The sequence below is a fragment of the Tamandua tetradactyla genome, chromosome 17 (assembly GCF_023851605.1).
Source record: "Tamandua tetradactyla isolate mTamTet1 chromosome 17, mTamTet1.pri, whole genome shotgun sequence".
Lineage (NCBI taxonomy): Eukaryota > Metazoa > Chordata > Mammalia > Pilosa > Myrmecophagidae > Tamandua > Tamandua tetradactyla.
Genome location: NC_135343.1, coordinates 66,397,853 through 66,469,941, shown reverse-complemented (window position 1 = coordinate 66,469,941; position 72,089 = coordinate 66,397,853). Strand labels below are relative to the sequence as shown.

The 72,089-nt window shown below is 39.2% G+C and overlaps 1 non-coding gene, 1 pseudogene and 2 gene segments (V, D, J or C); all 4 read right to left on the bottom strand.

Moving 5' to 3' along the window:
• Positions 1 to 13,760: 13,760 nt before the first annotated feature.
• Positions 13,761 to 14,469, bottom strand: LOC143661225 (immunoglobulin kappa variable 4-1 pseudogene; annotated as a pseudogene). The gene is made up of 2 exons (XR_013164460.1): positions 14,360 to 14,469; positions 13,761 to 14,176 (listed from the first exon to the last, which is right to left on the bottom strand). The product of XR_013164460.1 is annotated as an immunoglobulin kappa variable 4-1 pseudogene (transcript).
• Positions 14,470 to 32,251: 17,782 nt separating this feature from the next.
• Positions 32,252 to 32,943, bottom strand: LOC143661348 (immunoglobulin kappa variable 1-39-like). The segment is given in 2 exon segments: positions 32,252 to 32,664; positions 32,845 to 32,943. Coding segments are annotated over 2 exon segments (447 nt in total).
• Positions 32,944 to 36,112: 3,169 nt separating this feature from the next.
• LOC143661791 (U6 spliceosomal RNA) lies at positions 36,113 to 36,219 on the bottom strand. Its single transcript, XR_013164843.1, has one exon. It is a non-coding gene; the product is annotated as a U6 spliceosomal RNA (small nuclear RNA).
• A 6,166-nt stretch (positions 36,220 to 42,385) lies between these two features.
• Positions 42,386 to 69,571, bottom strand: LOC143661344 (immunoglobulin kappa variable 4-1-like). The segment is given in 2 exon segments: positions 42,386 to 42,805; positions 69,454 to 69,571. Coding segments are annotated over 2 exon segments (465 nt in total).
• Positions 69,572 to 72,089: the final 2,518 nt, after the last annotated feature.

The window sequence follows — 72,089 nt, the reverse complement described above, 5'->3', positions numbered from 1 at the left end:
ATTTTATTGTATTTTAATATTGCATTATATAGAACTTCAAGACTTTTCATATGAAGATGATTAAGAGTGACTTAAGGGGACATTGTTGTCTCTTTCCTGATCTTATGACAAAACCATTTCATTCATCTCCATTAAGATGTTAGCTGTTTGTTTTGTGTGTGGATGTTTTTATCAAGTTAAGCAAGTCCTTCTCACTTATTAGTTTGCTGACAGGTTTTGTCATGGATGTCATATTTAGAAAACTGCTTTTTCTGCATCTAGGATATAATAATATGATTTTTCTTCTTAACCTGTTGATGTGATGGATAACATTACTTGATTTTCAAATGCTGGACCAGCTATGCTTACCTAGAATTAATACAGTTGCTCATGGTGTATAATTTCATTTGGCAAAATTTTGTTGACAATTTTTGTGACTATGTTCATGTTTATTGCTCTTTATTTTTACTTCCTAGTAATGTTTTTCCTAGTTTTTAAATTAGTATAATGCTGCTCTCATAGAATGAACCAGGAAGTGTTCTCTTTGCTTTTATTTTGTAGAAGAAATTACAGGGAATTGGTATAATTTCCTCTTTAAATGTTCTGTAGCATTCACTAGTGAAATCATCTGAGCCTGATACTTTTTGTTTTGGAAGATTACAAACTGTTAATTCAACCTTTTTAATAAATACAGACCTATTCCAGTTATGTATTTCTTTTTTGTTTGATTTTCACCAGTTGTCCCTTTCTGTGAATTTGTTCATTTCATCTAGATTATCAAATGTCGGAGTATTGAAATTGTGGTAGTTTGATTCAGTTGTCAACTTGTCCAGGTGAAGGCACCTAGTTCTGTTGCTGTGGACATGAGCCAATGGTATGTGAACCTCACCTGTTGCTGATTACATCTGCAGTGAGCTAGGAGGCTGCCTGCTGCAATGAATGACATTTGACTTAATTCGCCGGTGCTTAAATGAAAGAGCACAATATAGCACAGCCCAAGCAGCTCAGAATACCTCATCTCAGCACTCGCAGCTCAGCCCAGGCCTTTGGAGATGCAGAAATAAATCACCCTGGGGAAAGTTGTTGGATTCCAGAGGTCTGGAGAGAAGGTCAGCAGAGACCACCCTGTGCCTTTTCACAAAAGAAAGAACCTCAGATGAAAGTTAGCTGCCTTTCCTCTGAAGAACTAATGAAATAAATCCCCTTTTATTAAAAGCCAATCCATCTCTGGTGTGTTGCATTCTGGCAGCTAGTAAACTAGAACAGAAATGGATATACCATCCTTTAATATCATTCTAATGTCCATGGGATCAGTGTTATGCTGCCTCTTTCATTTCTGAATTTCTGTCATCTCCTTTCTTACTTAGCATGGATAGAGTTTTGTCAGTTTGATTCATATTTTTAAGCAATCATGTTTTAGGCTGGTTACCTTTGTCTATTAAGTTCTGTTCTTCAGTTTCATCTGTTTCTGCTGTGGCTTCTATAATTTATTTCTTTGTACTTAATTTGGATTAAACTTGATTTTCTGCTTTGAGTTTCCTAAACCTAGATTACTGATTTTGGAACTTTCTGCTATTCTAATATACATAGTCAATGGTATACATTTCTTCCAAAATACTACTTTTGCTACATTGTAGAAAATTTGAAATATCATTTCATTTTCATTGCAGATGTAATAGATTGAAAGAAAGAGGCACTTGTGCAGCATGGAAATGATGGCAGTGCCCATGTATGGTCCAGGTGCAAGGAATTGCTTGAAGCATTTACAAGTATTGGCTTATTGTGCCACATGACATTCCTAGAAGATAGAAGCAATTACTTCAGTCATTGTACATATGTGAAAACCTAGCCATAGAGTAATAAATGAAGTTCCCAGAGCTAGCAAGGGTCAAAACAGTACAAAATAAATTTCATACTTTAAGGATCATGGTCATGTTATACTCATTTATGGTATTTTGGTTTTCTAAAGCTGCCAGAATATCATATGAGAGAAATGGGTGAATTTTGTTTCAGGTTCATTTGGTTACAAAATTACAGTTCCAAGACCATGAATATGTCCAAATTAAGACATCAAGAGGAAGAAATCCTCTCTAAGGAAAGCCTGCTGGCATTCAGGGTTTCTCTGTCACAAGAGGGCACACATAGTGATGTCTGTTTGTCCATCTCTACTGGTCCTGGTTTCAGTGATGGTACCCAAAATGCAACTGGGCATTTCTCCCTCTATTCTCCTGATTTACCTGCTGTCCAAGTTTGCAAATCACTAGAATGTAATATACCAGGGACAGAAAGGCTTTTATAAAAAGGAATTTATTATTTTAAGTTGCAAATTTACATGTTCTAGGGCTGTGAAAATGTCCAAATTAAAGCAAGGTTGTCCAAGATTAGAAGTGTCCAATGTAAGGCATCCAGGGAAATATTCCTTGGTTTAAGAAGTCTGTTGATGTCCATAGTCTCTTTCTCAACAGGAAAGACACATGGAAACATGGAGACATCTGCGAGCTTTCACTCCAGGCTTCTGGTTTCATGAAGCTCTCATGGGGACATTTTCCTTCCTCTCCAAAGGTCTCTGGCTGTGTGGGCTCTAAAGCCCTTTCCAAAATAGTTCCCTTTTAAAGGGCTCCAGTAAGCAACCCCACTTTGAATGGGTGGAGACACATTCCATGGGAAAAATCAGAAAGCTCCCACCCCATAATATTGAATGAGAATTAAAGGACATGGCTTTTCTGGGGTCCCTGATAGATTCAAAGTGGCACACATACCTTTTAAGCTCTCATAAAGGACTCCTGTGAAGGATAAAGACCCACCTCCACAGCTCAAATGAAATATTCGAATGACAGTTTCCAACCCATGTTAGGTCTAACAACACAAGAATGGAGTAAAAGAACACTGCATTTTTGGGGGATCCATAACAGCTCTAAACCAGCACATGTGGATACTTAGGTTTACAGAATTAGAGAAAGGTCTTTAGAAGGAGAATGGATGAGAGAAATGACTTTCCATCTTCTGGTTTTGCTTTATTTTGTTTTTAGAAGAAAAGACAGAATTGAGCAAAGGAACTAAGTAGGACCACAAAGAGCTACAGTCAGAAAATGATGAGCAGAAAGTCCTGGCTGGAAAAAGGGTCCAGTAGGAAGGGACAGTGGGTACCTGTTCAGAGTCAGTGGTGGGGATTTTTTATCTGAAGTGGCCAGGATTATATCTTGAAAACCCTTTGATGTGGTAGAAAATGGCAGGGAAAAATGGGATAGAAAGAGATTGAGAAAGAATTAAAATAGGAAGGTTTAATATTGATTCATCAGAGTATAAATCTCACTGGGTCTCAAACAAGTCAGGGCTGCATGGACTTTGCTTGCCTCAGTCATGTGCATCCATCTGTACAGAACTTATTTACAATGGTCCTGACAATGTGAGAAATGCAGAAGGTTTTGTGAGTCAGATTAATAACCCCCAAAGACATTCACAAAACTAATTTTGAGTCTACAATCTGTTACCATATATGGCAAAAAGGACTTTGAAAATATCAAGAAGTACACAGATGCTGAGTGGGAAATTACCCTGGATTATCTGGGTGCCCCTATTAAAACACATGAGCCCTGAAAAGGAAACAACCTCTCAGGACTGTGGTCAGAGAAACATGTGACAACAGAAGCAGGGTTAGGGTTAGAAGTGCTGGTTACTATGAATAACAATGAAGGGGAGCAACAGTCAGGGAACTGGGAGGTCTCTACAAGCTGGAAAGTGCAAGAAACAGCTTCTACCCTGAGGTTACCACAAGGGGGCACTGCAGCACAGTAATTTTAGCTCAATGAGAGTCATTTTCCTCTAATGTTTTGCCGAACTGTAAGTGAGACATTTCTTTCTGTGGGAATTTTTACAGGAGCAATAGGAAACTAAAACAGAGATCTCTACTGCATTTTCCCACAGTGGCCATCTCAAAAAGGGAATAAAGAGACCAGATTCCCTAACTATCTCCCAGACCCTGAAAACCTTCTTGAAAAGAAATCAGTAGGCAGTCTCTGAGGAAGACAGAGGAGGTAGATAAATCTGGGAAACAGCTACTCAAAAGAGACTCACTGACAAGCAGTGCAGAGGAGAATACTGTATTCAACAGTGAATCACAATGGGAGGAAAGTCACAATACTTCTGACAGAAGTAATCTGCCCATCTTCAGCCTGGAGCCCACCCATGCTGAGAAGGAAGTTTGTTGTTATCAACTGACAAGGAACAGTCAGAAACTAGAGGTACCTGGTAGATCCAAGGAGATGAGCAGTTGGGGAACTGTCCCAGCTTCTGCCATGTACAGTTTTGAAAGTATTATGAACCCCAGAAAAGCCATGTTTTAATCCTGATCCAATTTTGTGGGAGCAGCTGTTTCTGTTAATCCAGATTCAACACTGCAGATTATAATTTGATCATATTATCTCCTTGGAGATGTGGCATGCCCAATTGTGGATGTAAACTTTTGATTAGATGGTGAGGTGACCCCATGCATTTCAGGCAGGTCTTGATTATTTTACTGGAATCCTTTAAAAGAGGAAACGTTTTGGAGAACAGAACCCTCAGAGCCAACAGAGCCCAGAGCTGACACAGAAGTTGACAATAGGAGAACAGAGACATGAATGTTTGGAGATGCTTGGAGCCTACAGACATCACCTTGAGATGTTAACAAGTCAGCACCTGGGGAAAACTATGGGAAGCCAAGAGATGACAGCCAGCCCTGGAGAAGCAAAGTGAGGACTACACCCCTTTACCACAGGAAGAGACACTGAAAGCAATGGAGCCCAGCAGATGCAAGGCATGTGACTGCCAAGTGGACAGAGGTGTTCCTGATCCATCAGCCTTTCTTGAACTAAAGTATTTTTTCTTGGAGGCCTAAGCTTGGACTTTTTCTCATGGTTTAGAACTGTAAAATTGTAATGTATTTAATTCCCCTTTTTAAAAGCCATTCCAGTTCTTGTATATCACATTCTGGGGACTTTCCAACTAATACATTCTGGTACTAGGCTAAGAATTTCTTGTGGTTGAGACTGGATAAAATACTAAGGCTGGACAAGGCACTGATGTTTAACCTCAGACCTGGCCACACAACCAGGGAGTCTGGAGACTCAGACTTCACAAGTTCCCCTGGGTCACCTGCAATCAGAATGAACCATTAACACAGATGCATGGATTATGGCAACAAATTCAGAGCCAGATTTTTGACCTCTCTTTGTTTGCTTATGGCTATACTTGTCTCTGAGGCCTATTACATTCAATATCGGCTGTAATTTGGGAAATTACAGCTATTTCCATGTGCATCTAAAGTAGTTTCCCCTAATCTACAAAGATTCAAATCTTGTTTGATTGAGCTCCTTTTACACCTTCAACAAGAGTCCCAGAGCAGCAAAATCAGAAAGAGATAGGATGTGACATGATCAGTTCCTATGCCCTGCCAATTACAGTTCTTTTCACATCACCAAGGCACAGAGCCCAACTGGAAACCTATGAGTAGCTGGGCAGCACCAGAGGGGCCTGTGCAAAGCAGGTAGGGTTCATACAAGGAAATTGCATTGTGAATTGTGGAAGGATATAAAGTTTATTGCCAAAAATATCACTGAAATTGTGACTTATTCACCATGAAATATGTAGTAATCAATTTCAAAAATGGAATTTGCAATAATTAATTTTAAAGAAAATATATATTCAAAATTCTCTTGTTACACAAGATGCAATCAACATGGTGGGTCGCAGTGGCTCAGAAGATAGAGTTCTCACCTGCTGTGATGGAGACCCAGGTTTGATTCCTGGTGCCTGCCCATGCAAAAGAAAGAAAAAAAGATGCAATCAATAATATAGGACAATCTAAATAAGAACCTCATGTTGAATGTGTATATCTCCTTAATAAAATTCATGATTTGAAAAGATATTGGATTACCCATAACTGGAGATAGTTTAGTACCAAAGGAGCATTGTCCTGAAACATCTTAAAGACACTGTAAATATATGCCTGGGCTCCAAATCCATGCAAAGTTAATGGCAGTGGGAGCCCTGAGTCCATCCAGGTGGGAAATTCTGAAGGCACATGTACAGCATGAATCATAAGTGAATTGACAACAGCATTTCTCCTTACACTTCATATTTCAAAACTGTCACAGAGTTTATTTAAAGGAATGAATAACAAATATGATAATATATACATAGAAAGCTAAATTTTAATGATGACCTTCTACTGTTAAACATAACCAAATCAAAGTTTCTAGATCTTGTATAAGGAAAACCAAAATTGAAAATTGAATGGAGGGAATTGAAAGAAGTAGAAAATTTACAGAACTAGAAGCCAGAGCAGAAGAAACTTTCCAAAAATGCAATACTGGGAAATAAAAATATGGAAAAAAAATCTCACAGACATAAAGAATACAGGGAGATGCACAAAAATACACATTTGCCCATTATCTGACTTCCCCAGATGTATATTAGTTCTTCTCTCTGTGCATCTCCCTGTGTCCTCTATGTCTGTGAGTTTTTTCCCACAACCCTTCCATGACTGTTACCCCCACCCCATAGGGGCCAAGTTTAGGTAAGCTTGGCATCCTCAACCACCTTTATTCTCCACTTTCCTGCTCCATGTTCTTTAAATCAATATAGCTGTCCTTTTCTGCACTTCAGTCTGGCTGGCTAATTGTGCTTCTTTATTATCACCCAAAGAACTTCCACATATCATCCAAAACAATTGGCTTGGGAAGCAGGGAGATTTGATACTGATTAACAAACCCAGGTGGGAATGCATTCAGGTGCTCTGGGCTTACTTACCAGCTGTCCCAGTGGCTAGCACCATTTGGGAAGCTTCATTACTGGATGGTGTGCATTGATGCTGCATTGCACTCCTGCCTTTGGTGTATTTTGGGATTACTTAGGTACCATCCCCAAGCTTTGGATCCATTAAAGGGCCAGTATTCTACAGAGAGGCATGGTACAGCTCCCTGGACACTGATTGATTTGGCTATCTGCCTCTCTAGGGCAAGAGGGAGCTCCCAGAATGGGAGCAAAGGACTGGGTGAGACCATGGCAAATTTAGCATAAATTAATTGGCCTTTGTCCTGTAAAAGATATAGAGGATGCAAAAGATGAGTAGGTCCCAGATCCATTGTCCTTAAACCACCCAGAGCAAGTCGTCCTGGCTCTGCCTTTGGCTGTGTCTGACACATCACCCCGATGCCTGCAGATGGCAATGAGACTGGGGACTACGTCAACTGTCCTGTCTGAGCTGTGTCTCCCAGAATTTCTCCAAGGGTTTCACATCATCCCTAGGTGAGGGGAATTTTTTCTGGCCAGAGCCCTTATAGAGGGGAATATTTCTGCCTGGGGTAACAGGCCACCTCGGTGGACAAAGGTCCACTAAGATCTGAGACGCTTATGTTACTGCTGTTTGCACTGCGGTCACTCACCTTTCCTACCCCATGGGTTTTAAGGGTCCAATCCTTGATGCTCAGTGGCCAAGAATCTCATGGGAAAATGCTAGTGACCGAGCACCTTGGGTGGGCTTCACCTTAGACCTGTAAAGGAGTTTCCACCCTACTGAAGAAAGGGGAGACACCCAGGCAGTGGGGCTGGGCTTGGTTGAGCACCACATCCTGTCAGCATGGTAGAGGGCTGCTCTCAAGAGCAGGGGTTCTGGGAGCCTTGCCCAGTGGTTCAGCCACTTGGAGGGTGTGCTGGTTTGAAAGGAACTATGCCCCCTAAGAAAAGCCATGTTTTTATATAAATCCCATTCCATAAAGGTAAAATAATCCCTATTCAATAGTGTATATTTGAAACTGTAATGAGATCATCTTCCTGGTTGATGTGATTTAGTCAAGAATGGTTGTTAATCCAAAAGAAAAAAAAAAGGTTGTTAAACTGGATTAGGGGATTTCATGTCTCCACCAATTTGAGTAGGTCTTGATTGGTTTATTGGAGTCCTATAAAAGAGAAAATATTTTGGAGAATGAGAGATTCAGAGAGAGCAGAATGATGTAGCCATGAGATGCAGAGAGTCCACGAGCCTGCAACCTTTGGAGATGAAGAGGGAAAACGCCTCCAGGGGAGCTTCGTGAAACTGAAGCCAGGAGAGAAGTCTGGCAGATGATGCCATGTTCACCATGTGCCCTTCCAGCCAAGAGAGAAGCCCTGACTGTGTTCGCCATGTGCCTTCTCACTTGAGAGAGAAACCCTGAACTTCATTGGCTTTCTTGAACCAAGGTATCTTTTCCTGGATGGCTTTGATTGGATATTTCTATAGACTTTTTAAAATTAGGGCATTTTCTCGGCCTTAGAACTGTAAACTAGCAACTCATTAAATTCCCCTTTTTAAAAGCCATTCCATTTCTGGTATATTGCATTCCAGCAGCTAGCAAACTAGAACAGAGGGTGACACCTGTGGGCCCTACCCACTCTGAGCTTCAGCAGGACACCCTGGAGAGACAGACAGCAGAATTGGAGACAGGACAGAGGGACCAGAAATGGTTTTCTTAATGACATACAAGATTAAACAAAACCTGGATAGGAGGAAATTAAATCTGTAAGCAGAAATATTACCAGACTAGAAATTCAGATGTTTCTCAAGGGATTTGTTCAAAAGAAGTGAGAAACAGCAGCTGGCTGGCCACCTGCATTTGGGTCTTTTCACCCAAAGAACTTTCACATACCATTCAAAACATACTAAGAGAGCTGACTTTTTCAGTAACGCCAATGAATTCAAAATACAATATGATATCTTCAGAGTTGGAAGAAAATATCTACATGTCTAGAATTCTAAATGTAAAACTATCCCTCAAGAATGAAGGCGATCTCAGGAGATTTCTTGACTACCAATGAAAGCATCATTACTACCAGCAACTTCCCAGGGAAGTTCCAAAGGATCTTTAGGCTGATAGAAAATCTCCATTATGGCATGTTGGGGAAAAAAGATAAGTGGAAAATGATAAATGTGTGTAATAATAATAATGCACACGAATTACATAAACAGTAACACTGACACTTAGTGAAAGATAAAACAAAAGTAATGTACTTAAAATAACTGTCAAAATTTGGGAAATGAACAATTTCAGTAAAATTCTGAATATCTAATCTAAGGATATTGCTTTAGCCATGAGGAAAGTTGAAGATTGTATTCAGTTGTTAAATGCTGCCAGAATGCAATATACCAGAGATGGAATGGCACTTAAAAATGTAATTCATTAAGTTGTAAATTTACATTCCAAAGCTATAAAACCATGCAAACAAAGGCATCCAGAGAAAGATATCTTGACTCAAGAAAGGCTGATGGGTCCAGCACACCTCTGTCAGGTGTGGGTGGAATCTGCCCATCCTTTTGCATCTCATTTCAAATGGCTTCTCTGGAGTCATTTTCTTTCTGCACCCAGAAATATGTGTCTTCTGTTGACTCTGACAACTCTGTCACCTGTATCAACACTGAAGTTTTTTCAAAAATGGTTCTCTCTTTAAGGATTCCAGTAAGAAGCCCTGCCTGTAATGGGTGGGGACACCTCCTCAAGGAAACCTCCTGTTCACAAGGCCCCACCCACCACTGGCTGGGTCACATCTCCATGGACACAACTTAGTCTAAAGACCCCACCAAGCAATATTGAATCAGGATTAAAGAGTCACTTTTCTGTGGCACACATCAGTTTCACACCGCTGCAAAGATTTTATTAATTTCAGTCACTAATATTGTTATGTGTGATTGAATTTATTGAACAACCATTAAAAGAATTAAAACACATTATATATAATGCCCTAAAAAGAAGGCATCATTTCTTCTTCAACTAAAATGTAAAGCTCATCACATTTTGAGTCACACATAACCAGAATCTTAGTCCTTAAAAGGAGACACATTAAGGAATTGTAAAGCTAAAGTAAGGTTGAAAGTAAAAGAATGGAAAATTATATATATATACTTATTTATTTACGTATAATTATGATATAATTGTAGTTATTTTTATATTTATATAAATAATATAAACAATTATATATAAATATAAATTATCTATATAAAATATTTATATATTCATAAAATTGCAACATTAACTAAAAAAATAGGGTAGTTATAATAATGTCCAAAATGCATAGGATTTAAACAAAAATCATTACTGAGGAAAACACTTCACTTCATAGTGATAGATGTTTCAATTCACCATGAAGATATAACAATACTGAATTTTACCCATTTAATAACAAAACTCTAAAAGGCAGAGAGCAAATGGTGAAAAATTGTAGAGAGAAAAAGCATAAATACACAATGGTAAAGGTGTTTAACTGATCCCCAATTTCAGCTTTGCAAAACAACCAGGAAAATTTAATAAAAGTAAGAATATCTGAAGAACAGCAGAAACGTCACAAAAACATGAACAGATTCACACATTCATTTCATGGCACACATGGAACCAGATAAAAAATGATCACAGGGAGAGCCATGGCAGATCAGCAGGCAGAGTTCTCACCTGCCATGCCAGACACCCGGGTTAGTTTCCCAGTGCCTGTCCATGCTAAAAAATAAAAATAAAAAATATCTTGGGCAGAGACAGCAAACAAACATGAACACATTTCAAAACACTGAACACTCTCAAAACGTTTTCTCTGACTTGCAAGCTATTGAGCTAGAGATCCATGGTAAAACATGATTTAAAATATCCATATATCTTAAAAATAGTAATTTTTTGTCTATATCCCACTTCTGAAAAGCACAAGGAAGCTCCTACCAGATGGAATGTTCCACAGATAAAATAAACTCACCACAAAATTCAAAATACTAGAAGCACTGGGTCCTAAACAAAGCCTGGTAAATTCTGGAAGAGAGTCAATAGTTTGGAAAAGGGAAGTTTAATATAAAGAATTGCTAAACTGTGACAGAGAAGCAACTTTGAGATGTAAGAGAACTCCACATGGCATCGGAGCAGATTCTGTTGTATGCATCGGCAATTTATTCACTTTCATTGCTGAACATCTTGGGCAGAGACAGGTGTTCCCTGAGAGAACAACAGGGAAGTGGGGGACCCTCCCCAAGACTGGCTTTTAGACCTTCTTGGAGAAGGTGTTGTTTCAATCCTCTGAGTGGCAGGGAAGTTTGCTGGATTGCACATGCCAGAGCTGTCTGCAGTCTCTGGGCAACAGGAAGGAACCCTCCAGGCATGGGAGGGGCTCAGGAGAACCAAAGGTAGGGGCAGAGTGCAGGTGTGCAGAGGGAGTGGGGACACAGGTGCAGGCAACAGGCATGGAGCCCACAGTGCCCGCATCAAAGGGACCCTCAAGGCCATGGAACGTATGGTGTGTGAAGAAAATTGCTTAAAAAAGAGTTGATTTGATACATTTTGGTGGATTCACACAGTGAACTTCTATTCAGCAATGAAAGTGAATAAATTGCAGATGCATACAACAGAATAATGTTCTATAAATATTGAATGAAAAATGCTAGCAACAAAATAATATGTGTAGGATGATTCCATTTGTATAAAATTCCATAATGAGCCAAAGTATATGGTTTTGTGATGTGTATGTGGAATTTCAAAATGTGAATCAAGGAAATCATTATTACAAGATTCAGAAAAATCAAGAAGGAAGGGTTATGGTTGGTGAGGGGGTAGTGGATTCTGGTAGGATGTGGGGCAGGAATGTGCCAGGTCATGGTGAGATCTTGGTGACAACTAGGCTGCTGTTAATCAAAAGTGTGTATGTATGCGTGTGTTATGCAATTTTCCTTGACATATTTTAAAATAAAATTTTGAATATTAAATATACATTTAGAATACATAGAATTTCACACATTTATTGACACATATGAAAAATAATATCCTCAAATGGCACTGTATTTGACAGAGTATTTGGTCAGTTAGCATTTGTTATATAAATTAAAAAATGAAAACAAACTGAATCTAGGAAAGGTTTAATTCTATCAATAATCATGTCAGTTGATAAAACAGTTATATTTTGTTCTAATTTATCTATATTGTCAGTTCAAACTTCTCTTCTGAGTTCTAAATTCAACATTCCTGTGTGTCCCTATGGCACTTCTAGCTCAGTATCTCTGACATCTGTCTCATGATCTTTACACCTCCACACAAGCCAACCCCACCCAATGCCACCCAAGGGAAGGAGCAGCACACATCTTATTGTCTAAACCACAATTAGTGGAGTAATCTCGATGATACTGTTTACCTCAGCACTCACATCCACCTCCTGTCAATCTTATAACTACATTTTCCCCAAACCATCCACATCTTCCTAACTCCACTGCCATGGCTTTAGACCAACCCACCAACATCTCTTTCCTGGATTCCTGAAATAGCTGCCTAACTGATCTTCTAACATCTATTCTTGACATTCTTTTTAAAAAATAAGTTCACTTCACTAAAACCAGAGTGATCTTTTTGAAAGGCAAATTTGGTCATGCCATCTGGCTGCTTAAAAACCTACTGTAAGCATGACACTTTGAATTTGTGTATGGTTAAACTAACTAAAGTATCCATTGTTGGTGGTTCTAAGTATATTGTTCTTGTAAATAAAAAAATGAAATTAAAAACTAAAAATAAATAATAAAAAAACCTATGTAACCTGGGGTGCAATTGTAGTTCAATGATAGAATTCTCACTTGCAGTGTGGCAGGCCTGCATTTGATGCCAAGCCCATGCATTTTCCAAAACAAACAAAGAAGCTAACAAAAAAATAAACAATCCATGCTGCAATAAAGGGGTAGTCACCTGGAAAAAGAATGAAATGTGACTCTGCCATACACGATACAAAAACACACAGACACTCACACACATACACACACACAAACACAGAAACATCTTTCCACTGCACCAAGTTAAACACACACACACACACACACACACAAACATACAAGGTACTTCCTTATTGACCTCAAAAATGCATATCTTACATCAAATTTTGCATTTACTGATTTTCTTTCATCAATATCAACTACCCCTTCAAACTTAAACTCTGAGAGACAGACATTTTTTTAATTGCTTATTGCCATTATTATAAAGCAAATACCCAGAAGTGTATTTGGCAAATAATAGACTCTCAATTAGAATTTATTTAGTAAATGAAAAATGAAAAGGGAAATCAATGAAGAAAAGCCTTAACTATAACAAATTCACTCACAAATATAACACTAAAATAGAATAATCAATTGTTTAATGCAACGATGTAAAGCATTCTAGCTTTATTGGAAGTGTAAATAGGTTAGCATGAAATAAATACCCAGGGGAAAGAAATGTGGTGGACACCTAGTGCTGTCACATAAGAAAACACTGCCTTGTTGTTGACAAAGACTGTTTCCATCCTTAATAAGTTGTCAGCCTCAGAGCTTCATGCCCCTTTCACATTGTCTCCCCCCTCCTCACCACCTTCACACCAGGGAGAGCAGAGAAGGACAACTTGAACTGCAGGGAAGAGACAGAAAACATAGCACATTCAGACCCAAACTATTCTAAATACCAATGTGCTGGGAAGTCCCCCTTACATTTCCCCCTGAGAGACTCCTAACTAGGCAGCTCCTCTTCTCCCTCCTCCTGTCTCTCTGCCTTTACAGGCTCCAGACAGCTTCAGTACCTCAAAGGAAACTAGTCCCAACAAGTGGTTATAACTACAGAATTGCCATTGAAGGAATAAGTAAAGGAAAGGGAAACAGGAAGGAAAAAAGCAGTTAGAAAGGAGGTAGAGTATAACTACGTCAGTAACAAGGACTAGGAAGGCTGGAAGGAAAGACAGAGTTCACTGAAGGAAAAAGTAGGACAGGAAGACTAACTACTAAGCAGAAAGTTTCAATATGAAGAGGCAGGAGGAGGGGGAGCAGCTGCTGCTGCAGGACTCAGTGCCCCACAGCTGGGAGAGGAGGTTTGTGTTCGAGGCTGAAGCACTGTGGGAGGAGAGCTTCTACTTTGCAGACAGTAATAAGTGGCCACATCTTCAGCGTGGGCTCCACTGATTCTGAGAGAAAAATCTGTCCCAGACCCACTGCCGCTGAATCGGTCAGGGACCCCAGATTCCCAGGTGGATGCATAGTAGATGAGCAGTTTGGGAGCCTGTCCTGGTTTCTGCTGGTACCAAGCTAAGTAGTTCTTCTGGTTGGAGCTGTACAAAAGACTCTGGCTGGCCTTGCAGCTCATGGTGATGGTCTCCCCTGGAGTCACAGCCACAGAGACTGGAGACTGGGTCATCACGATGTCCCCACTGGCATCTGCAGGCAGAAAAGAATAAGATCATACAATAAATCACAAATATATACAATGTATATTCGCATGTAGGTTTCCTCATTTATCATATATAATCAGATATGTTTGAGATGGAACAGTCTGTACACTCTGCATGTGAAAACCATCTCTCCAGCTTTACAAAGACATTGCTGTTCTGAAGCTCTCACCTGAGACCCAGAGCCCCAGGAGGATGAGGAGTTGGGACAGTGACAACATCTTGCTCACCATCTGGTGCACTCAGGCCCCGTCTCCAGGGAATCCCCATTAATAGAGTCTGAGCAGCAGCCGAGTCCCCAGGAGTCTATGCAAATCAGCACAGGGAATAAAAGGAAACGCACTGTGCAGTGAGCTGTGAAGAGAGATAATGGAAGGAAGGGGACAAAATAACATTAGTACAGGAAATGTGAAAATAAATTAGTACATGCAAACATCTCAGAAATCAACTGCAAACTATACTTTTCAACAAACTTTAGCAAAATTATGAAATTTAAATTTTTTTACTACTCACTTTATGGTTCAAACTAGCTGCAATCATCTTGTGTGCCTAAAATTAATTTTGTAATAGAATATATTTATCAGTAAGTGAAAGGTTTCTGAACATTTAAATATGGTAGCAGGAACTATGTGGAATATATTCATATCATGGAATAGAATGAGGACGTCGTGCACAAATTATGCGTCTATCTCAGACTATTCTGAACTTTAAATACGTACATGAAATTCTTTTTTGACATCTCAAAGTCACCTTAATATGTCCACAACCAGACCTCTGATACTGCTGTCAACCCAAATAAAGTCTCCAAAAATGAGTCACCAGACATGTAAAAGTTACCCTTGGCACTGCCCGTTAGACAACGAGTTTTCAAATCACAAATGAAGAGATACCCAGCCTCAGAAGAACTGCGCCATCTTGTGGTAATAGGGAAAATAGCCCCAACTCCCAAGGTCTCAGAGTAGGTTCTTTACTTAATTCTTCTAAAAATAAAAAAAAAAATACGTGTAGAGTTATACAAATAATAATATGAACCTTTCTATGCCTAGGACATTAAGTTATGAGAAAATGAAACAGAATCCCTGACCTCTTAACCTTTCATTTATCTGGGAGAGACAGACAATGAACAAGGGACATAGCCTCAGCGTCTCATATCTAGCTTCTCTGAGATTCCCCCCCTGCCGCAAAGTTGTTGATACAGGACAAGTGGGGCGAGGTGCATCCAGGTTCATTTCATGGTCATCCCTCACCACGAACAGAGTCAGAGGAAGAGATAAAATTTGAGACAGTTTAGCAATCTTATATGCAACATAATCCCTCCTGTTCTGTAATTTCCACTTTTCCTTCAAAGCAACAACCGTTCTGCCACCAAGAAGTTTCCCTTAATGTGGCACATACTAAGGCAGATACTGTTCCAGTTCTAATTAATAATATATTTATTTTCCCCTAGCTTTCTCCATATGAACCCAGTATGTTAGGTGAAGGTGCAATTTCCAGGTATTCAGGAATGAGGTGGCACAGACCCAAACCACCAGGAAGACATTCCTACTCAGTCAAAGGTCCACCGTGTTCTTGGTCCACCATATATATGGGTTTTGAAGATGCCAGTACTTGCTTCATGTTTGCCCGCATCCCTCATGTTTTATTTTTGCAGCTTTACCATGAAGTTAATATGCATCTATTCTTAATTTAAATTTCTACTTTGTAATTGACCATTCTCTTGACTCAGTGCAATAGAAGCTCCTTCCTGAGCCTACACGCATTAAAAACCTTGAGATTATCATGTACGACATGGTGATGCAACAGGTTGTGTCATGTGAATGACGGCATCAGGGGTCCACATAAAATGTATGGAAATGTCCTCTCTGAAGAGTAGGTGGTTGACCTCATGCATGACTAAATAGTGACTTTGCTTGCAAAGCTCAGGGAAGAACACTTCCAAAAAATGCACAGGATGTGGTCTTGAATGATTAAGAAGGTCAAAACCGAAAAGCAGACAAGGGACTGATTCTAGACACTCATTAAAGTCTGGATGAGAGCTTAGGGTTTAGATTAAGTGTAGTGAGGTTCCATGGAACATGAGTCAGAATTAATATTTGTTCAGCAAATATTTTCTATGTCATTTTATGAGCATTAACACTGTGAAAAAGCAGGTAATGTGGAATCATTACCCTTTCTGTGCCAGCTGGGAAGATAAAGCTTCTATCCTAATCTCTAAAGCCATATCACAATTTTTTTAATTTAAGTTTTCCCAAACTCCTCACTGCAAAAAATTAAAATTGGGGCAAAAAGATACTTGATAAAATATAAAAAGAACATTAAGGTAAGTAGAATACTAAGAGGGTCCTCAAGTTTCCTGGCTGCTGGCATGTACAAACCCTCTCCCAGTTGTTCAAACACTAATTTAGATTCTACTATGAAGTGATTCTGCATATTTAATGAAATCTTTTGACTTTGCAAATAAAATAAAATCTGTTGACATTAACAATGGAAACTATTCAAATGGGCCTGACCATTTCACTGGAGTCCTTTACGTATCATGCTGTACTGGCCAGAGACAAATAACTCAGGAAAATTCACAGATAATTAGGATGTGACATGGCAGAAAATATCTGATGTTGCCTATGGAGATTGAGGGGCCACATGGCAAGGAATGAGGGCAGCCTGCAGGAGATGAGGACACACAGCCAGGAAGCAATAGGATCTCAATCCTACCACCCAGGGAACTGATTCTTTCCAACCACATAAGCTTGGAAGAGAACTCCAAGCTCTGGAAAGAATAGAGCCTCACTGTCTCCTTGATTTTATCCTAAGATCCTGAGCAGAGATCCTTTTATGAGCTTCTTACTTCCAGGAGTGTAAATGATGAGTTTCTAACATTTGAGCCAATAAGTTTGTGGTATTTTGTTTCAGCTCCCATAAAAAACAAATATGAGATCTTTACTGCATTTCCCTACACTGATTTCAACAACAGGAGACCCAAAAGTCATTTTGTCCTCTCTTGGAAACTGTCAAGTTGGGAAAATCCAGGCCTGAGTGGAGAGGACACATTGAGTGAGAACTAGAGAGTTGTGTTCAATGCTGAAGTGATGTGGGAGGACAGCTGTAATGTAACTGACAGAGAAGTCATCCACCACACCTTCAGCCTTGAGCCTGATGATGCTGAGACTGAAGTGTGTAGCTGACCTAGTGCCACTGAATCAGTGGGGAACCCCATTCAGCCAGCCTGGATACCCAGGAATTCGCAGTTTAGGGGCCTGGCTTTGTTTTGCTGAATCCAGGCAAATTCGATCTTCTGGATGAAGCTCTATGAAATGCTATGACTATACAGCGCTTTTCTCCAGTGGACACAGAAAGTGAGACCATAGTTGACAAATGAAATCAGTTTGGACAAATATCTTATATAAATGCATTACTTTGAAAAATATTTTTAACGACATAATTTTTAAAATCATTAGAATTTGTTACTTCATTCTTCATCTAATATTGATTTTCTTAATCCTCAAAGATAATAATCTGGATGAATGAAAGTACTTAAGTTGTCACCTGGGAATCCAAGCAACAGCACTTGAGGATCTGGGTCTGCGACATCATCACTCAGCTGTTGCCCTATTAGTCCCTGCTGAGGTCACATTGCAGCACGAGAGCCCATTTGTAAAGCCCTGGCAGCTGCCTAGGATGCAGAGGGTCTATATAATGCAATTGTATAGAGCGCAATTACAGAAGCAAATCAAATGATCTATGCATTGTGGATGCATAAAAGGTAAAGAAAGAGCTAAAGACATCATCATTGCAGATAATACGACTCTGTGACAGTGAAAGACACAGAAATCAGTGTCTAAAATTTCCAATAAATATTCAGAAGTTGAAATATAAAATAGATTATCAAAATCAATAGTTTTTTTTTTCACATGGGCAGTCACCGGGAATCGAACCCGGGTCCTTGGGCATGGCAGGCAAGCATTTTTACCTGCTGAGCCACCATGGCCCACCGTCAAAATCAATAGTTTTTATTAAACACACTACATCCAAAAATATGGGCTATGAAGAGCCTCTATTTTTAGTTCATCTATATTTTAATATCTATACTGTCTTAAAACAGTTGTCTTAAAAAGATAGTATGATATTTTGGATGTCCTGTAGACAAGGAATATATTAGTATTGGAAGTGGTTTGTTCAGGAATATGTTGCAAAACCTTCAATTTGCATTTGGAGTCTGGGAAAGATCAGAGGGGCAGAAGTGAGCTCTAAAGTCCACCAGGTTGGAAAGTTCTCAGGTACACCAGTTATCCCTTAAACTGTGATTCCCTTGGGGATCCATCCTCAGGGGAGCAGCAAATGAGATCTGGAACAAACCTTTCTCTCATGTCAGATGCTGGGAATTAGACCCACCCAGGTGGGTGGGTCTGGAATTTTTGAACTTTAATTTGGTTTGAACTCTACTTGGTAGCGTCCACAAGCACTTAGCAGAAATACATTTGAAACTTCTCTTGAGAGCACTCCAATCAAAATGCTCATGTATTCTCATAAGCATTTTAGAACTGCCAATATTAGCAAGGTGTCAGAGACTTCCCCAAATCTTCAAAAGTAAGAGATCCTAAATGTGAAAAAAATGAGTAATTACAGCATCCCAGCAGCAGACAAGTCTCATTAGACATTAGCTTTTCAAATTTCCAAAATTTTTTTAAGGGAATGATAAAAACAAGAAAATCTTCATAAAGAAAGGAAACTGTAAATGATAACATTGCTCTCTCAATAAAGAACCTCACTACAAGAAAATACAGAGCCAAGCCTTTTCCTTTGTTCATTATCTAAATCATCACTTGCATGTGAACCCATGTTAACAAGGTTTTTAAGGATGTGACCTTTAGTTAAAGCAATAGCAACTGAATCAATTCGGGTTTTATCAGGATTAACTGGAGTTTTTTTTTAAACAGAATGAAATACAGATTTAGAGGAAAAGCCAGAGTGTAGCAAGATGTTGGAAGACAACAGAACCCAGAAAAGTTAGAATGTGTTGCTCTGTACATTGCCCTGGAGGGGGCAGTGAAGAGGCAAGGGATGTTTGCAGCCAGCCCCAGGATACCACCTCCTTTGTGGAGAAAGCTGTGACTTGCTGATGCCTTCATTCTGGACTAGCTTATCACAACAGTGTAGGTAAATGGTATTTCCTTACAGCAAGAATCCCAGGGTGTGCTGGTTCTAGACTGGTCGACTGCAGTGGTCTGGGAGAGGCATGGAGTCCCCTCCCCACAGGAAACAGGGTGGGAGTGGACTATTCTTATGCACATATTGGCTGCTAGATAAAACCAGATGGCAGGGACCCACAGCCTTAGTCCCTTCTGGACAGGCACCCTCAGCATTGTGGGACAGTTATTCTTATATGCATTAAAAACAAAGGGATCAGAGAACAGAAAACATAATGTTCCTATGCAGGGCTGTGGGGAACAGGCCACCAAAGAACATCATCTGCTTAGAAAACTGGGTAAGAGCAGTGTAAGGAGCTCTTATCTTGTCCCTTCTTCTAGGGCCTTTTGGAAAGGGTCTGCATTCCCTTCATGAGACCATGGCTCTGGTTATGCTGTGAAATACAACAAAATGAAACCATCAACTTGAACCCAATCAAAAACAGAATCTTAGACAAGGGAGGAAAAATGATTTTCAAGACAAACTTATCAAGATAATCAGGTGTCCAGAAACCCTGAAAAACTACAAGTGACATTAACAAACAAGAAGACATGACCACACAAATGATCAAATTAAAATGTTAAAGGAAATAAAGAATTTAGAACATCTAATCATTTATGTTCATGCAAAATTCCTAATTAATTTCAGTAATATTAAAAAGATAAAGGATATCAACAAGCACAAGGAGAGCATAAAGCACAATTCAAAAAAATACATAAAAATGGCAGGTTTATGGAAATGAAAAATACTGTGGATGAATTTAAAATTATTCTGAAAGGACAACTGGCAACGTGAAAGGGCCAAAGAAAAGATCAGTGAAATAGAGGACATAGCAACTTAAACATGCAAAAGAAAAACTGGAGAAAAATGTGGAAAATTGTGAACTGGATCTCAGGGAAATGATTGCAGTTCTAAACTCAAAACAATTATTACACTTTTAAACTCAAAACAATGTTCAAATGAAGGCATCCAGACATAGACAACATACCCTGACTCTGAGGAAAGGCCGATGGCATCTGTATTTCTCTGTGACATGGGAAGGCACACAGTGATGTCTGCTGGCTCTTCTCTCTCTGACTTTCTGTGTGTCCTTGCTTGTGCCTTGTTGAACATTTCTGCATCTGAGCTCTCTCCAAAATGTTTCTGCCTTTTATCCTCTTTTAAAGGACTCCCGAAATCATCATTAACCACAACCATGAATTGGGTGGATCTTATGCCCATGAAAACAACCTAATCAAAACATCCTACCAACAGTAATGGATTAGAAGAGTGTAGCTTTTCTGGGGTACATAACAGTTTCAAACATGCACACCTTTTTATCTTAAAAATGGATAAATAGAGAGATAAGTAATAGATCTTATTTGGAGTGACAAATGCATTCCAAAGGATAAAAGAGTTGAACTAAGGGTGACTCACTGTATTAACGTTGACTATTAATGGATTAAACTCCTAAAGACAAGGACACATATTGGAATAATGAATAAAATACAATATCTAACTACCGGCTTTTTAAAAGTGACTCCTTTAGACAAAAGGATACAAATAAGTTAAAAGTGTAAGGACAGAAAATGATATTCCACACAAGCAGTAATGAAATAAAAGCTGGGAAAGCTATACTAATACCAGAAAAAAATTGACATTAAATGCAGAAGTCCTATAAGGTATAAAGAAGGAAACTATGTATTAATAAAAGGGACAATTCACCAGGAAGAAATAGAAATCATAAATATGTATATACCTAATCAAGGTGGCCCAAATTCTTGAGATGAACCCTGGCAAAACTGAAGTTGAGAGATATGCTTCTCTACAATCATAGCGGGAGACTTCAACACACCACTCTCTGCAATAGAGTATCTAAACAGACGATCAACAAGAAAAAAAAGAATCTAAATAATATGATAAACAGACTAGGTCTGACAGACATATATAGAGCATTAAGTCCAAAACACCACTATAAACATTCTTCTGAGTGCTCATGGAAAATTCTCCAGGATAGACCACATGCTGGGGTACAAACAGGGCTTAACATATTTGAAAAGATTGAAATTGTAGAATGTGCTTTCTCTGATCATAATGAAGTGAATCAGGAAATCAAGTACAGCTATAGATCTGGAAATATCACTAATATATGGAGGCTAAACTGCATGTTCTGAAATAATTTTGCATCAAAGAAAAACTGAAAGAGAAATTATGTTTTGTATTCATTGTTCCTGTTCCTTTTATTTTTTGTTTTTATTTTATTTTGTTTTATTTCTCCATGATTTTCTTGCTTTCTCTGGTTTTCTATTGGTGTCATATATAATTTGATTTTCTATCTATATACATAGCATTAATTTCTTTTTAAAATTATTTTAATGGTTGTCCTAGACTTTATGATATATATTTTCTACTTATTTATATGCATTTTCAGCCTACACTGTCACAGTTCACATGTACTGCAGGTAACATAAGAGTCATTCCAATTCTGCCCCATCTCTTATAGCATTGTTGTCATGTATTGTTTTATTATTTTACAGTATAACATAGTGTCGTGTCACTTAACAATAAATTATCCAAAATAGTATAATACACAAGGCTGTATTTGAGGGGAATTTATCTTTCCTGGAGTTCTCTGATCTCCCTAGATATGCGGTCTCATGTTTTCACTAATTTTGGACAATTTTCCGCCATTATTTCATCAAATATTTCTTCTGTCAATTTCTTTCTTGTCCCTTGGTATTCATATTTGCATGTCACACATTTTAATTGCATTACAGTTGTCAGATATTCTTCCATTATTATCTTTTTTTCACTTTATTTTTAAGATGAGGTAGATCCATTGCTACATCCTCAGAAAGAGGAAAGTGGATGTCAGTCCTATCACCTAAAGAACTGACTCCATCAAGCCATGCCAGCTTGGGTTTCAACTTTCTACCGCTGTCGGAATGCAATAAACCAAAACTTGATTGGCTTTAATAAAGGGGATTTATTGTGCTACTAGTTAGAATGTTAAGACCATGAAAATGTCCAAGTTAAAGAACCAAAATGAGGATACCTTCTCAGAGGAAAGCCAGTAGCTTTCTCTACAAACATCTGTAGAGTCTCATTTAGCTCCCCTGGAGCCAATAATGGGATTTGCCTTTTTAGTGTCCCTTGGTTCTCTCTAGGTCCTGGCTATTCTGTGAGTCCTTCTCTTATCACTGGGATAATACTGCCTGTATCTCCACGTGTCTCAGGCAAGGAGAGTGGACCCCCCCCCATGTATGTGGAAATGATGAGTTTGCCCCAAAGACAGAGCACGGACCTTCTTCCTCAGTGCACAGGAAGGGTTTTGCTACCTCAATGCTTTCAGGCCTAGAAAGATTGTAGCTCTACTGACTCCTTGATTTTAGACTTGTTAGACCCTGAGCAGAGAACCTTCCACAGTGTATCCAGGCAGCCTCCTGACCTGTAACACTGTGAGCTAATTTATTGCTCATTGCTTATTACATGATAGAAAAGTTGTTCATTAATGTACCTCATGTTAAAAGAAGAATTATACATTCAGAGAGAAGTAATCATCATTCCATTTATTCCCTGAACAAGATTCTGATGGTACTTCTGTCTCCTGAATCAATGTGTTATCTGTCCATTTCACCCACAAGGATTTTCTTAATGGGTTTCTATGTCACAAAATCTGGATTAAATACTGTGCTATAAAAATTAAAGCAGAATTAGCTTTTAAGATGGTCATGGTTTATTCTGATTGTCCTCATGGGCATATCCTCTGAAGAAGGAAACCATCCTCAGCAGGGCTCTCTTTTAGAGATGGGAGAGAGCTGGGGACATCCCAAGCATACCTGAAAAATACTGCTTAATTGGGCAGGAATGTCAGATGTCCCAATGTGGATTTTTCCTTCCACCTGGGGCATCATATAACTGTTTGTACTTTTGTCTTCATCTCAATAAAAACAAAGTATTATTCTTCAATTTCTTTTAGAATGTATAATTCTAAACTTAGGTTTATTACTGCATACATCCTCTATTAACATGGGAACAATCTCTTAATTAGAGATAAAATTCTACTTGGCACCCCCTTATACATTTACTTGGCAGCTCACACTGCCACTTGCTCTTACTTGGGACACTTAGTACAAGGTTCCCTGTTGCAGGCATGTGATCAGAGTGAGTGAGGTGTAAGGGTCCATTCGCATGCAGCCCCCTTTACCATGCATCAGGGTTCTCAGATACCCATTCACGTCTCTGGGATCTCCTTTCCTCACTTGGGTCCAGGGCCCCATGAAGGTGACCAACTCCCTCTTCTGTATAAATGAATGAATGTGATGAGATGATAATTGTTAACATAGAGGCATATGCTCATCAGTAACATTGAAATAATGAAATTGGTGGACAAACTCATAATATACTCATGGATAGAATAAAACATTATGCTATTCATGTAAGATTGGAGCAGTGCATTAGCAGTGAGCATGACATTCTTTTGTAAAGATCACATAATTTTTCTGTAACTAATTCATGAAAAAAAAGTTGACGTGGTGCTCTGGATTACATCTTAGAAAAGGAAAAGGACATGAGAAAATAAATGATAAGTATGATTAAAGTCTGGATTTTATTTAATATGACTCTCCCATGTAAATCTCTTAGTTTGATAAATGTGGGATGATCACATAACATGCTACCTTTAGGGGCAAGTGGTTGAGTTTGTATAGGAACATTGTACTATTTCTGCATCTTTACAGAAAAAACAAAATTTATTCCATAACTAAAACTTATTTTTACAAGCACATGGAAGAATTCCATAGTATATTTGAATGAATATTGGATGTGACCAAGGGAGTCTGTCATGAATGACAATGTAGGATCATCCTTCCCCCTTTTGGAGTGACATTATAGCTCTTATACTAGACATTCAGCATCTCCCCTTGCAGGTGAGACCTGACAGTATTTGCAAAATATGCTTCTTTGGCATCTGATTTTTCTTGCCTTATTAGGCCCTTTTGTCCAAGCAAACATCACCTAGAGCAGCCCTCTCAAACCCAGAGAAGTGTGCCCCCGGGTGACACCAAGATTTTCTCAGAGCTTCATGTGCATAAAGAGCTTTAAAGCAATTCAATTCCCATAATTTGGTGTCTTGTGCAAAACTGTTTCCTAAAATATATAAGGAGAAGTGTCCAGTTGTGTTGCTGACAGTCCTTTCCTACCTTCAAGTTTAGGTAATTTTTCTGGATTTGTGCTTTAGTAATAAAAAAATTCCAGCACTCACCTCACCCTAGACATTTCCTTGGGAACTAGAACCTCTGCAGCATCAAATGCAGGGACATTCTCACTGCCACCAGGATGGACATTAGAAATTAAATGATGCCAGAGATGGGCAACAGTCCTGTGGTGCCCAGTGTTTCATTCAACAACAGTAAAGGAGGATCTAATTGAATTGTCAGCCCAAATATTCCAGAATGCAATTGTGGAATTTGAAAATTAAGTCATTGCAAGAGTTCTTGCTCAATTTCTGCTTTTCCTTCCCAACTAACACTATCCAGTCCAGAAGCTCTTCTTCAATACTGAAAATTTCATTAAGAAAATTCAAATCATTAGAGTTAAAATATGTTCTTTTAAAGTATATGAGTTTATTCATATAATATAGACATTATTGTTCTGTGCAAAATTGTTCCTCTGCTAAGGAAGACAAGCAACAACATGTCACTTTACATTTCTTATTTCCTGAAGAAAACATGGAATCAAAGATATAGAAAATAAATTTAGAAGTACCCTCATTTTATCTAAGGAAAAATCATGCTTCAGAGTGATACTTAACTATTAAGCAGATAAAAATGGCAAATTGCTGTAGGGGCCAGTGTTCTTAAAACAAATCTTTCCTTGAGAAATGCATGTAAACATCCTTGTGCAGGTGAATGACTTCTAGTTTCCATATGTCCCAAGACAGATGGTAAATAGCAAGTGTTTCATGTAAGTAACACATTTATCATCTTGTCCTTATTGAGAAACAAAAATTCAGTAGATGATTTTTGGTTTAGCACTCACTTTTATTTATTTACCTTATTGCCTCCATAAATGGTGCCATGAAATTTAAAAACAAACTGTAATCAAACAGCAATATTGATACAATATGCACGTACACTAAATGGAAGAAACGAAACCCCTATAGTAAGATAACAAATTGTCCTCTGTTACTTGTACAGTTGTGCCGCAGGACTCCTGAGAATTTGCTCCAAAAAATATTCCTCAAATAAATAACTGGAAGCTTCCAACACTACCAATGCCGCCACTGAGCGCACCTGGCCACCTTGTGCACCGAGGAGTGCACAGCACAGAGCAAAGCACAACTGGGCAGTGTTCCAAGAGGCTGCAGGGACAGATGCACCAACCAGGAGGATCCGGCTGCCCCATGATGGAAAGGGAAAGGGCCAGGAGCAAAAGAAAGATTATCACATTCTCTCTCAGATTGAGCTATGTTTTTGGGAGTTTGATCACTTCACCACACTTCGATCTCATAAAGTAATTGTATCAGATGCTGAGAGTAAATCATTAATAAATAAAATATCTTTAAATCTGACATGATTTCTTTAAATGCAGCTATTACTGACACTTTGATAGAAAATTTTTAAAAAACTAACAAATTCTTAGCTGCATGGTACTCTCTGTAAAATTATATGAAAAAAGCGCTGTTCAGAATGGCATGAAGAAAAAAATTACTCTCGATAGGAAGGAATTCATCCACAAAGTGTAAATGACTCAAGGGCACATCATCTGCAAAGATTGTCACTGTCTCTCAGATGAGCTGCATATCAGAATCAGGTGGGAAACTTGTTGTATAAATGACTCTTTCACAACTATACCAACAGTTTCAAGTTCCCCAAATTGGAATTCCGGAATCAGCATTTTAGCAAAATCTTAAGATTTTGTTTTTGTAGCCTGTCTCACCAGTCAGTGAACAGGCATTTAGAAACCAACTCTACAACACATAGGCAGTTTCCAGCAACATCGGGGAAAAGAATAAAACTTATTTCACCTGGTTTATATGAGGATGAAAGCAGGTATTTGAAACATATTTTAATAATTAGTCATTATCATAATTATCCAAATATTAAAGTATGGACAACCCAGCTAATGACAGAAACATGACTGTTCAATGTAGAAATTAATAATCCATGACTGAATGCACTGTGAGGAGGGGTGAGTGGAAAAGCACCAAGGTGCCGAGTGTTCAAGCAAAGTATGGCAACAAAAATGTTAGGCAGTCACAAGAGGACTCTGAAGTTGGAGGATATATTTATATTTTGATAAAAATTGGAGCGACAATAGACTGAGAAGAAAGAGGCACTTGTGCAGCATGGAAATGATGGCAGTGCCCACATGTGATCCAGGTGCAAAGAATTGCTTGAAGCATTTACAAGTATTGGCTTATTGTGCCTCATGACATTCCTAGAAATTAGAAGCACTTATTTCAGCCATAGAACATGTGTGAAATCCCAGCCACAGAGTAGTAAAAAAAGTTCCCAGAGCTAGCAAGGGTCAAAACAGTACAAAATAAATTTCATACCTGTCATGGTTAGGGACAGGTGTCAACTTGGCCAAGTTGTGGTACCTGTTCATCTGATTGGGCAAGCGCTGGCCTGTCTGTTGCAATGAGGACATTTCATAGGATTAGGTCATGATCACGTCTGCTACATCCACAGCTGATTCCATTTGTAATCAGCCAAAGGGGAGTGTCTTCTGCAATTAGTGATGCTAAATCCAATCATGGGAAGCCTTTTAAGGAGGACTCAGAGGAGACAGGTTGCATTCCTGCTTTGGCTGGTGAGCCTCTCCTGTGGAGTTCATCCAGGCCATCCATTGGAGTCATCGGCTTCACAGCCTGCCCTGTGGATTTTGGACTCTGCGTTCCTACGGTCACGTGAGGCACTTTCATAAATTTTATATTTGCAAGTGTTCTCTGTTGATTCTGTTTCTCTAGAGAATCCTAACTAATACAATACCTTAAGGATGAAGGTCATGTTATACTCATTTATAGTATTTTGGTTTTCTAAAGCTGCCAGGATGTCATATAAGAGAAATAGGTTAATTTTGTTTCAGGTTTATTTGGTACAAAATTACAATTCCTAGCTCATGAAAATGTCCAAATTAAAACGTCAAGAGAAAGAAATCCTCTGTGAGGAAAGGCTGCTGGCATTCAGGGTTTCTCTGTCACAAGAGAGCACACATGGTGATGTCTGTTTGTCCTTCTCTACTGGTCCTGGTTTCAATGATGGTATCCAAAATGTAACTGGACATTTCTCCCTCTATTCTCCTGATTTACCTGCTGTTCAAATTTGCAAACTGCTAAAATGTAATGTACCAGAGACAGAAAGGCATTTACAAACAGGAATTTATTATTAAGTTGCAAATTTACATGTTCTAAGGCTGTGAAAATGTCCAAATTAAGGCAAGATTATCCAAGATTGGAAGTGTCCAATATAAGGCATCCAGCAAAAGATTCCTTGGTTTAAGAAGATTATGTCCACAATCTCTTCCTCAACAGGAAAGACAATCAGAAACATGGAGACATCTGCTAGCTTTCGCTCCAGGCTTTTGGTTTCATGAAGCTCTCATGGGGACATTTTCCTTCCTCTCCAAAGGTCTCTGGCTGTGTGGGCTCTAAAGTCCTCTCCAAAGTACTTCCCTTTTAAAGGGCTCTAGTAAGCAACCCCACTTTGAATGGGTGGAGACACATTCCATGGAAAAAATCAGAAAGCTCCCATCACATAATATTGAATGAGACTTAAAGGACATGGCTTTTCTGGGGTCTCTGATAGATTCAAAGTGGCACACATACCTTTTAACCTCTAATAAAGGACACCTGTGAAGGATTAAGACCCACCTTCACAGCTCAATTGAAATAGTCTAATGACAGTTTCTAACCCATATTAGGTCTATCAGCACAAGAACAGATTAAAAGAACATTGCATTTTGGGGGGTACATAACAGCTCTAAAACAGTATATGTGGATACTTAGGTTTAGTGAATTAGAGAAAGGTCTTTAGAAGGAGTATGAATGAGAGAAATGACTTTCCATTTTTTGGTTTTGCTGTCTTTTGTTTTAAGAAGAAAAGACAGAATTGAGCAAAGGAGCTAAGTAGGACCACAAAGAGCTACAGTCAGAAAACGATGAGCAGAAAGTCCTTGCTGGAAAGAGGGTCCAGTAGGAAGGGACAGTGGGAAGCTGTGCAGAGTCAGTGGTGGGGATTTTTAATCTGAAGTGGCCAGGATTATATCTTGAAAACCCTTTGATGTGGGAGAAAATGACAAGGAAAAATGGGGAGAAAGAGATTGAGAAAGAATTAGACAGGAAGGTTTAATATTGATTCATCAGAGTATAAAGCTCACTGGGTCTCAAAGAAGTCAGGGCTGCATGGACTTTGCTTATTTCAGTCATGTGCATCCATCTGTACAGGACAATAGCCCTGACAATGTGAGAAATGCAGAAAGTTTTGTGAGTCAGATTATTAACCCCCAAAGATATTCAAAAAACTAATTTTGAGTCTATAATCTGTTACCAAATATGGCAAAAAGGACTTTGAAAATATCAAGAAGTACATAGATGCTAGGATGGGAAATTACCCTGGATTATCTGGGTGCCCCTGTGAAAACATATGAGCTGTTAAAAGAAAAGAACCATGTGGTGCGACAGTGGATCAGAGGAAGAATTCTTACCTGCCATGCCGGAGACTGGGATTCCATTGTCAGTGCCTGCCCATGAAAAAAATAAAAGGAAAGAACCTCTCAGGACTGTGGTCAGAGAAACACGTGACAACAGAAGCAGGGTCAGGAAGATGAAGTGTTCATTACTATGAAGAACAGTGAAGGGGGCACCTGCCATGGAATTGAGGTGTCTCTAAAAGTGGAAAAGGTAATAAACAGATTCACCCCTTGAGGCTACGACAAGGGGACACTGTCACACAAAGATTTTAGCTGAATGAGATCCATTTTGCTCTAATGATTTGCAGAACTGTAAATGAGACATTTCTAATGTTTGTGGGAGTTGTTACAGGAGCAATATGAAACTAGAACAGAGATCTTTACTGCATTGTCCACAGTGACCATCACAAAAAGTGTATTAAAGACACTGGACCTCTTAAATGTCCTCCGGACCCTGAAAACCTCCTTGAAAAGTAATCAGGAGGAAACCTCCAAAGCAGATAGAAGAGGTAGGTAAGTCCAGGGTTGTGTGAACAGGAAACAGCTACTTCATCAGAGACTCACTGACAAGCAGCATAGAGGAGGAGGTTGTATTCAACAGTGAATTGCAATAGGAAAGTTATAATACTTCTGACAGAAGTAATCTGCCCATCTTCGGCCTGGAGCCCACTGATGCTGAGAGGGATACCTGTTGTTATCAACTGCCAGGGACCTGTCAGGGGTGCCAAGTGTCCAGGGAATTATGAGGTGATGAGCAGTTTGGGGCCTGTCCTGGCTTCTGCTGTATGCCATTCTGAAAGTATTATGATGCCCAGAAAAGCCTTGTTTGAATCCTATCCCAATCTTATGGGAGAAGCCATTTCTATTAAAGCTGATTCAACTTGTAGGTTGGAATCTTTTGATAAGATTATCTCCATGAATTCTGAGACACCCAATTGTTGGAGTGACTTTTGATTACAGGGAGATGTGACTCCACCCATTTCAGGAGGGTCTCGAATATTTTACTGGAATCCTGTAAAAGGAAATATTTTGGAGAGAGTCAGAATTGACAGAAGCCTCAGAGCCGACAGAGCCCTGAGCTGACACAGACGCTGACACTGGGAGAACAGAGACATGGATGTTTGGAGATGTTTGGAGCCTAGGAAATGTCACCACGAGATGTTAAACAAGCCAGACCCTAGGGGAGACAAGGGAAGCCAAAGGATGAACGCCAGCCCTGGAGAAGCAAAGTGAGTAGCCCATACAGGAAGAGAGGCTGAAATCAATGGAGCCCAGGAGCAAGGGAACAAAAGATGCCAGCCATGTGACTATCAGGCTGACAGAGGTGCTCCTGACTCATCAGCTTCCTTAAATTAAGGTATCTTTCCTAGGAGGCCTGAGATTGCACATTTTTATAGTTCAGAACTGTACAATTGTAACTTATTAAATCCTCCTTTTTAAAGGTCATTTTGCATTCTGGCGGCTTGCAAACTAGCATATGCTAGTACCAGGCTAAGTAGTTCTTCTGACTGAGACTCCATAAAATACTAGGGCTGGACTTGCAGCTGAAGGTGACCCTCAGACCTGGAGTCACAGCCAGGGAGACTGGAGACTCGGTCTTCACAGGGTCCCCTCAGGCACCTGCAGTTAGAATCAACAATTCACAGAGATGCATGGATTATGCCAACAAACTCTAAAACAGCTTGTCTGCACTGTTTCCTTGTGATTGTACATATCTCAGAGACCTATTTCATTCAAGATTGTATATAATACTATCTGGAAATTACAGCTAGTTCCATGTGTATCTAAAGTAGTTTTTACTAATCTACAAAGATTTAAACTTTGTTTGCTTGAGGTTCTTTTACACCTTCCACCAGAGCCCCAGAGCAGCAACATCAGAGAGAGGTAGGTACCTGACCATGACAGTTCACCCCTTGTCAACTTGGCAGCTTGGGTAACATGGACACCAATAGCCAAAAGAGTGACAGAGGACACTTACCTTACACCCTATACAAAAATTCATTCAAAGTGGATCAAGCACCTAAAAATAAGAACTAGTACCATAAAGCCTCTAATAGAAAATGTAGGGAAACACCTTCGAGTCCTAGGAATAGGAAGCAGCTTCCTAAAACTTTTTACACCCAAACCACAAGCTGCTCAGCATTCCTCATCACAGCACTTACAGTTCAGCCCAGGCCTTTGGAGATGCAGAAAGGAATCACCCCAGGGAAAGTTGTTGGAACCCAGAGGCCTGGAGAGAAGGCCAGCAGAGATTGCCCTGTGCCTTCCTGTATAAGAAAGAACCTCAGATGAAAGTTACTGCCTTTCCTCTGAAGAACTACATGCTCCTAATAAATTTAAAATTTTGACCTTTTATTAAAAGTCAACCCATTTCTGGTGTGTTTTATTTTGGCAGCTAGTAAAGTAAAACACCTTCATACTTAAACCCAAGAGACAGACGCATGTCTTTAATTCCTTAATACAATTATTATAAAGCAAATATAGTAGACTCCCAGAATTTAATAACTGCAAAATTAAAAATAAATTAATGAAGAAAAGCATTAACTATAACAAATCCATTCACAAATATAACACTAATATAGAATAATGCATTGTGTATGCAAACATGTGAAATATTCTAGATTTAATGGAAGTGTAAAGACATTAGTATAAAATAAATACCCAAGGGATAGAAACTTGATGGACATTTAGTGCTGACAAATATGAAAACACTTTCTTGTTGTTGACAAAGACTGTTTCCCATCCTTGACCAAGTTGTCAGCCTCACTACTTCATGCGCCTTTCACACTGACTCCCTCCTCACCACTTCACACCAGGGAGAGCAGAGAAGAACAACCTGAACTGCAGGGAATAAACAGAAAACATGGCACATTCAGACCCTAACTATTCTAAATACCAATGTGCTGGGAATTCCCCCTTACATTTCCCCCTGAGAGACTCCTAACTAGGCAGCTCCTCTTCTCCCTCCTCCTGTCTCTCTGCCCTTACAGGCTCCAGACAGCTTCAGTACCTCAAAGGAAACTAGTCCCAACAAGTGGTTAGAGCTTCAGAAATGTCTTTGAAGGAATGGGTAAAAGAGAGAAAGTGAAGGAAAAGGACAATTAGAAAGGAGATACAGTATAACTGCTTCAGTAACAAGGATGAAGAAGGCTTCAAGGAAAGACAGAGTCCATTGAAGGAAAAAGTAAAACAGGAAGACTAACTAACTACTAGGCAGAAGGTTTCAATATGAAGAGGCAGGAGGAGGGGGAGCAGCTGCTGCTGCAGGACTCAGTGCCCCACAGCTGGGAGAGGAGGTTTGTGTTCGAAGCTGAAGCACTGTGGGAGGAGAGCTGTAACTTTGCTGGCAGTAATAAGTGGCCATGTCTTCAGCCTGAGCTCCACTGATTCTGAGAGAGAAATCTGTCCCAGACCCACTGCCACTGAATCGGTCAGGGACGCCAGATGCCCGGGTGGATGCACTATACATGAGCAATTTGGGAGCCTGTCCTGGTTTCTGCTGGTACCAGTGTAAGTAGTTGCTAACACTCTGGCTGGCCTTGCAGCTCATGGTGATGGTCTCCCCTGGAGTCACAGCCACAGAGGCTGGAGACTGGGTTATCACAATGTCCCCACTGGCACCTGCAGGCAGAAAAGAACAAGATCGCACAATAAATCAAGTATATAAAATGCATATTCACATGTATGTATCCTCACTTTTAATATGTAATCAGATCAGTTGATATGGAATAGTCTGTACACTCTGCATGTGAAAACCATCTCTCCAACTTTATAAAGACATTGCTCTTCTGAAGCTCTCACCTGAGACCCAGAGCCCCAGGAGGATGAGGAGTTGGGACTGTGACAGCATCTTGCTCACCGTCTGGTGCACTCAGGCCCCATCTCCAGGGAATCCCCATTAATAGGGTCTGAGCAGCAGCCGAGTCCCCAGGAGTCTATGCAAATCAGCACAGGGTATAAAGGGAAACGCGCTGTGCAGCTGTGAGTACAGATAACGGAAGGAAGGGGACAAAATAACATTATCACAGAAATGCGAGTGTAGTCCTGCAAACATCCCAGAAATCAACTAAAAACTAGTTTTTTCAACAGACTTTAGAAAACTGCCAAATTTAAAATATTTTATTATCAACTTTATGATTCAAACTACCAATAATCATCTGTTATGCTTTATTTTGTAATAGAATATATTTGTCTGTGAGTGCAGAATCTCTGAGTTAATTGATCTTTTAAAAATATGGTACCAGAAACTGTGTGTAATACATTCATGTAATTGGATAGAATGAGGAGGTAGTACACAGATTATGCATCTATCTCAGTCTATTCTGAATATTAAATATATATTTGAAGTTCTTTGACATCTCAAATCCCCTCAAGATATCTCAAATCTGATCACTGATATTGCCCTGAACCCAAATGATGTCTCTGAAGATGAGTCCCCAGATACTTACAAATTACCCTTTTCCCTGCCCTTTAGGTCCAGCAGTTTCTCAAATCATCATTCCTCACATCAGTTTCTTAAATAAGATATTCTCTATCTTGTGAATGCTTCACACACCTCAGGGGTAACTGCCCCACCTAGTGGTAACAGATTAAAAAGCTCCACCTCCCAAGGTATCAGAGCAGATTTGTCATTTATTCCTACCCAAACCAAAAATATGTATAGAATTATACAAATACCAATACAAACCCTTCCAGCCCTAGAACATTAGGTTATGGAATAAGTGAAAGAGAACCCCTGACCTCTTGAACCTTTGAGTTATCTAGGAGATGCAGATAATAAACAAATAATATTTCTACAGCTTCTCCTATCCTGCTTTTCTGTGATTTACCTCCTGTAGCAAAGCTGCTAATACAGGACAAATGGGGCAAGGTGCACCCAGGTCCATTGCATAGGACATCCCTCACTGTGAACAGAATCAGAGGAAGACTGAAAAATTTGAGACAGTTTAACAATTATGTACATAGCATGATCCCTCCTGTATCATGATCTCCACTTTTCCTGCAAAGCAACCACCCTTCTGCCCCCAAGAAGTTTCCATAATGTGGAATATCCTAAGGCATGTATTGTTCCAATTCTTATCAATAATACATTTATTTTTCCATAGTTTGTCTCCCTAGGAGCCCATTACATTAGATGAGGGTGTCATTCCCAGGCATTCAGGAATGGGGTGGCACAGACCGAAACCAGCAGGAAGATATTCCTACTCAGTCACAGGTTCGCCGAGTTCTTGGTCCACCATGAATATGGGTTTTGAAGATGCCAGTACTTGCTTCATGTTTGCCCTCATCTCCATGTTTTTTTTTCCTGCTGTTCCATGAAGTTAATATATATATATTCTTACTTTGAATTTTACTTCATAATTGTCAGGTTTCCTGCTTCAATGCAGTAGAATGTCCTTCCTAGACATATATTAAATAACTTGAGATAGTCATGGATGACATGAGATGAAACAGATTGCATCATGCAAATGACTGAGGCAGAGGGGTCCACATGAAACATTGTGCATGGAAATGTTCTGTTTGAATATGGACATTTGATCTCATGCATGAATGAAGTAGGGAGTTGGCCTGCAAAGCTCAAGGAAGAACACTTCCAAATATGAACAGGATGTGGTCTTGGATGATTACAAAAGACAAATAAAACTGTGAAAATCAGACGAGGGTCTGATCCTAGGGGAACCTTAAAGAGGATGAAAGCTGAGGGATTAGATTAAGTGCAGGGAGAATCCATGGAGCATGAGTCTGAATTAATTATTTTTTATGGCAGATACTCTCTAGGTCATTTTATGTGCATTAATACTGTGAGGAAATGGGAAGTGTGGAATGATTATGCTTTCTGTGCCAGTGTTGACTACTATGAAGAATACTGAAGGGGGCACTGGACCCGAAATTGGGAGGCCTCTACAAGCTGGAACGGGCAAGAAACAGATTCTCCCCTGAGGTTGCCTCAAGAGGACACTGCCACACCAGGATTTCAGCTGATGAGATCCATTTTGCTCTAATGTTTTGCAGAAATGTAAGTGAGACATTTCTAATGTTTGTGGGAATTGTTACATGAACAATAGAAACTAGAACAGAGATCTTTACTGCATTTTACCACAGTGACCATCACAAAAAAGATTAAAGAGACCAGACCCTCTAAATGTCCCCTTGACCTGAAAAAAAAATCCTTGAAAAGAAATCAGGAGACAACTTCCCAGGAAGATAGAAGAGGCAGGTATTTCTAGGGCTGTTGGAACAGGGAGTAGCAACTTCATAAGAGATTGACCAACAAGCAGCCCAGAGGGAGAGGTTGTATTCAAACAGTCAATCATAATGGGGGGAAAGTCCTAATATTTCTGGCAAAGTAACCTGCCCATTTTCAGCCTTGAGCTCGCTGATGCTGAGAGGACAGTCTGTTGTGATCAGCTGACAAGGACCTTTCAGGGATGCCAGATGCCCTATGGATGCTGAGGTGATAAGCAGTTAGGGGACTGTCCTGGATTCTGTTGTGTGCCAGCTTGAAACTATTATGAACTCCAGAAAAGGCATGTTTTAATCCTGACCCCATCTTCTGGGAGCAGCCCTGATTCTATATAGTACTTTGGAATCTTTTGGTTAGATTATCTCCAAAGATGTGGCATGCCCAATTATGGGTGTGACCTTTTGATTAGATGGAGATGTGTCTCCACCCATTTCAGGTGCATTTTAATTATTTTACTGGAATGTTTTAATAGAGGGAACATTTTGAAGAGAGTCAGAAATGATCAAAGCCTCAGAGCTGACAGTGCCCCGGGCTGAAAGAGATGCTGACACTTGGAGAATAGAGACATGGATGTTTGGAGATGTTGGAGCCTAGCATGAGATGGTAAGCAAGACAGAACCTAGAGAGAGCCAAAGGAAGCAAAAAGATGAAAGTCAGCCCTGGAGAAGCAAAGTGAGGAGCCACATAGGAACAGAGTCTGAAAGCAATGGAGCCCAGGAGCAAGGGACAAGCACATGCCAGCCACATGACTATCCAGCTGACAGAGGGGTTCCTGAATTTAGCTTGTTAAATTCCACTTATTTCTTCTTTTCTTGTCTTTTTCTTTTTAATATGCAATGCTTCATGAATTTGCATGCCATCCTTGCACAGGGGCCTTGCAATTGTTCTCTGTATTCTTCCAATTTTAGTGTATGTGCTGCCAAAGTGAGCACAATTTCACTTTTTAAAAGCCACTCCAGGTCTGGTATTTCACATTCTGGCACCTCGCAAACTAGCACATGCTGGTAGCAGACTGGTTCCTGTGGTTGAGACTGGAGGAAATACTAGGGCTGGACTTGCAGCTAATGCTGACCCTAAGACCTGGTGAGTCAGTCAGGGAGACTGGAGACTCAATCTTCAGAGGTTCCCCTTGGACACCTGCAATCAGAATGAACGATAACATAGATGCACAGATTATGCCAACAAATTTGAAAACAGCTTGTCCACACTTTGTTTTCTTGTGGCTACAAAATACCTCAGAGATCCATTACATTTGATATGGTCTCTAATATATCTGGAAATTATGGCTATTTCAGTGTGCATCTAAAGTAGTTTTCCCTAATCCTCAAAGACTTAAACCTTGTTTGGTTGAGGTTCTTTTACACCTTCTACCAGAGTCCCAGAGCAGCAACATCAGAAAGAGGTAGGGATGTGCCATTACCAGTGTCCTTTGCCCTGCCAATCACAGCTCTTTTCCTGTCACCAAGGCACAGAGCCCAGCTGGAAATCTATGCACAACTGGGCAGTGCCAGAGGGGCCTGTGCAAGTCACACAGTGGTCAGAGAAACAAATTGCATAGTAGATTGTGGGTGGATGTAATGTGAAGTCCCCAAAATAGCATCACACAAAATGCAACTTTTTGACCATGAAACATGCAGTAATCAATTTCAAAAATGAAATTTTCAGTAATTTTTTTCTAAGTAAATATGTATTCAAAATGTATAAAATTATCTGGTTATACAAGCAGCAATCAACAATAAAGGACAATCTAAATAAGAACCTCATATTAAATGTGTCTATCTCCTTAAAAAATATCATGATCTGAAAAGATATTTGATTGCCTCTAGCTGGAAATATTTTGGTACCAAAGGAATGCTGTCCTGAAGACATCTAAGGACACTGCCTACATGTGCCTTGGGTGCCAGATCCATGCACAGGCCACAGCAGTGAGAGCCCACAGCACCTCCAGGTAGGAAATTCTGAAGGTGCATGTGCAGCATGAATCAGAAGTGAATTGACAACAGCACTCTCCTTACAGTTTCAGATTTTGTAGGTATCAGAAATTTTTTAAAGGAATGAATAAAAAATAATATAGTACATATATAGAAAACTAAATCTTAAGGATGATATTACACTCTTCAATATAACCAAACCATCAAACCAAAGTTTCTAGATCATGGATGAGGAAACCCAAAATTGAAGCTGAATGAAGGTAATTGACAACAGTAGAGAATTTACACAGCTCGAAGCCAGAGCAGAAGAAATTTTACAAAATACAATGCTGAGAAAGAAAAAGATGGACAAAAAACCCACAGACATAGAGGATCCAGAGAGATGTACAGTGAGAAGAACTAATATACATCTGAGGAAGGGAGATAATGGGCAGATGCATATTTCAACACATAATGGTTAAAAATTACCCAGAGCTAGTGAAAGAAAACCAATTCACAAACTCAAGCACCCATCATACAAATTCAAATTAATAAATAGGACTCCATACTGAGATACATCTCAAAAACTGCAGAATATCAAAGACAAATAGGAAAACAGATAGTCATACAGAAAAATCACAGCTCCCTTTCAGTGCAGCAATCCTTTATAGTGGCACAAAATAAGTGTGCTTGGCAGCCCATCATTTTTGCCTATGGATAAGCACTGCTCTTGAGTGACCACCGCAGCTAGTTCTGCCTTCCTTGTGACCTGGTTCTAAGCCTGCAGCTCCCTGGATGGGGTAGTAAGAGCTGCCCTCAGCTTCTCTGAATGGCCCCTGCTTCTTCTCCAAACATTGCTTTTCCATCTCAAACTTTATAATTATTAGCAAGGTTTGTATCTCCTTAGAGTTTGGATGATCGAATCTGCACTCAGTTTCTCCAAAAGCCTGGCTCTTGAACTTCTGCTTTTTGCTCCATTTAGTTTGAAACTTGGAATCCCCAGTATCTGCAGGTAAAGGTTTGCTCTCACATCTGAGACACAATAAAAACAGGAATCCATGACCCATCCATGACTGTTACCCCCTTATTGTATAGGGGCCAAATTTAGGTAAGCTTGGGATACTCGACCACATTTATTCTCCCCTTTCCTCCTCCATGTTCTTTAAGTCAACACAGCTGTCCTTTTCTGCCCTTGCGTCTGGTTGGCTAATTGTGCTTCTTTGTTATCACCCAAAGAACTTCCACATATCATCCAAAACAACTGGCCAGGAAGCAGGGCAATTTTGATGCTGCTTAACAAACCCAGGTGGAAATGCATTCAGGTGCTCTTGGTTTAATTATCAGGTGCCCCGCCTTGAATGGTGAGACACATCTCTGAGGAAACCACCTGTTCAAATAGTCCCACCCACAGCTGGGTGAGACAAATCTCCATAGAAACAATTTAGTCTAAAGGTGCCACCAAGCAGTATTGAATCAGGATTAAAGAATCGCTTTTCTGGGAGCACAACAGTTTCATACCAGCACAAAGTTTTTAATTACTTTTAGACATTAATATTGTTATGTGTGTTATAATTTGTTGAATAACCACTAAAAGAATTAAAAGCACATTATGTATAAGGCCCTAAAAAAGGACAAGAAGGGATCATAAAAATTATCCATTAAACACAAAGCATGGTAGGAAATAACTAACATATTAATAATTATCTTAAATATCAGGTTCTGCAACTAAAACACAAAGTTTATCACATTTTATGAATCACACTCACCCTGAATCATAGTCCTTAAAAGGAGACACATCTAAAGCAGCACAAAGCTACAGAGAGCTTGAAAGTAAAATAGTGGAAAATAATATAAACATATATATATAATATATATTTATTTAATTATTTATTTATAAAATTACAACCTTAACCAAAACAGGGGCAGTTATAATAATATAATAAAGCATATAAATGCATATGCTTTAATGTAAAAATTGTTACTAGGTGACACAATTCACTTCACGTTGATGGTTGTTTCAATTCACCCTAAAGGAAAAATAATACTGACTTTTACCCATCTAATAACCTCAAATGTGGAGACCAAAAATTGAACAATTATAAGGAGAACAAGTTTAAATACACAAAGATAAAGCTGGTATATTAGATCCCCAATTTCAGCTTTATAAAACAACCAGGAAAAATTAACAAAAATAGCAAAATCTGAAGCAGAAAAAATTATGAAAACATAAACTGATTTACACATTCACTTCAAGCCACACATGGAACCACCTAAAAAAATGCTCACAGGGGTGCATGGGGAGTGTGGCTGTTAGAGCTCCTGCCTGCCTTCCATGTGGGAGACCTGGGCTCATTGCCTGGGCCATGCACTCAAAAAAAAAAAAAGCTCATAGGCAGAGACAGAAATGAACATGAACACATTTCAAAATAATGAGTGCTCTGACCTGCAGGCAATTAAGCCAGAGATCAATAATAAAAGAAGATTTAAAAATACCTATACACTTTTAAAATAGTAACTTCATGTCTATGCTCCAATTCTGAAAAGCATAAGTAAACACCTACCAGACAGAATCAGACAGAATGATCCACAGGTAACAATAAAGTCACCAGAGAATTTAAAAATCTAGAAGCACTGGATCCTGAACAAAGAAGACAGATTTTGGAAGAACGTCAACAGATGGGAAAGGGAAAGTTTAATATAAAGAATTATTAAACTATGATAGAGGAGTAACTCTGAGATGTAGGGGAATGCCACATGGCACCTTAAGGTTAAAGGAACACCTCAGAGGGAAACACAGGGAAGTGGGGGTCCCGTCCCAAGATTGGCTTTTAGACCTATTGGAGATGGTACAGTTTGAATCCCATGAATTGCAGGGAAGTTCACTGAATTGCACAGGCCACAGCTTGTCTGCAATCTCTGTGCAACAGGAAGAAACCCCTAGGCATGGGAGGGGCACAGGAGAGCCTCAGGTAGGGGCAGAGTGCAGGTGTGCAGAGAGAGCGGGGACACAGGTGCAGGCAACAGGCCTGGAGCCCACAGTGACCTCATCAAAGGGATCTTCAAGGCCATGGAATGTTTGCTGTGTGAAAAAACTGTTTAAAAAAGAGTTGATTTGATAAATTTGGGTGGAGTCATACAGTGAAATTCTATTCAGCAATGAAAGTGAATACATTGCAGAAGCACACAACAGAAGAGATGTTCTATGAATATTGAGTGAAAAATGTTAGCAACAAAATGTGTGGAGGACGACTCTTTTTATATAAAATTCCATAACATGCAAAACTATATAGTTTGGTGCTGCCTATCTGGAATTTAAGAATGTGAATCAAGGAAGTGATTCTATGAGATTCAGAGAAATCAAGAAGGGTTTATGGTCGGTAAGGGAGGGATGGTTTTCAGTAGGGTGTGAGGTAGAAATGTGCCAGGTCATGATGAGATCTTGGTGTCTGCAAGGTCGATATTAATCAAAAATAGGTATGTGTGTGTGTTTTATGCAATTTTCATTGTCATGTTTCAAAACAAAATATTGAATATTAAATATATTTTATCATACATATTATTACACACATTTATTGATATATATGAAGAATAATAACCTCAAAGTATCCAGCACTACATTTGAGAGAGTATTTGGTCAATTAATATTTGTTGAGCAAATTAATAAATAAAAATCAACTGAATAGAGGAAAACTTTAATTCTGTCAAAGTTCATGTTAATTGATAGAACAGTTGTATCTTGTTCTAATTTATTTATATTTGCCATTCAAACTTCTCTTCTGAATTCTAAACTCGTAACATTCTTGACACTTTCTATGGCACTTCTAGCTCAGTATCTCTGGAACCTATCTCGTGATGTTTACACCTCCACGAAAGCCAACCCCACCCAATTCCACCCAAGGGAAGGAGCAGCACACAACCTGTTGTCTAAGCCAGAATCAGTGGAGTCATCCTCGACAACACTCTTTACTTCAGCACTCACAGCCACATCCTGTCAATCTTATAACCACATATTCCCCAATCCACCCACATCTTCCTATCTCCACTGCCATGAATTTTGACAAAGCCATCAACATCTCTCTCCTGGATTCCTGAAATAAATTTGTTACTGGTCTTCCTACATCTATTTTCTTGACTAATTTTTTTTTTAGTCAACTCAGCTAAAGCTACAGCGATCTTTTTAAAAGTCAAATTTGGTCATTACCTCTGTCTGCTTAAAAACCTACTAAATCTTTCCACTGCGTTAAGTGACACACACACATACACACACACACACACACACAAAACCGTAGAAGTTACTACTCCTTGTTGGCCAGGTACATACATATCCTATATCAAATTTTGCATTTTCTGATATTCTTTAATCAATATCTGTTACCCCTCCGCACTTAAACTCTGAGAGACAGAACCATGTTTTTAATTGCTTATTAACATTATTATAAAGCAAATGCAGTAGACTCTCAGAATTAATATAATTGCAAAATGAAAAGAGAAATCAATAAAGAAAAGCATTATCTATAACAAATTCATTCACAAATATAACACTAAAATACAATAATGATTTGTTTAATGCAAGTATGTAAATATTCTAGCTTTAATGGAAGTGCAAAGATGTTGATATAAAATAAATACTGAAGGGAAAGAAACTTGATGGACATCTAGTGCTGTCAACTATGAAAACAGTGTTTCATTGTGGATAAAGATTGTTTTCCTTCTATTGACCAAGCTGCCAGCTCCATGCCCCTTTCCCACTCCCTGCCCCTCCTCACCACCTTGAAACCAGGTGTGGGAGAGCAGAGAACAGCTTGAACTGCAGGGAATAGACAGAAAACATGGCATGTTCAGACCCTAACTATTCCAAATACCAATGTGCCAGGAATTCTCCCTTTTATTTCCCCCCTGAGTGACTCCTAACTAGGCAGCTCCTCTTCTCCCTCCTCCTGTCTCTCTGCCCTTACAGGCTCCAGGCAGCCTCAGTACCTCAAAGGAAAAAAATTCCAAACCAAGTGGTTAGAGCTACAGAATTGCCTTTGAAGGAATAAGTAAAGGAAAGGGAAAGAGTGAAAGAAAAAGGCACTTAGAAAAGAAGTAGAGTGTAACTACTTCAGTAACAAGAACAAGGAAGGCCTGAAGGAAAGACAGAGTCCATTGAAGGAAAAAGTAAGTCAGAAAATCTAACTACTAAGTAGGAAGTTTCAATATGAAGAGGTGGGAGGAGGCAGAGCAGCTGCTGCTGCCGGACTCAGTGCCCCACAGCTGGGAGAGGAGGTTTGTGTTCGAGGCTGAACCACTGTGGGAGGATCACTCTTATATTGCTGACAGTAATAACTGGCCACATCTTCAGCCTGGGCTCCATTGATGCTCAGAGAGAAATCTGTCCCAGACCCACTGCCACTGAATCGGTCTGGAACCCCGGTTGCCCGGGTGGATGCATAGTAGATCAGCAGTTTAGGAGCCTGTCCTGGTTTCTGCTGGTACCAGGCTAAGAGGTTCTTCTGACTGGAGCTGGATATAAGACTCTGGCTGGACTTGCAGCTCATGGTGACAGTCTCCCCTGGAGTCACAGCCACAGAGACTGGAGACTGGGTCATCACAATGTCCCCACTGGCACCTGCAGGCAGAAGAGAACAAGATCACACAATAAATCACAAGTGTATAAAATGTATATTCACATGCAGGGATCCTCACTGATCATATATAATCAGATCTCTTTGAGATAGAGTAGTCTGTGTACTCTGCATGTGAAAACCATCTCTCCAGCATTATAAAGACATTGCTCTTCTGAAGCTCTCACCTGAGACCAAGAGCCCCAGGAGGATGAGGAGTTGGGACTGTGACAGCATCTTGCTCACCGTCTTGTGCACTCAGGCCCCATCTCCAGGGAATCCCCATTAATAGAGTCTGAGCAGCAGCCGAGTCCCCAGGAGTCTATGCAAATCAGCACAGGGTTTAAAGGGAAACGCGCTGTGCAGTGAGCTGTGAGTACAGATAACGGAAGGAAGGGGACAAAATAACATTATCACAGAAATGTGAGTGTAGTCCTGCAAAAGTCCCAGAAATCAACTGGAAACTATACTTTTCACCAAACTTTAGCAAAATTATGAAATTTCAAATATTTTACTACCCACTTTATGTTTCAAACTAGCTGCAATCATCTTGAGTACCTAAAATTAATTTTGTAGTAGAATATATTTATCAGTGAGTGTGAAGTTTCTGAACATAATTGAACTTTCAAAATATGGTAGCAGGAACTATGTGGAATATATTCATATCATGGGATGGAATGAGGACGTAGTGCACAAATTATACGTCTGTCTCAGCCTATCCTGAACTTTAAATACGTATATGAAGTTCTTTTTCTAGATCTCAAAGTCACCTCAATCTGTCCACAACCAGACCTCTGACACTGCTCTCAACCCAAATAATGTCTCCCAAACTGAGTCAACAGACACGTGAAAGTTACCCTTGGCACTGCCCATTAGACCGCGAGTTTTCAAATCTAAAATAAGGAGATTCCCAGCCTACGGGGAACTGCGCCATCTCGTGGTAATAGAGAAAATAGCCCCATCTCCCAAGGTCTCAGAGCAGGTTCTTTATTTACGCCTTCCAAAAAAGAAAAATAATGTGTAGAATTCTACAAATAACAATAAGAATCTTTCTAGGCCTAGGACATTAAGATATGAAAAAATGAAAAATACCCCTTGACCCCCCCCTCCCCCGGTGCAAAGCTGCTAATACAGGACAAGTGGGCGAGGTGCATCCAGGTCCATTTCATGGTCATCCGTCACCACGAACAGAGTCAGAGGAAGAGAGAAAATTTGAGAGAGTTTAACAATTTTGTACATGGTCCCTCCTCTCTCATAATTTACACTTTTCCTGCCAAGCAACCACCCTTCTGCCCCCAAGAAGTGTCCCTTAATGTGGAACATACGAAGGCAGATATTGTTGCAGTTCTAATTAAAAATACATTTATTTTTCCAAGTTTGTCTCCTTTTGAGCCCACTACCTTAGGTGGGGGTGCCATTTCCAGGCATTCAGGAATGGGGTGGCACAGACCCAAACCACCAGGAAGACATTCCTACTCAGTCAAAGGTCCACTGTGTTCTTGGTTCACTGCATATATGGGTTTTGAAGATGCCAGTACTTGCTTCATGTTTGCCCTCATCCCCCATGGTTTATGTTTGCTGCTTTTCCATGAAGTTAATATACATCTATTCTTAATTTAAATTTCTACTTTGTAATTGACCATTTTCTTGCTTCAATACAATAGAAGCTGCTTCCTGTACCTACATGCATTATAAACCTTGAGATTGTCATGGACAATATAGTGGTGACACAGGTTGTGACATGTAAATGATGACATCAGGGGTCCACATAAACTGTATGGAAATGTTCTCTCTGAAGAGTAGGTAATTGACCTCATGCATGAATAAATGGAGACTTGACTTGTAAAGCTCAGGGAAGAAGACTTCCAAAAATGCACAAGAAGTGATCCTGGATGATTAGCAAAGTAAAAAATGTGAAAAACAGACAAGAGCCTGATCTAAGCACCCATTAAAGTCAGAATGAGAGCTGAGGGTTTAGATTAACTGCAGTGAGAATCCATGGAACACAAGTCAGAATTAATTATCTGTCAGTGATGTTTTCTATGTCATTTTATGAGCATTAACACTGTGAAGAAGTGAGAAGTTGGAATCATTACCCTTTCTGTGCCAGCTGGGTAGATAAAGCTTCTATCATCTTCTCTAAAGCCATATCATGATTTTTAAAATTTGTTTTCCCAAACTCTTTACTGCCATAAATTAAAATTGGCACAAAACAATACTTGATAAAACATAAAAAGAGCATTGAAGTAAGTAGAATTCTAAGAGGGTCCTCAAGTTTCTTGGCTGCTGGCATGTACAAGCCCTATCCCAGTTGTTCAAACAGTAATTTAGATTCTGCCATGAAGTGATTTTGTGTATTTAATGAAATCTATTGACTTTGATTTCAAATGAAATAAAATCTGTTGACATTAACATGGGAGATTATTCAAATGGGCCTGACCATTTCACAGGAGCCCTTTGTATATTGCTGTACAGGCCAGAGACTAAGAACTCAGTAAAATTCATAGATAATTAGGATGTGACATGGCAGAAATTATCCAATGTTGACTATGGAGGCTGAGGGACCATGTGTCAAGGAAGGAGGGCAGCCTCTAGGAGATGAGGACACATAGCCAGCAAGGAAATGGATCTCAATCCTACCATCAAGGGAACTGATTCTATCCAACCACATCAACTTGGAAGAGAACTCCAAGCTATGGAAAGAACAGAGCCTCACCCATGCCTTGATTTTATCCTCCTAAGACCTTGAGCAGAGAACCCTTCACATGGTGCTCAGCCAGACTCCTTACCTGCAGCATTGAGAACTAATGAACTGCTCACTGGTTATTAACTGATAAATCTTATTTTAAAGGAGATTTCTGAGCCCAGAAAAAAGAAACTGTCACCCCATTTACTTCATTGTTGAGTGATGCTGATTCCACTCTCCTCCAGTACAATAAGTGTGTTTTACACCTCTTCTACCCACGAATGATATCCTGTCATTAGACCACATACAGAGGATAAGGGCTGAATATTGGGCTATGAAAACACAAAGAAGAACAGAATTAGCTGTAAAGGTGGTCAGAATCTGTCCCTTCTTTGACTATATCGTCATGCTCTCATTTTGATAGAATTTCAGGAGTGATCTTGGAAACATTGCTTGAAGAACTGAGCCACTCTGCTGCCTATATATTGCTCACACTACCCCATGCTCTTACCTAGGGAAACTCGGCACATGTGTTCCTGTTGCAGATGTAACATCAGGCTAAGTGAGTTATAAGGGTTGATTCACACACAGACAGCTTTAATATGCATCAGCATTCTCAAAAACTGTGGTCAATGTAATGTTCATTCCCGTTGTAGCTGCAGTGCCTGATGAAAGTGCCCAATCATGTTGTAGGAAGAATAAGTGCATGTGCTGATTTAGCAAATTGTTACTAAAGAAGGAAAAGCTAATTGTTTATATTAAAATAATGAGATTGTTTGAAAACACATAGAATATTCATGTAGAGATTAGAATACTCTGCTATTCATTTCAAATGGGAGCATTGCATTAGCAGCAACCGATATGTTCTTGTGTCAGCCACTCAACATTCTTTTAACAAATTCATGGGAAGCATATGCCACATATTGTGCTGCTTTGGATCTTTCAATGGGAAAAATATGGTTAAACCCAAATAAAGTCTGGAGTCCAGTTGTTATTATTTTACCAATATAAACAGTTCAGTTTTGAAAATAAACCATGATTATGTAAGAAGTTACCATCAAGAAGAAGTGAGTGAGGTTGCATGGAATTCTCTATACTACCTTTGCAACTTTTCTCCATGTCTAAAATTAATCCAAATAAATTTAAAAATGAAAGAAAAACAATAATAACAACATGAACTGTTGCTTGGGAAATGCTGAGTGAGACTATACTGCTACCGAGTGAGGTCTGCTGAAGGTGACGTAAAGTGTTAACGATTCTCTAAAGCCAAACGTCATCTGGAGTGACATTATGGATCTTGCTCTGACGTTCATCATTGTATTTGCAAGTGAGAGCTGGATGCTACTTGAAAAACACCCTTCTTTGACCCCTGATTTTTGTCATTTTTTGAACCACTTGGTAGAAACAGAATCACTTAGAACAGAACTATTCTAACCGAGGAATGTGTCACAATGGATGGATGCAAAGGTTTTCCCAGAGGTTCATGGGTGTAACAAACATTAATGCAATTACTTTCTACATCTTTGTCTTCTGCTCAAAGTCTTTCCTAAATGGGTTAGTCTAAGATCAGTCAAGTTGTGGTGCTGATTCTTTTTTCCACATCCAAGATCACATCACCCACTTCTGATTTAATTATGAAAAAAGAAAAATAAGCTACTACTCATCTAATGATAGGCATCTCCTTGGGATCTAAACCTCTGTAGTCCCAAATGAAGGGAATTATCATATTCCCACCAGTGTCAAGATAAAGAATGAATGACTCTGAAGACAGCAAACACTCCTCTGGTGTCGAATGTTTCACATTCCACAAAATGGGAGAATCCAATTGAATTGTTGGTCCAAATATTCCACAATTCAGTTATGAGTTTCAAAAGCAAATCATTGATCTAGTTTTCATTGTTTAAATTTTTTGGCTTCCTGCTTGCATTTAGTATCTATCTGGTGTAAATTTTGCTTTGAATAATTGCACCTAGCTAAGGTCAACAAAACTGAGATTTTGCTACTTCCATGAACAATTGTAAGGTACGTTCCCAAGTGATTTTGAAAAATACTTCAAAAAAATTTACAGAATATCTTTCCAAAAGTTCATTAGCAATTAGTACATATGCTTTGTTATATATAATTCTATAAGGGCTCAAATTTCTCGAAATTAATGCATAATTGATACCAGAATGGCAAGGTATGGAATCAACTATTTTCTTCCTTTTTACTGTCAACACTGTATAAGTTCCAATTCAGTTACTGTGTGTGTGCATGCATTTGTGCTTGTGTTTATATTAACATGTGTGGTTAAACAAATATTATATATATATATCATTGTAAATTTTGCCACTGCAGTTTCTCTTTGAGTTTGTAGAAGAGTACAGGGTGCTTGAACAGAATCATGAACATGTGTCAAACAAAATCAATTAAAAGAGAATTTCTTCATTTTTGGAATTCTCACTTTGTGAGAAAATTATTTTTACCACGACATTTTGCTAATTGACAAAACCACTTTAGCAGAGACTTTATATTATCCTCTATTGTTTCCATGGCTGGCCTCCTGAGTCTCTCAACCAACAAATATTTTACACTTAATTCACCTATAATTTCCAATGTTCTCTACTGTCAAGGCCAAGGTAAACCTGGTATCTTTGTGCACCAGGAGGGCACAGCACAGACCAAAGCACAATGAGCTGGTGCACCAACAGACTGGAGGGACAGATGCATCAAGTACTTCACCCATCACCTCCTAAGGCTGCATGGAGTCAGTGATCCCAGCATGTAAAGGTGCAGGGCCAGGAAAGCAGGAAGGGATTTTATAGGTCTCTCTCAGATGTAACTAATGGTTAGAGTGAGATCTCTGTTCCCACACAAGAATCTCATAAACTAAGACCAGGAAAGAAGCTGGGAAGAAAAGACCAAATAAAAGGTAATTGCAACCATCATGAGTTCCTTAAATGCAGGTATTACTAACATATTTAAAATGGGAATCTTAAACTTTTCAACTATGCATGCACCCACCCCAGTAGGATGGAATCAATAAACTTGTTTTCTATTTATTTGTTCAACAGATAGAGATGAATTTTGCTAGAAAATGAATCCTACTCAGAGTGTCATTGATACTTGACATTGATGATTTAGATGATGATTTGAGAATTTTGAGCTGATGCTATTTAGATGAGGTTTTGGAATAGCACTGCGGCTTCAATGGGCTGAGATGTTTGAGCATGTTGGAATGGGCAGAAAGTATTTCACATCTGTGATAAATGAATAAATTTGGGGCTGCAGGGTACACACTGGAGACTGAATAGTATCCTTAAAATATCTGGTTCTAAATCCTGGCACCCATAGGTGTTATGAAATCTCAGAAGGGAAGGTAATGGAAGGGCAGAGCATTAGGAAATTTACAGATGCTGAACTTGAAGATTGGAGAAATGTAATAAAAAATAAAACAATAAGGGGTTCTGCAGCCACAATCAGTTGATGGAGGTGAGGAATATGTTCTCCCCAGGAGAATCCCAAGGGAGTATGACCTTAGAGACACCTTTATTTTAGACTGGTGGTGTTGATTTCAATGTTTTAGCCTCCAAGCTTGTGAGAGAGCTGATTTTTGTTATTTCTAAATCATCAGGTTTCTTGTAATTTGTTAAAGCAGGAACAGAAATATAATTTAATCATTAAAACTTAATGAATAATGGAGAATCAAAGGCATTTTTCGATTGAGACATGAAAATGCTATTAAAGGTTGTGCCTTAGTATTTTCTATACATCAGGTGCTGTTCAAAGCATTTTATGTGTCATGATTCATTTTGCCTCAAAATATCCTGCAAAATAGGTGTAATTTTTATATCCACAATACATCTGAAAAAAACTTTTCACTAGAAGTTAGGTCATTTACTCAAGGACACATTGCAAGGAAGTATCAGAGGTGTAAAAACAAAATGATGCCTGAAGAAACAAAGCCATGGGGGAATTTGCACACATTTCTAATTAGGGTTAGACAATTGGAAAATGGCCCTTAATAGAAAGAGAATGACTGAGAATAATAAATTTCTATCTTTCAAAAATATTTTTTTGTTTCTCAAAGAAAACTGGTAAGTCGTGAAAATCCAGGCTTGAGCAGGGAGGACACAACACCTGAGAACTAGAGACATTTGTGCTCAAGGCTGAAGTGATGTGAGAGGACTGCTATAATGTAACTGAGAGAGAAGTCATCCACTACACCTTCAACCTTGAGCCTGATGATGCTGAGATTGAAATGTGTAGCTGACCTAGTGCCACTGAATTGGTGGGGAACCCCAATCAGCCAGGTGGACACCCAGGAATTGGCAGTTAAGGGGCGTGTCTTTGTTTTGCTGCTCGCAGGCAAATTAGATCTTCTGGATGAAGCTCTATGAAATGCTCTGGGTATATAGCGCTTTTCTCCTGGAGACCAGAAGATGAGTCCATAGTTGACAAATGAAATCAGTTTGGACAAATATCTGATATAAATGCATTATTTTGAAAAAAAATTAAAAATGTTTTTTACAACATCATTTTAAAAATCATCAGAATTAATTATTTCACTTTTAATCTAATATTAATTTTCTTAATCCTCAAAGATAATAATCCGAATGAATGAAAGTGCTTACGTTCTCACCTTGGAATCCAAGCAACAGCACTTGAAGATCTGGGTCTGTGACAACATCATTAAGCTGTTGCCCTATTAGTCCCTGCTGATGTCACATTGCAGGAAAAATGGCCCATATGCAGCTCTGGCAGCTGCCTAGAATGCAGAGGGTCTATACAATGCAGAGATTGATTACAGAAGCAAATTGAATGAGCTGAGTTGTGGATGCATAAAAGGTAAAGAAAGAGCTAAAGACGTCATTGTTACAATCAATATGAGTCTGTGACAATGAAAGACACAAAAATCAGTGTCTAAAATTTCCAATAAATATTCAGAAGTTGAAATACAGAACAGATTTGCAAAATCAGTAGTTTTTATTAAACTCACTACATCCAAAAAGATGGTCTATGAACAGCCTCTATTTTTTTGTCCATCTATATCTTAATATCTATACCATCTTAAAACAGTTATCTTAAAAAGATAGTATGATATTTTGGATGTCCTGTAGACAAGGAATGTATTAGTATTGAAGGTGATTTGCTCAGGAATATGATGCAAAACCTTGAACTTGTGTTTTTGAGTCTAGCAAAGGCTAGAGGGAGAGAAGTGGACTCTAAAGTCCACCATGTTGGAAAGTTCTCAGGTAGACCAGTCCTCCCTTAACCTGGATTCCCTTGGGTGTCCATCCTAAGGAGAGTAGTAAATGAGATCTGAAATAAACCTTTCTCCATGTCAGATGCTAGGAATTAGACCCCCCCCCCCAGGTGAGTGGCTCTGGAATTTTTTAACTTGAATTGGGTTTGAACTCTATTTGGTAGCATCCACAAGCACCTAGCAGAAAAAAATTTAAAACTTCTCTTGAGGAGAGCACTCCACTCAAAAGCCTCAACTATTCCTTTAAATGATTTTTGAATTGCCAAAATCAGCAAGGTGTCAGAGACTTCTCAAATCTACAAAAGTAGGAGTACCTGCACATGAAAATCCTGAGTAACTACACTTACACACAGCAGATAAGTTCTACTAGACTTCAGATTTTCAAATTTCCAACACTTTATTAAAGGAAATTATAAAATGTGAAAATATCTGTAAAGAAAGGAAACTACATTGCACTCTTACTAAGGTCCTCCAAAAAACACAGAGCCAAGCCTTTTCCTTTGTACATTATCTGAGTCATCCCTTGCATGTGAACCCACATTAACAGACTTTTTAAATATGTGACATTTAGATAAGGCATGGGCAACTGAATAAATTCAGGTTTTAATTGCGATTAACTGGAGTTTTACATAAACAGAATGAATTCAGATGTAGGGTGAAAGCCAGAGAGCAGCAAGATGTTGGAAGTAAATAGAAACCAGAAGAGATAGAAGGTGTTGCTGTGTGCATTGCCCTGTGAGGGGGGGAGTCAAGAGCCAAGGGATGCTAGAAGCCTGCCCCGGGATACCACAACCTTTGTGGAGAAAGCAGTAGCTTGCTGATGTCTTGATTCTGGACTAGCTTATCTAAAAAGTGTAGGCAAACTGTATTTCCTTATACCAAAAATCCCAGGGTGTACCTGATTCTAGACTGGTGGGCTGCAGTGGTCTGGGACAGACATAGAGGCCCCTCCCCTCAAGAAAAGAGAGAGGGAGGGAACAGTTCTGATACACATCTTGGCTGCTAAATAAAATAAGATGGCAGGGACCCACAACCTTAGTGTCTTCTGGTCAGGCACCCCCAGCATTGTGGGACAATTATGCCCACATATCATAAAAAACAGAGGGTTGTAGAGCCGAAAAGATAAAGTTCCTATACAGGGCTGAGGGGGACAGGTGACCAAAGAGCACCATCTGCTTAGAAGGCTGGGGAAGTGCAGTATGAGGAGCTGCTTTCCTGTCCCTTTCTCTAGGGTCTTTTGGAAGGGGCTGCACTCCCTGCATGGGACCGTGACTGTGGTTAGGCTGTGAAATAGAGAAAAAGTAAACCTTCAACAGGAACCCAATGAAAAACAAAATCTTAGACCAGACAGGGAAAATTACTTTGAAGATAAATTTTTCAAGATAATCAGATGTCCAGAAAACATCAAAAATTGCAAGGGACATTAACAAACAAGAAGATATGGCCACACCAATGGTCAAATTTAAAAATTAGAGGAAATAAAAAATTTAGAACATCTAATCAATCACGTTCATGCTTAACTCCTAATGAGTTTCAGTAAGATATTAGAAAATATAAAGGCTATGAAGAAGTCAATATGAGAGCATAAAGAAGAATTTGAAAGAATACATAAAAATAGCAGATTTATGGAAATGGAAGATACTATAGATGCATTTTAAAATATTCTAGAAGCATAACTGCAGATTTTGAAGAGGCAGAAGAAAGGATCAGTGAACTAGAGCACACTTAGACAACTTAAACATGTAAATGAACAACTGGAGAAAAATATGGAAAAATTTGAGCTGGGTCTCAGGGAAATGATTACCAAAGAAGAGCATGCAAATATTTGCATCATAGGTCCAAGAGGGAGGACAGAAGGGTAAAGGGCCAGGAAGAATACTGGGCACATGATGGCTAAACATTTCCCATCCACATAAAAGGCAAGAATATGCAAATCAAAAAATCTGACTCTCAGTTTGCTAAAGTTTCCAGAATGCAATATATGAGAAATGGATTGGCTCATAACAAAGGGATCTATTTAGTTACAGCCTTACAGTTTTAGTCACAAAACAATGTCCAAATCAAGGCATCCAGACAAAGATACCATACCCCAACTCTGAAGAAAGGCTGATGGTATCTGTAGTTCTCTGTCTCCTGAGAAGGCACATGGTGATGTCTGCTGTCTCTTCTCTCTGAATTTCTTTGTGTCCTTGCTTGTGCCTCCTTGGGCATTTCTGTATCTGAGCTCTCTCCAAAATGTCTCTGCCTTTTATCCTCTCTTTAGGACTCCAGAAAAGATGATTAACAGCAGCCTTGAATTGTGTGGGTCCTATGCCCTTGGAAACAACCTAATCAAAATGTCCCACCAACAATAAAAGATTAGAAGAGCATAGCATTTCTGGTGTACATAACTGATTAAATCTGCATACATTTTTTTATCTTAAGAAAGGACAAACAGAGATAAGTGAAAGATCTGACAAGCAAAAACCAGAGGATAAAATGGTTGAAATTAGAATGTCTTTCACAGTAATAACACTGAATGTTAATGGATTAAACTTATCAAGAAAAAGACACATATTGGCATAATGGACAAAATACATGATCTGACCATGGGCTTTTTAAAAGTGACTCATTTTAGACATAAGGATACAAATAAGTTGGAAGTATAAGGACAGAAAATGATATTGCACACAAGCAGTAATGAAATTAAAGCTGGGGAAGCTATACTAATACCAGAAAAAATAGGCTTTAAATGCAAAAAAGGCTGTAAGGAATAAAGAAGGACATTATATATTAGCAAAGGGAAAATTTGCTATGGAGAAATAGCAATCCTAAATATGTACACACCTAATCAAGTTGGCCCAAATTCATGAGACAAACCCTGGCAAAACTGAAGTTGAGAAATAGGTTTCTCTACAATAATAGGGGAAGAATTCAACACACCACTCCCTACATTAGAGCATCTAAACAGAGGTTCAACAAGGATAAAGAGAACCTAAATAATACAATAAATAAATTAGATCTAACAGCCATATATAGAACATTGAATCCAAAAACAACAGAGTAGACATTTTTCTAAGTGCTTATGGAAAGATCTCCGGGATAGACCACATGCTGGGGTCCAAACATGTCTTAATAAATTTGAGAAGATTGAGACTGTACAAAGCGCTTTCTCTGATCATAATGGAATGAAGGAGGAAGTCACTAACAACTGGAGAACTGGAAACTCCACTTATATTTGGAGGGTGAAGAACATGCTATTAAACAATATTGCATCAAAGAAGAAACTGTAAGAGAAGCTACTGTTTTGTATTCATTGCTCATGTTCTGTTTTTGTTCTTATTTCATTTTGTTGTATTTTTCACTATTTTCTTGCCTTCTCTAGTCTTCTTTTGGTGATATGCATAATTTGATTTTGCCTTATGTTTATTCATATTGATTATATTCTTTTTGAAATTACTTTACTGGTTGACCTAGACTTACAATATATATTAACAGCTTACCTATATGCATTTTCAACCTACACTTTTGTGCTTCACCTGTAGTGCAGGTAACATAAGAGTCATCCCAATTTTCCCCCCTGTCTTTTAACACTGTTATCATGTTTTGCTTTATTATTTTATAGCATAACACTGTGTCTTATCACTTAACCATAAATTTTCCAAAATATTGTTGCTATTATTGAGAACAAAGTTATCTCCTATATCAGTTAAGAACAAGAAACATAAAAGATTCTACTTTACCTGCATTGATTCCTTCTCAAATGATTTTCCTTTCTCTAGATGCATCCCAGTTTCCAACTTTTATCATTTCCTTTCTCTCTCAACAACTTTGTTTACCATTTCTTGCAAAACTGCAAATACCCCCTGTTATGGTCAGCTTCATGTGTCAACTTGGCCAAGTGGTGGTACCCGTTTGTCTGGTTGGGCAAGTGCTGACCTGTCTGTTGCAATGAAGACATTTCATAGATTTAGATTATGATCACATTAGTTGCTTCCAAAGATGACTCCATTTGTAATCAGCCAACGGGAGTGTCTTCTGCAATGAGTGATGCTCTATCTAATCACCGGAAGCCTTTTAAGGAGGATTCAGAAGAGACAGCCTTTCTTCCTGCTTTGGCAGGTGAACCTCTCCTGTGAAGTTCATCCAGACTCTCCATTGGAATCATCAGCTTCACAGCCTGCCCTGTGGGTTTTGAACTCTGCATTACCACGGTCACATGAGACCCCTTTATAAATTTTATATTTGCGAGTGTTCCCTGTTGATTCGGTTTCTCTAGAGAACCTTTATAATACACCCCACTCCCAGGGTTTGTTTGTCTGAGACAGTCTTTATTTTTCCTTCAATTTTAAGGGTGGTTCTGGATGCTGAATCCTAGATTTGTATGGGTGTTTTTTTCCTTCATTAAACATTTTGCTCACCTTTTCTTGCTTGTATGGTTTATGAATGGATGTTTAATGTAATAATTATGCTTGTTTCTCTAGAAGTAGGATTTTGCTTTCTTCTGGCCTCCTTCAGAAATTTTTCTTCATTTTCTTATCCTTTGCAGTTTGAATATAATAGACATGGCTGTATTTGAGGGGGATTTATGCTTTCTGATATTCTCTGAGCTTGGAGATATGAGGTCTCATATTTTTCACTAATTTTAGAGAATTTCCTGCCATTATTTCATCAAATGTTTCTTCTGTCACTTTCTTCCTTGTCTATTTAGTATTCATATTATTTATGTCACACAGTATTAATTCCCTCTTAGTTGTCAGATATTCTTCCATTATTCTCTTTTCTCACTTTATTTTTAAGTTTAGGGAAATTATTAATATATCATGAGGAAGAGGAAAAAGGATCTCAGTCCTACCACCTAAGAAACTGATTCCTCCAAACATGTCAGCTTGTGTTTCAGCTTGTTAATGCTGTCAGAATGCAATATACAAGAAATGGATTGGCTTTAATAAAGGGGATTTATTAAGTTACAAGTTAGAATCATAAGGCCATGTAATGTCCAAATTAAGAACCAACATGAGGATACATTGTCAGAGGAAAGCCAGTGGCTTTCTCTCCAAGCATCTGCAGCCTCTCACTTACATTTTCTGGGGAAAATTCTGAATTTTTTTGCTCAGTTTCCTTGTACTCTCTTCAGATTCTGGCCATTCCTGTGAGTCCTTGCTTAACAACAGGGGATTTTTGTCTGCATCTCCCAGTGTGTGAGGCAATAAGAGTGGATCCTTCCATGCATGTGAAAGAGATGAGTTTGCCCCAAGGCAGGGTGTGGGCCTCCCTCCGCAGTGTTCAGGAAGGGCCTTGCTGCCTAAAGCCACTGAGCTTTAGATGGAATGTAGCTCTACTGACTTCTTGATTTTGCAGTTGTAAGACCCTCACCAGAGAATCATCCACAGTGTATCCAGACAGACTCCTGACTTATAAAACTGTGAGCTAATAAATTTGCTACTTGGTTATTAAAAGATAGAAAATTTGTGTATCAATGTACCTCATGTTAAAAGGAGAATCCAGAGAGAAGAAATAATCTTCCCACTTATGGGAAGAAATGGTCAAGATTCTGATGGTACTTCTATCTTCTGAAGCAATGTGTTGTCTGGCCATTTCACCCACACATATTTTTCTTATGGGTTTTCATGTCAAACAATCAGGATTGAATACTGTGCTATAAGAATTAAAGCAAAATTGACTATGAAGAAGGCCGTGGTCTGTCTCTGGTTTTCTTTATGGCCATATATTCTGAGAAAGGAAAAGATTCTATGCAGGGCTGTCTGTAAAAGATGAGAGTGAGCTGGGGACATCCCAAGCAGCCCTGAACCATACTGCTTAACTGTCTAGAAACTGCCAGGTGCACAGACATGGATGTTTCCTTCCTCCTGGGACATCTTATAACTGTTTGTAGTTTTGTCTTCATCTCAAAATGAGTCTATTATTCTTCAATTTATTTTAGAATGTATAATTCTAAGCTTAGTTTTATTACTGTATACATCTAATGTTATTGTGGGAACAATCTCTTAATTACAGATAAAATTCTACTTGATGCCCCCTTATACAATTTACTTGGCACAGCTCACACTGCTGCATGCTCTTACCTGGGACACTCAACACAAGGTTTGGTATGTTGCAGACACACCATCAGTCTGAGTTAGTTATAAGGGCCCAGTCACATGTAGCCACCTTTAACATGCATCAAGGTGCTCAAATAACTGTTCATGGTCTGTGGGATTCCCTTTCCTCACTGTAGCTCCAGCATCCCCATGAAGAGTCCCAGCTAATTCTTTTGTATGAATGAGTGAATGTGATGAGTTAGATGATTGTTAACATAGAGTCCAAAGCTCATCAGTAATTGTGAAATAATGAGATTGGTGGAGAAGCTTATAAAATATTGATGTCCACAATAAAATTTCATGCTATTCAATTAAAATTGGAATATCACATTAGCAGTGCCCATGACATTCTTCTGTAAAGATCACATAATTTTTGGTAACAAATTCATGGTAACCATTTGCAATGTTGCATCTTAGATTGAATCCTAGAAAAAGAAAAGGATATGACAAAACAAATGGTTAGCTTGAATAACATCCAGATTTTAGTTAATATGAGTGTGCCAATGTAAATTTCTTAGTTTGATAAATGTGTCATGATTATTTAACCTGTTAACTTTAGGGGCAAGTGATTGAGCATGTATAGGCAAACTGTTCTATTCCTGCATCTTTACAAAAAAATTATTCCAACATTAAAACTTAATTTTAAAAGCACATGGAAGAATTCCTTAGAATATCTGAGTGAATATTGGATGAGACAAGGAGAGTCTTTCTTAAGTGACATAATGTAAGGTAACCCTTCCTAAAAGCAAGACCCCATCTGGAGTGACATTATAGCTACTGCTCTAGATATTCAGTCTCTCTCCTTGCAAGTGAGACCTGACAGTATTTGCAAAATGTGCTTCTTTGACACCCGACTTTACTCATCTCATTAGCCCCTTTTGTCCAAGTATACATCACTCAGAGCAGCCCTCTCAAACCTGGGTAAGTATCCCTCTGGGCAAAACCAATGTTATCTCAGAAGTTCATGTCCATAAAGAGCTTTAATGCAATTAATTTCTAGATCTTTGTGTCTTGTGCAAAACTGTTTCCTAAAACGGGTAAGGGGAAGAACAGTCCAGTTGTGCTGCTGACACTCCTTCCACTTCCAAGTTCACTATCACCTTTTGCTGCTTTAATATAAAAACAAATTCCAGCACTCATCTCACCACAGATATTCCCTTGGGAACCAGAACCTCTGCAGCATCAAGTGAATGGATGATTCTCACTCCAACTAGGGTGGACATTAAGAAAATGAATTTTAATGGGCATTTAAAAGCCAACTCTACAGCACATAAGTAGTTCCAAGCAACATTGGGGACAACAATAAAACATTATTTCACCTGATTTAAGTGATTATTAAAGGAGGTATTGAAATGCATTTAGGTATGAGTTGTTATCATAATTATCTAAATATTAAAGTATTGACAACCTGGCTAATGATTGAAACATGACTATTCAATAAAAATCCATGACTGAATACACTGTGAGGTGTGGTGAGTGGAAAAACACCATGGTGTCCACTTTTCAAGCAACGTATGGAAACAAAAATGTTAGGCAGTAACCAGAGGATTCTGAGACTGGAGGATATATTTATATTTTGATAAAAATTGAAAATATAATAGACTGAGAAGAAAGAATCACTTGTGCATCACGGAAATGATGGCAGTGCCCAAGTGTGGTCCAGGTGCAACGAATTGATTGAAACATTTACATGTATTGGCTTATTGTGCCTCATGACATTCTTATAAAATAGGTGAAATTATTTCAACCATTGTACATATGTGAAAACTAGCTATAGAGTAGGAAAACATCTATGTGCCCAGACCAAGCAAGCAACAGAACAGTACAAAATAAATTTCATACTTTAGGTTTCAATGTATACTCATTTATTTTATTTTGGTTTTCTAAGCTCACCAGAGTACCAGAAATGGGTTGAGTTTCATTTCAGGGATGATTTGGCTACAATCTTACAGTTCCAAGGCCATGAAAATGTCCAAATTAAGGCATCAAGAGGAAAAAATCCTCTCTGAGGAAAGGCTGCTGGCCTCCAGAGTTCCTCTGTCACATGAGGCCACACATGGTGATGTATGTTTGTCCTTCTCTACTGGTCCTGGTTTCAGTGGCTGTTTCCAAAATGTACTCTGGGTATTTCTCCTTTTGTTCTTCTTCTTTAGCTGCTGTCTAGATTGCAAGCTACTGGAATATGATATACCAGAAAAAAAAACTTTTACAAATGGGAATTTATCATTAAGATGCAAGTTTACATATTCTAAGGTTGCAAAAATGTGACATCCAGAGATTCTCTCTCAACTGGAAAGGTGCACATGGTGACATTTGCTACCTTTCTCTTCAGGTGTCTTGTTTCATGGAGCTCTCATCTGTGCATATTCCTTCTTCATCTCCAAAGGTTTCTGGCTGCATCAGCTCTAAAGTGTTTTCCAATGTAGTTCCTTCTTAAAGGGCTCCAGTAACAACACACTTTGAATGGTTGGAGACACATCTCTATGTGAACAAGAGAACAGTTCCCATCCAACAATACTGAATGAAGGTTAAAGCACATGGCTTTTCTGGGGTCTGCGACTGAATCAAACTGGCCCACCTATATTTTAACATCTCATAAAAGACTCCAATGAAGGAATAAGACACACCTTGAATGGGCTGTGTCTCATCTCAAATGAAATATACTAATCAAAAAGTCCAAAGCACAATAGACATAACCCCACAAGAATGTATTAAAAGAACATGACCTTTATTGGGGTACATAACATCTCCAAAACAACAACCACGGATGCTTAGGTTTACAGAATTAGAAAAAAGGTCTTTAGAAGGAGTATGAATGAGAGAAATGATTCCATCATTTTGGCTTTGTTTCCTTTTGCTTTTAGAAGAAAAGGCAGAATTGGGCAAAGAAACTGAGTCTGAATACAAAGAACTATGATCAGAAAATGATGAGCAGAAAGTACTGGCTAGAAAGAGGGTCCAGGTGGGAGGGTGGGTGAGAAGCAGTACAGAGTCAGTGGTGGGGATTTTTAAACTGAAGTGGTGAGGATTATATCTTAAAAAGACGTTGTTGTGGAAGAAAATGACAGAGAAGAGTTGAAGAGTAGGTGATTAAGAAAGAATTAGAATAGGAAAGTTTAATATTGATTCATCAGTGTATAAATTTCACTGCATATCTTACCAGTCAGTGCTGCATGGGCTCTGTTTGCTTCAGTCATGTGCATCTATCTGGAGAGAATGTACTGACAATGGAACTGATGATGTAAGGAATAAGAAGGATTAAGGAGTCAGATTAATAATCTCTGAAGAGGGGATTGTATGCTGCTACCAAATGTGGCAAAAAGGATTTTGAAACTATCATGAAGCACACAGATGCTGAGATGAGGAATTGCCCTGGATTATCTGGGTACCCCTGTGTAAACATATGAGCCTTTAAAAGGAAAGAAACTCTCAGGACTGTGGTCAGAGAAACATGTGACAACAGAAGCAGGGTCAGGAGATGAAGTGTTGATTACTATGAAGAAAAATGAAGGGGAGCAACAGCCAGGGAATTGGGAGGGCTCTACAAGCTGGAAAGGGCAAGAAACAGCTTCTTCCCTGAGGTTACCACAAGGGGACACTACAATACAGTGATTTTAGCTTAATGGGATCCATTTTGTTCTAATGATTGGCAGAACTATCAATGAGACATTTCTAACATTTGTTGCAATTGTTTTAGGAGCAATAGGAAACTAAAACAGAGATCTTTACAGCACTTTCTCACAGTGAACATCAAAAAGGGAATAAAGAGACTGGACCCCAAACTATCTCCTAAACCCTGAAAATCTTCCTGAAAACAAATCAGTAGACAATCTTTGAGGAAGATAGAGGAGGTAGGTAAATTCAGAAAATAGCTACTTCTTAAGAGGCTCACTGACAAGCAGCACAGAGGAGAAGGTTGTATTAAACAGTGAATCACAATGGGAGGAAAGTCATAATACTTCTGACAGAAGTAAACTGCTTATCTTCAGCCTGAGCCTGCTGATGCTGAGAAGGAAGTCTGTTGTCATCAACTGACAAGGAACTGTTATGGACTCTAGTACCTGGGAGATGCCAAAGAAATGTGCAGTTAGGGAACTGTCCTGGCTTCTGCTGCGTCCAGTTTTGAAATATGATGAACTCCAGGAAATTCATGTTTTAATCCTGATCCAATCTTGTGGGAGCAGTTGTTTCAGTCAATCCTGATTCAATATTGCAGGTTGGAATTTGATTAGATTATCTCCATGGAGATGTGGCATGCCCAATTGTGGGTGTAAACTTTTGATTAGTTGGTGATGTGATCCACCCTTTTCAGGCAGGTCTTGATTATTTTACTGGAATCCTTAAAAAGAGGAAACATTTTGGAGAGCAGAGCCCTCAGAGCCAGTATATCCCAGAGCTGACACAGAAGCTGACACTTGGAGAACAGAGACATGAATGTTTGGAGATGCTTGAAGCCTACAGACATCACCATGAGATGTTAAGAATCCAATACCTGGAGAAAGCTAAGGGAAGCCAAGAGATGACAGCCAGCCCTGGAGAAACATAGTGTGGACTTCCCACTTCACTACAAGAAGAGATACTAAAAGCAATGGAGCCCAGCAAATGCAAGCCATGTGACTGCCAAGTGGACAGAGGTGTTCCTGATCCATCAGCTTACCTTGAACTAAGATATCTTTTCTTGGAGGCCTGAGGTTGGACTTTTTATGGTGTAGAACTGTAAAATTGTAACTTATTTAATTCCCCTTTCTAAAAGCTGTCCCAATTCTGGTGTATCACATTCTGGGGACTTGCAAACTAACACATGCTGGTACCAGGCTAAGAAGTTCTTGTAGTTGAGACTGGATAAAATACTAGGGCTGGACATGGTGCTGATGTTTAACCTGAAATATGGCCACACAGCCAGGGAGTCTGGAGAGTCAGACTTCACAAGTTCCCCTGGGTCACCTGATATTAGAATGAACCATTAACACAGATGCAGTTTATGCCAACAAATTCAAAGGCTGATTGTCCACTCTTTGTTTCCTTGAGGTCATACTTATCTCAGAGGCCTATTACATTCAAGATTGGCTGTAATGTTTCTGGAAATTGCAGCTTTTTCAGTGTGCATCTAAAGTAGTTTTTCCTAATTTACAAAACTTCAAATCTTGCTTGATTGAGCTCCTTTTACTCTTTCAAAAAGAGTCCCAGAGCTGCAAAATTAGAAAGAGGTAGTATGTGACATGATCAGTTCCTTTGCCCTGCCAATTACAGCTATTTTCACATCACCAACACACATATCCTTAGTGGAAACCTATGAGCACCTGGGCAGTACCAGATGGGCCTGTGCAAAGCAAATAATGATCATAAAAGGAAATCACATGGTGGATTGTGGATGGATATAATGTTTAATGCCAAAAATATCATCACAGAAAATGTGACTTATTCACCATGAAACATGTAGGAATCAATTTCAAAAATGGAATTTACAATAATTAATTTTGAGGTAAATATATATTCAAAATGGATAGCATTTTCTCGTTACACAAGATGAAATCAACATAGCGGGCCACAGTGGCTCAGCAGGTAGAATTCTCACCTGCTGTGCTGGAGACCCAGGTTTGATTCCTGGTGCCTGCCCATGAAAAAAAAAAAAAACCAAAACAAAACAAAAAAAAAAACAAAGATGCAATCAGCAATATAGGACAATCTAAATAAGAACCTCATATTGAATGTATATATCTCCTTAATAAAACTCATGATTTGAAAAGATATTGGATTACCTGTAACTGGAGATAGTTTAGTACCAAAGGAGCATTGTCTGAAAACATCTTAAGGACACTGCAAATAAATGCCTGGGCTCTAGATCCATGCAAAGGTAATAGCAGTGAGTCCTGAGACCATCCAGGTGGGAAATTCTGTAGACATGTGTACAGCATGAATCATAAGTGAATTGACAACAGCATTTCTCCTTACACTTCGCATTTCAAAACTATCACAGAGTTTATATAAAGGAATGAATAACTAATATGATAATATATACATAGAAAGCTAAATTTAATGATGACCATCTACTCTTAAACATAACAAAAATGAAGTTTCTAGATCTTGGTATAAGGAAAACCAAAATTGAAAATTGAATGGAGGGAATTGAGAGAAGTAGAAAATTTACAGAACCAGAAGCCAGAGCAGAAGAAACTGTCCAAAATGCAATATTGGGAAAGAAAAATATGGAAAAAAACCTCACAGACATAGGGAGATGCACAGAGAGAAGAACTAATATACATCTGAGGAAGACAGATAATGGGCAGATGTATATTTGAACAAATAATGATTGAGAATTACCCAGAACTAGTGGAAGAAACCAATTCACAAACTCAAGTGCCATCAAACCAAAGCCAAAGTAGTCAATAGTCAATAGTAGTCCATAATGAGAGACATCTCAGAAAACTGCCGAAGATTGAAGACAAAGAGGAAAACATGCAGTCCTACATAAAATCACAGATATCTTCAGTGCAGCGATCCTTTATAGTGGCATAAATAAATTGTACCTTGTAGCCCGTCATTTTTGCCTGGGGATAAGCACGGCTCTTGAGTGACCAGCCCAGCTAGCCCTGCCTTCCTTGTACCCTGGTTCTCAGCCTGCAGCTCCATATGGACTGGGTGGTAAGAGCTGCCCTCAGCTTCTCTGAATGGCCCCTGCTGCTCCTCTTTTAGGCAGCCCTTTGCCGTCTCATGCCTCATAATTATTAGAAGGCCTGTAACTGCCCAGGCTTTGGATGATCAGAATCTGCATTCAGTTTCTCCAAAAGGCCTGGCCCTGGCACTTCTGCTTTTGCTCTGTGTAGTTTGAAACTTGTAATCCCCAGTGTCTGTGGTTAAAGCCTCACTCCCTTCTCTGAGCCACGATAAATGTGGCTAGGTTCCAGTTCTGGGTAATTCTCAATCATTATTTGCTCAAATATACATCTGCCCATTATCTGCCTTTCTCAGATATATATTAGTTCTTCTCTCTGTGCATCTCCCTGTATCCTCTATGGCTGTGAGTTTTTTTCCACAGCCTTTCATGACTGTTACCCCCACCCGATAGGGGCCAAGTTTAGGTAAGCTTGGCATCCTCAACCACCTTTATTCTCCGCTTTCCTGCTCCATGTTCTTTAAGTCAATATAGCTGTCCTTTTCTGCGCTCGAGTCTGGCTGGCTAAATGTGCTTCTTCATTATCACCCAAAGAACTTCCACATATCATCCAAAACAATTGGCTTGGGAAGCAGGGAGATTTGATACTGATTAACAAACATGGGTGGGAATGCATTCAGGTGCTCTGGGCTTAATTACCAGCTGTCCCAGTGGCTAGCACCATTTGGGAAGTTGCATTACTGGATGGTGTGCATTGAGGCTGCATTGCACTCCTGCCCTTGATGTATTTTGGGGTTGTTATATACCATCCCCAAGCTTTGGATCCATTAAAAGGCTGATATTCTGCAGAGAGGCATGGCACAGCTCCCTGGACACTGATTAGTTTGGCTACCCAACTCTGTACCGAAAGAGGGATTTCCCAGGAAGGGAGCAAAGGACTGGGTGAGACCATGGCAAATTTAGTATAAATAATTGGCCTTTGTTCTGAATAGATATAGAAGACGCAAAGGAGGAACAAGTCCCAGATCCATTGTCCTTAAACCACCCAGAGCAAGTCCTTCTGGCCCTGCCTTTGGCTGTGTCTGACACATCACCCCAATGCCTGCAGATGGCAGTGAGACTGGGGACTATGTCAACTGTCCTGTCTGAGCTGTGTCTCCCAGAATTTCTCCAAGGGTTTCACATCATCCCTGGGTGAGGGGAATATTTCCTGGCCAGAGCCCTTACAGAGGGGAATATTCCTGCTGAGGTAACAGGGCACCCCTTGGGCAAATGTCCACTAAGATCTGAGACACTTACGTTGCTGCTGTCTGCACTGTGGTCACTCACCTCCCCTACCCCATGGGATTAAAGGGTCCAATCCTTGATGCTCAGTGGCCAAGGATCTCATGGGAAAATGCTAGTGACCCAAACACCTTGTGTGGGGTCTGCCAAAGACACATAAAGGAGTTTCCACCATACTGAAGAAAGGTGAGATACCCAGGCTGTGGGGCTGGACTTGGTTGAGCGTTGAATCCTATCAGCATGGTAGAGGGCTTCTCTCAACAGCATGGGGTCTGGGAACCTTACCCAGCAGTTCAGCCACTTGGAGGGTAACACCTGTGGGACCTACCCACTCTGAGCTTCAGCAGGACACCCTGGAGAGACAGACAGTAGAATTGAAAACAAGACAGAAGGACCAGAAATGGTTTTCTTAATGACCTACAAGGTTAAAGAAAACCTGGATAGGAGGAAATTAAATCTGTAAGCAGAAATATTACCAGACTAGAAATTCAGATGTTTCTCAAGGGATTTGTTCAAAAGAAGTGAGAAACAGCAGCTGGCTGGCAACCTGCATTTGGGTCTTTTCACCCAAAGAACTTTCACATACCATTCAAAGCAAACTAAGAGAGCTGTCTTTTTCAGTAATTCCAATGAATTCAAAAGACAATATGCTATCTTCAGAGTTGGAAGAAAATATCTACATGTCTAGAATTCTAAATGTAAAACTATCCCTCAAGAATGAAGGCTATCTCAGGAGATTTCTTGACTATCAATGAAAGCATCATTTCTACCAGCAACTTCCCAGGGAAATTCCAAAGGATCTTTAGGCTGATAGAAAATCTCTACTGTGGCATGCTGGGGAAAAAAGATAAGTGGAAAGTGATAAATGTGTGTAATAATAATAATGCACATTAATTACATAAACAGAAACACTGATATTTAGTGAAATATAAAAGAAATGTACATAAAATAGGTGTCAAATTTGGGAAATAAACAGAATTTCAGTAAAATTCTGAATATCTACTCTAAGGATATTGCTTTAGCCATTAGTACAGTTGAAGACTGTATTCAGTTTTTAATGCTGCCAGAATGCAACATACCAGAGATGGAATGGCTCTTAAAAAGTCAATTCATTAAGTTGTAAATTTACATTCTAAAGCTATAAAAATATGCAAACAAAGACATCCAGAGAATGATATCTTGACTCAAGAAAGGCTGATGGGTCCAGCACACCTCTGTCAGGTGTGGCTGGAATCTGCCCATCCTTTTGCATCTCATTTCAAATGGCTTCCCTGTCATTTTCTTTCTCCGTCCAGAAATATGTGTCTTCTGTTGACTCTGACAACTCTGTCACCTGTATCAGCTCTGAAGTGTTTTCAAAAATGGTTTTCTCTTTAAGGCCTCCAGTAGAAGCCCCACCTGTAATGGGTGGAGACACCTCCTCAAGGAAGCCACCTATTCACAAGGCCCCACCCACCACTGGCTGGGTCACATCTCCATGGACACAACTTAGTCTAAAGACCCCACCAAGCAATATTGAATCAGGATTAAAGAGTCACTTTTCTGTGGTGCACATCAGTTTCACACCACTGCAAAGATTTTAATTAACTTTAGTCACTAATATTGTTATGTGTGATTGAATTTATTGAATAACCATTAAAAGGATTAAAACACATTATATATAATGCCCTAAAAAGAAGGCATGATTTCTTCTACAACTAAAATATAAAGTTCATCCCATTTCAAGTCACATATAACCAGAATCTTAGTCCTTAGAAGGAGACACATTAAGGAACTGTAAATCTAAAGAAGGGTTGAAAGTAAAAGAATGGAAAATTATATGTATATATTTATTTATTTAAATATAATTATGATACAATTATAATTTTCATATTTATATAAATAATATAAACACAATTATATATATTAATATAAATTATTTATATATTCATAAAATTACAACATTAACTAAAAAAATAGGATAGTTATATTAATATCCAAAATGCATATGATTTAAAACAAAAATCATTCCTGGGGAAAGCACTTCACTTCAAGGTGATAGATGTTTCAATTCACCCTGAAGATACAACAACACTGAATTTTACCCATTTAATAACCAAACTCTAAAAGTTAAAGAGCAAATGGTGAAAAATTGTAGAGAGAAAAAGCATAAATACACAATGGTAAAGGTGGTTTAACTGATCCCCAATTTCAGCTTTGCAAAACAACCAGGAAAATTTAATAAAAGCAAGAATATATGAAAAACAGCAGAAAAGTTATGAAAACATGTACAGATTTACACATTCATGTCATGGCACACATGGAACCACATAAAAAATGATCAAAGGGTGGGCCACAGTGGCTCATCAGGCAGAGTTTTTGCTTGCCATGCCAGAAACCCAGGTTTGATTCCCAGTGCCTGTCCATGCTAAAAAATAAAAATAAAAAATATCTTGGGCAGAGACAGCAAACAAATATGAACACATTTCAAAACACTGAACACTCTCAAAATGTTTTTTCTGACTTGCAAGCTATTGAGCTAGAGATCAATGAAAAAACATGATTTAAAATATCCATATATCTTAAAAATAGTAATTTCGTGTCTATGTTCCACTTCTGAAAAGCACAAGGAAGTTCCTACCAGACAGAATGTTCCACAGATAAAATAAACTCCTCATTAAATTCAAAATACTAGAAGCACTGGATCCTGAACAAAGCCTGGTAAATCCTGGGAGAGAGTCTACAGTTGGGAAAAGAGAAGTTTAATATAAGGAATTGCTAAACTATGACAGAGAAGCAACTTTGAGATGTAAGAGAACTTCACATGGCATCTGAGTAGAGGATGCATCCCTGAGAGAAACACAGGGAAGTGGGGGTCCTTCCTCAAGACTGGCTTTTACACTTTCTTGGAGAAGGTGTCCTTTCAATCCTCTGAATGGCAGTGAAGTTTGCTGGATTGCACAGGCCAGAGCTGGTCTGCAGCCTCTGAGCAATAGGAAGGAACCCTCCAGACATGGGAGGGGCACAAGAGAGCCGCAGGTAGGGGCAGAGTGCAGGTGTGCAGAGGGAGTGGGACACAGGTGCAGGGAAGAGGCCTGGAGCCTATAGTGACCTCATCAAATGGACACTCAAGGCCATGGAATGTATGGTGTGTGAAGAAAATTGTTTAAAAAAGAGTTGATGTGATAAATTTTGGTGGATTCACACAGTGAACTTCTATTCAGCAATGAAAGTGAATAAGTTGCAGATACATACAACAGAATAATGTTCTATAAATATTGAATGAAAAATGCTAGCAACAAAATAATGTGTGTAGGATGATTCCATTTATATAAAATTCCATAATGAGCCAAACTAAATGGTTTTGTGATGTGTATGTGGAATTTCAAAATGTGAATCATGGAAGTGATTATTACGAGATTCAGAAAAATCAAGAAGGAAGGGTAGTGGTTGGTAAGGGGGGAGTGGATTTCAGTAGGATGTGGGGCAGGAATGTGCCAGGTCATGATGAGATCTTGGTGACAACTAGGTTGTTGTTAATCAAAAGTGTGTATGTGTGTGTTTTATGCAATTTTCCTTGACATATTTTAAAATAAAATATTAAATATACATTTAGAATACATAGAATTTCACACATTTATTGACACATATGAAAAATAATATCCTCAAATGGCACTGTATTTGACAGAGTATTTGGTCAGTTAACATTTGTTTTATAAATTAAAAAATAAAAAGAAACTGAATCTAGGAAAGGTTTAATTCTATCAATAATCATGTTAGTTGATACAACTATTATATCTTGTTCTAACTTATTTATATTGTCAGTTCAAACTTCTCTTCTGAGTTCTGAATTCAACATTCCTGTGTGTCACTATGGTACTTCTAGCTCAGTATCTCTGACACCTATCTCATGAGCTTTACACCTCCACACAAGCCAACCCTGCCCAGTGCCAGCCAAGAGAAGGAGTAGCACATATCCTGTTGTCTAAACCAGAATCAGTGGAGTCATCTTTGACAATACTCTTTATTGTCAAAAGTGAAGGAAAAAGGCAGCTAGAAAGGAGGTAGAGTATATCTACTTCAGTAACAAGGACAAGGATAGCTGGAAGGAAATACAGAGTCCACTGAAGGAAAAAGTAGGACAGGAAGATGAACTACTAGGCAGAAAGTTTCAACATGAAGAGGCGGGAGGAGGGGAGCAGCTGCTGCTGCAGGACTAAGTGCCCCACAGCTGGGAGAGGAGGTTTGTGTTCGAGGCTGAAGCACTGTGGGAGGAGTGCTGATGCCTTGCAGACAGTAATAAGTGGCCACATCTTCAGCCTGGGCTCCACTGATGGTGAGAGAGAAATCTGTCCCAGACCCACTGCCACTGAATCGCTCGGACACCCCAGATGCCCGGGTGGATGCATAGGAGATGAGCAGTTTGGGAGACTGTCCAGAGTTCTGCTGGTACCAGTGTAAGTAGTTCTTCTGGTTGGAGCTGTGCAAAAGACTCTGGCTGGCCTTGCAGCTCATGGTGACTGTCCCCCCTGGAGTCACAGCCACAGAGGTTGGAGACTGGGTCATCACGATGTCCCCACTGGCACCTGCAGGCAGAAAAGAACAAGATCACACAATAAATCAAGTATATAAAATGCATATTCACATGTATGTATCCTCACTTTTAATATGTAATCAGATCAGTTGATATGGAATAGTCTGTACACTCTGCATGTGAAAACCATCTCTCCTGCTTTATAAAGACCTTGCTCTTCTGAAGCTCTCACCTGAGACCCAGAGCCCCAGGAGGATGAGGAGTTGGGACTGTGACAGCATCTTGCTCACCGTCTGGTGCACTCAGGCCCCGTCTCCAGGGAATCCGCATTAATAGGGTCTGAGCAGCAGCCGAGTCCCCAGGAGTCTATGCAAATCAGCACAGGGTATAAAGGGAAATGCGCTGTACAGTGAGCTGTGAAGACAGATAAAGGAAGGAAGGGGACAAAATAACATTACCGCAGGAAATGTGAGTGTAGTCCTGCAAACGTCCCACAAATCAACTGCAAACTATACTTTTCAACAAACTTTAGCAAAATTATGAAATTTAAAATACTTTACTACCCACTTATGTTTCAAACTAACTGCAATCATCTTGTGTGCCTAAAATTAATTTTGTAATAGAATATATGTATCGGTGAGTGTAAAGTTTCTGAACATAACTGAACTTTTAAAATATGGTAGCAGGAACTCTGTGGAATATATTCATATCATGGGATAGAATGAGGTTGTAGAGCACGAATTATGTGTCTATCTCAGCCTATTCCGAACTTTAAATACGCATATGAAGTTCTTTTTTGACATCTCAGAGTCACCTCAATATGTCCACAACCAGACCTCTGACACTGCTCTCAACCCAAATAATGTCTCTGAAAATGAGTCACCAAAAACATAGAAATTACTCTTGGCACTGCCCATTAGACCCCGAGTTTTCAAATCACAAATGAAGAGATTTCCAGCCTAAGAGAAACTGCGCCATCTCGTGGTAATATGGAAAATAGCTCCAGCTCCCAAGGTCTCAGAGTAGGTTCTTTACTTACTTCTTCCAAAAATAAAAAAAATACGTGTAGAATTATACAAATAATAATATGAACCTTTCTACGCCCAGGATATTAAATTATGAGAAAATGAAACAGAATCCCTGTCCTCTTAATCTTTCATTTATCTGGGAGAGACAGACAATGAACAAGTGACATATCCTCAGCCTCTCCTATGTAGCTTCTATGAGATTTCCCCCTGCTGCTAAGCTGTTGATACAGGACAAGTGGGGCGAGGTGCATCCAGGTCAATTTCATGGTCATCCCTCATCATGGATGAAGTCAGAGGAAGAGATAAAATTTGAGACAGTTTAGCAATGTTATACACAACATAATCCCTCCTGTTTCATCATTTCCACTTTTCCTGCAAAGCAATCACCTTCCTGCCACCAAGAAGTTTCCCTTAATGTGGCACATACTAAAGCAGACATTGTTCCAGTTCTAATTAATAATACATTTATTTTTCCTTAGCTGTCTCCATATGAACCCAGTATATTAGGTGAAGCTGCAATTTCCAGGCATTCAGGAATGAGGTGGCACAGACCCAACCCCCCAGGAAGACATTCCTACTCAGTCAAAGGCCCACCGTGTTCTTGGTCCACCACATATATGGGTTTGGAAGATGCCAGGACTTGCTTCATGTTTACCCTCATCCCTCATGGTTTATTTTTGCTGCTTTTACATGAATTTAATATACATTTATTCTTAATTTAAATTTCTACTTTGTAATTGACCATTTTCTTGCCTCGGTCCACTTGAAGCTCCTTCCTGTGCCTACATGCATTAAAAACCCTGAGATTGTCATGGACAGCATGGTGATGAAACAGGTTGTGTCATGTGAATGATGGGGTCCACATAAAATGTATGGGAATGTTCTCTCTGAAGAGTAATCAGTTGACCTCATGCATGAATAAATAGAGATTTGGTTTGCAAGCTCAGGGAAGAACACTTCCAAAAATGCACAGGGTGTGTTCTTGGATGATTAAGAAAGTCAAAAATGTGGAAAGCAGACAAGGGCCTGATTCTAGGCACCCATTAAAGTCTGGATGAGAGCTAAGGGTTTACATTAAGTGCACTGAGATTCCATGGAACGTGAGTCAGAATTAATATTTGTTCAACAGATATTTTCTATGTCATTTTATGAGCACTAACACCGTGAAAAAGCGGGTAATGTGGAATCATTACCCTTTCTGTGCCATCTGGGAAGATAAAGCTTCTATCCTTATCTCTAAAGCCATACTGTGATTTTTTAAATTTAAGTTTTCCCGAACTCCTCACTGCCAAAAATGAAAATTGGGGCAAAACAATACTTGATAAAACAAAAAGAGCATTGAGGTAAGTAGAATGCTAAGAGGGTCCTTAAGTTTCCTGGCTGCCGGCAATTACAATCCTATCCCAGTTGTTCAAACACTAATTTAGATTCTGCTATGAAGTGATTTTGCATATTTAATGAAATCTTTTGACTTTGATTGCAAATAAAATAAAATCTGTTCACAGTAATAGGGGAAACTATTCAAATGTGCCTGGCCATTTCACAGGAGCCCTTTACATATAATGCTGTACTGGCCAGAGATGAAGAACTCAGTAAAATTCATAGATAATTAGGATGTGACATGGCAGACAATATCCGGTGTTGACTATGGAGCTTGAGGGGTCACATTGTAAGTAATGAGGGCAGCCTCTGGGAGATGAGAGGGCACAGCCAGCAAGGAAAAGTATCTCAATCCTACCACCCAGGGAACTGATTCTGTCCAACCACATCAGCTTGGAAGAGAACTCCAAGCTCTGGAAAGAACAGAGCCTCACTGACTCCTTGATTTTATCCTCCTAAG